The sequence below is a fragment of the Humulus lupulus genome, unplaced genomic scaffold (assembly GCF_963169125.1).
Source record: "Humulus lupulus unplaced genomic scaffold, drHumLupu1.1 SCAFFOLD_138, whole genome shotgun sequence".
NCBI lineage: Eukaryota > Viridiplantae > Streptophyta > Magnoliopsida > Rosales > Cannabaceae > Humulus > Humulus lupulus.
In genome coordinates, this window is record NW_026908723.1 from 1 (window position 1) to 57,000 (window position 57,000).

A 57,000-nucleotide genomic window follows, 5' to 3' on the forward strand; every position below is an offset into this window, starting at 1 on the left:
GAAAAAAAAAATTTGAAGCAAAGGGTAGTGGGGCTTTACACTTGTATCAATTTGTTTGTGTAATTAGTAGCAATAGAGGGGCAAATAAATATGTTTGATTTGTTATCCTTAAAATGTTATTCTTTTTTTTCTTTTCTTTTTTTATCTTTTCTTTTCAATCCCTATCAAACTATATTGTTTCCTTTAGTCAGTCTCTTTCTTGCTTTATTTGCTTTTGTTCGATTTGTTTTTCTATTGGTATGTGAATTAGCTTATTTTGATCAAAAGTGTTTTGCAAAATGACTCATGTTAGAAAAATTCTTTCAATAATCTTGATAAGAGATAAGTGGTGATTGTTGTTGTGATGACTGTTTTGACAATCAAAGAAAGATTTAGAAAGCTCTAGTATTCATTACCTTCAATGGGAGTAATGATAAACCATTAATTAGTATTGTGCTGGCCATTTCTATATCCATGTGCAGAGCTGTATCTCATTCTTAGTTTGGTTGTATGTATACTATTACTATCGCCATATACTCTTTGATTTTTGGAATATACAGTTGGTATGACAAGGTATTATCTTTCATGATGTGATGGATGATGATGAATATTTCTTTGTGGGCACATCTTCAACAAAAATTGTTTACATAAATAAATGTTTGTGTGCATAATTATGATCCGAAAATTGATTGCAAGTCTCCTTGATTGTTTGCCAATGCACTACTAAAGATAGCTATAGAGATTGTGTTGTCTTCTTGTGCTGTTTGGTGAGATATTCTTTTGGTGCAAGACTATCATATTCGACTAGGAAGATTCCCAAGTAAAAGCCCTAACGACCACCGACTCAATAATTATATACGACCTATAATTAGGATTTATATGGTATATATATATTTGTTAAATAATACCATTTTGAAAGTTAGTTTTAGTAGTAGTTGTATATATTTTTACAAAAATACCTTGTCACTGTCATGATAAACCAAAGATTGTCATTTCTTAAGCACGCACTTGAAAATAATTAGAACACAAATCCAACATCAAATCTCAAGACAATTCATCACAATGAAAACGAAGTCGACACTTTGATGTGCCTTTTAAGCAAAGATCGATGGCTTTCAAGGCTTCATTTTCAACCAAAGATCTTCAATTGTTAAGCTTGCTCAGTATTTCTCTTGTTAAATCTCACTAATATATTTATTTATTTATTTTAAAATTTTGGTTTCCCCCTTCTTAAAATTATTTTTTGAAATAATTTGTTGATTGATTATACAAAAATGTTGTTAACAAAATTCAAATATAAGCATAGAACAGAACTCACATTTAAAAGAAATAAAGAAGCACCATTCGGCTACATTATTAGCCCATCTAGCTCGTGATGATGGTAATGGTAATGATTGCATCCTTACTCATTTAAGCTCCAATAACTCAAAGTTACAAACATTTCTAGCTACACTACAACGATATCAACTGTACGAGAAAATAATATATACGATTTTTTTTTCATTGAAAAAGGGGTCTTTCATGTAGACATTGAAGAGGTCAGCTGACAGCTAATTAAGGTCCTACATAAATTATGGTATTTTTCAATTTTCAATCACCATGTCACCAATAGTAAACACAGCCTTTCTCACCTCCCAACACTTAAAAAGCACATCAAGAAATATACTCATTCAGCAAAGATCCCTCCTTCCTTCCTTCCTTCCTTCCTTCCTGTGCTATCTATGATCAATACCATTTCAAGCGAACTAAAATCAGAATTCACATAAACTGCTTCTTCTACAATTAACAGCCACAAGTAGCAAATCACTAAGTTCACCTACCTGAAATTGCCCCAAGGGATATGCTTTTATCAGTCTAAGAACATTGACTGAATCTGCCACCAACGGGTCAGTTCTGGAAGTCGAGTGGCGAGAGTAGTTTTAATGAGCTACTTCCTATCTAAGTCTCACTTTTCAATTTACCAAAAACCTCTGCAAGAACAATGACCATCTTCGAAATGGTGAAAACGGTTTGAATCTCTCAAGATAATCGATCTCCCCAGTGTTTTGGAAATGAACTTAGCTGTCTCGTGACAGTCCCCACAAACTCTAAGATTTTTGGTGACTCGTATGGTTTTTCCAGGAGGCAAGCTCAGTATTCCAAAAGCCATAGCTAATTTCTCACTGTGCCCACAGAGTGCAATCTCTTTCTCCATGTCATCTGCGTTAATCAATGCATACTTCAGTTTGGGAAAGTGTCTTTCTTCCTTCATTCTCGCTCTTAACATCTTCAGTAGTGACTCAATCTCTTTCGCAAGCCGGTGTGAATCACCTGCTGAGAAAAATATATTAACTTTGCCTCTGATCTCTATCCAACTACAGCCTGGATTCTTCGTTAACCTTTTCCTACCAATTTTCTCTCTAAGCTTTCTCACTTCCTCCCACTTTTCTGCCTCGGCATATATATTGGCAAGAAGAACATAATAACCTGTGTTCTCAGGCTCTAGTTCAAAAACTCGTTCTGCAACTTTCTCTGCTAGTTTGACATCATGGTAGGTCCTACACCCACAAAGCAAAGCACCCCAGATTGTAGCATCTGGCTTAATTGGCATAGTTTTGATAAACTTATAAGCCATTGATAAATTCCCAGTTCGGGAATAAAGATCCACAATACATGCATAATGCTCCAACATTGGCTCAATGTTGCATTCATTTCTCATAATATTGAAAAACTTCCGTCCCTCCTCAAGTAATCCTGAATGACTACAAGCATAAAGAATAGAAATGAAGGAAACTTCATCAGGTTCAATTCCTGAATCTTTCATTTCTTCAAAGGCAGCAATAGCTTCAGTGCCAAATCCATGCATACCGTATCCAGAGATCATCACTGTCCATGAGAACAGGTCCTTTTCAGGAATCATATCAAAAAGTAATTGTGCAAGTACTAGTAGCCCAGACTTTACATACATGTCAACAAGTGCATTAGCAACAATTCGATCTTGGAAATAGCCATTTCTTAATATGTGACCATGGATCTCGCGGCCCTTGTCTAGAGCTGCTAAGCTAGCACAAGCAGGAAGTATACATGCTACAGTTCTACCGTCAGGCTTTAAATTATGTTGCATCTCAGAAAATAATCCGAGAGCTTCATTTGGAAGACAGTTTTTGGAGTAACCTCCGATCATGGTATTCCACGAGACAATGTCCTTCGTAGGCATGTGAGCGAAAATCATGTGAGCTTCTTCCATGCTTCCACATTTGGCATACATATCCATAAGCGCATTACAGACAAACAAATTTGAATCCATATCATTTTCTCTAATGTAATTGTGAATAACTTTGCCATCATCCAGTGATCCGCTACAAGCACAAGCATGAAGTATGCTCGTAACAGTAAAGATATCTGGGCTGATGCCATTTGTTTGCATTTCATAGAATATTTCAATAGCATCATCAGAAAGACCTTCTCGTACATAACCTGCCATCATTGAAGTCCATGACACCACACTTTTTTTGCCAATCTTCTTAAAAACTTGAACTGCAGCACCCATGTCCCCACATTTTGAATACATGTCCAGTAAAGTATTACAGAACATGATTTCCCTATGAAAAGAAGCTTTTATTGCATAACCATGAACTGCTCTTCCGAACGAACGAGTTCCAATATCTGCACAAGCCACTAGAACGTTGACTAATGTGGCCAAATCCACGTCAATTCCCAAACAAAGCATCTGTGTGAAAATCTCAACTCCCTTCTCCCCCATATCATTAGCCGCATACCCACTCACCATAGAATTCCAGGATATAACGTCTCTATCACGCAATTCATCAAACACCTTCTGCGCACTTTCGACGTTCCCATTTTTGAAGTAGAAAGCAATTAAGGAATTCATAACCGTGTTGAAAGAAACAAAACCCATTTTACACATATATGCATGAACCCTTTGGCCTTCTTTTACGTTTCTCAAGGCTGCAAAGCACTTTAAAATACAAGACAATGTGTGAGAGTTTGCTTGCACACCCAACTGTTGCATCTTCATATACAAATTTACGCTCTCCTTGTGATTACGAATCTTTGCATACTCATTTATCATAAGATTCCAAAGGAAAACCCTGTCACTGCAAATGGCATCGAAAACCCGTCTTCCTTCTCTTAAATCTCTACAAGTTAAGTACATAAAGACAAGTTTTGAACCCAAATGCCCATCAACAGGTACGCCGCTCTCACAAATAACAGAGTGAACCTTTCTTCCGTCTTGTAATGATTTTTTCTGTGCGCAGAGCTCTAAAACAGTGCAGTAAGTCTTTAGCTCGAGCTCTGATTTTTGGGACCCACAAAGCGATTCCATGGCTTTTTTCAGGTTACCCACTTCACAGAAAGAGGTAATCTTTGCATTGTAATCGATAGTTTCATGGATAATGGGTTTAGCGACCGAAGCAGATGATCGGATTACGGCAAAAGAAGAGCCTGCATTCAGAGATGGCGAGTAGGTTCTCGGGGACGATTTGAAGGAAAAAGAGCCAGATGAGTTTCTTACCAAGTCTGTCTTAGAGTCGTGGTGACTCGGTGAGACTGAGAATAAGTTTGGTGAGGATTTAGCCACCATTAACATGGCTGCCAAAATCGCGGGAAGGAAAATTCTCAATCCAAGAAGTTGGAAGAAGAACCAGATGTTACTAAATAGTGCACTAGATGGCGCGTGGTTACGCTTACGCACCTGGAAAGGTTGTGTTGTGAACTAAAGATTTATTATTTAATTTAACATACCATTTTAGCACAATTTTTTTCTTTTTTTTTTATTTTAAATAGTGTGCTTTGTAATTATTTGGATAATTAAGAGCGTCGAAAATATGATCTAAATTGGCTAGTTTCTACTAGCATTAAAAAAAATATTCATTCAAACGAGTAATTATTATTTGAAATTTCTTAAAAATACCCTAAATAACTACAATATTAATAATAATAATAAACAAAATAGAGCATATATTATAGAATTTCTCTTAGTATCTTCATTTCTTATTTTATGATTAATATTATGGAGAAATTCTTGGCACATTCCATAATGTTTTTCTTTTTGTAAATAGTTTTTGGTTGATTTTTTTTTTTTTTTTTTTTATGAATGTGTATATATTTGTTAGTTAAAACATCTGCAAATTTTAAAAGTTTTTTCAGACCATTTAAAAACAAGTCATATAGTCAAATAATAAATGAAAGCATATCTCATTCAATTGGGTCATTCCCAAGTCTCTTTTAGAGAAATGAAACATGTTCTTTACCCAAAATTTGTAAACGACAAAGGTATAACAATGGTGATGACTGGTCATCACAAAGGTATAATATGTTAATTTCTTTGTTGGGTATTGAATACCATTGAGTATTCTTTTACAAGCAAAGACCTAAGTTGACTAACTACTGTGTCCATTGGTGGAATATGCATGTCATAGGAGGTATTGAAAATTAGTTTATATTGCTTAATATTTGCATAAAATTTGATCATTTGGTAAATGTATCATTGTTGTATTCTTCTGCCTTATAAATATAAGAACAAATATTGGACTTTTCCTCCACTCTACCACCGGCCTTTTTTAGTTTTGCTATATTTATTATTATCAAGGATAAACGGTTGTGGATTCTCAAGCACTTCAATTCAAGCCTTAAAATAATAATAGTATATAAATAATAGTGCTTTAGGTTTAGGTGTACTCATCAAATAATTCATGATTAAATATCTGTTACTGTTACATCAATCCATCTCAAACTAAAGTTGTTAGTATTTAGAAATAGTTCTCAACTCAATATTAGTAAATATTAACTGGCTTCAGTCATCCCCATTTCCCCAGATATACCAAGCCCAGAAGAATTCTGCTTTTGCTAAGCATACTACTAATCACCCAAGTTTACTTTATCAAGCCCAAACTGATAGTAAGACATTTCATTTGACTTGTAAGGAGAAGGAAAATAAGAGCAAACACATGATGTACAACAAGTATTTTATTTCAAGAATCACTGGAAGGAATGAGTAGTACATACATAAAAAGTTGGAAGAGGATAGGTAAATAGATAGCATAGCAGTGTTGTCCTTGTCCTTGTCCTTGTCCTATCTAATTCCTTCAATCCTCTCAAAATAAAATCTATGCCAATGCCTAAGGCTATGCCTATGCCTATCTAATAAAATATATTTACATGTCAAACTTGTATGAATGTAGGGAAATAATAGCCAAACCTGTTTCAAAGTTGTATAGCAAGGGAAACTTGGATAGTTCTAAACCTCAAACCTTAAGGTACTGAATCAAAGCCGGTACAGTATTTGTACGAGGAGACAGTAGATCAACAAATCTTTACTGCAGTAGAATGAGTATTGGACCAACGTATGCAAGAATCATTGAGATACACCAGCTAATGATGAGGGCTTGAAAGATGATCATGATGGTGGAAATAAACCTTTTTTGTTTGTTTGCTCAATCCAATTACTAGAACATATTTACTCGAAAGAACCATGGGAGAACAAAAGCTATTACCAGGCACGCCATCAAGAAGTTACAGAAGGGTTGTCCCCGCCAACATCTTCCACTCCTATCCGATGGATCAGCACCATTATGCATGTATAATCTTCTTTCATTCCAGTCGTCGATAAACTCGACATCCCCAACACCAGTAACATTCTTAGCAGTCTCGCCACAAATTTCGCACATTCTGCAAGCAAGGAAGAAATTCATGTAAAATTTCCAACAGAATCCATTATGTTCAAGTACCTGAGACAATTCAGGGTACAAAAAAAATAAAAACAAAGAAAAAAACTCCATCAACTTGCAGGTTATGTCCCTTCTTTTGTTTAAAAACAAACTCAAATTTCACCATCAACCAAACATAAAAATAACAATAAATTCTGCCTCTTTGTTATTAGATCACATTGACATGTGTAACCCATGTCCAGAAGAAGCACCTTTAAGTTTTAAAAGTGCCAAATTCAGCAGCAGAAGAAAGCCATTCATTTTCTATAGTTTAAGAACTTCTCAACACAAGAAATTGATATCATTGTATACATAAATAAATGAAATCCAGTAATGAAGACCTTCCTCTAATCATGTGTGTGTACCAAAATAACAAAATCATGAAATCATATATCAGAAGCAAGAGAGAATATTACCTGTTGCCTTTTATTTTAAACCATGCTTCAGCACATTGATAATGTGCAATGCCTAGGTCTTCCTTACACTCGCAACCAAGATGAATCAAATCTGTTGTTGAGGTAGTTGCTGTTCTTCTATCTGGAGATGGATTAGAAGTCAAATGACAGATTCTACAAACACTATCACCATCCAAATTTTCACAACTCTTGGCACTTGCACAGTTTATATCAATCACACAAGAACGTTTCTCAGCCTCAGGCATTTTCCTCTTTGACTCTTCCACTGATACTTTACTAAACCCCAACTCATCAACCTTGGCATTCAACCCCAAGGCCAGACTATCTTCACTGACAAAGGCAAAGGCAGCAGCCTCAGAGGGATTGATCACAATTCTGGTCTCAACAACTGCAACCTGAACAGCTGAATCAGATGAGTTGTCATTAATTCCTTGTTCAATCTGATCCAATACCTCAGCTGGATCAGTTGAAATCACATTGTTAGTTCCTTGCTCAACTCGATCAGATACCTCACCAGTTGCATCCACCACTCCTTTAGATTCCTCATCCAATAATTCTAAGTCATTATTTTCCATGCTATGACAGATTGCTTCATCTGTTTTAACCAAAACAACCGTCTGAGCAAGTGATTCATCAACAATACTGGTCGAATTCTCAGCCTTCCTTTGATCAAGTTCCTCCACATCCATCTTTTTCTCCACCCAGGAAAAAATTACCAAATTTTACGAAAACACAGCCTGTTTCAAGATCAATTCCCAAGTTTCAGACTAAAAACTGCCCACCACCAACAGTGCAGCCTGTACTAAAATTTCCCCAATTAAAAAGAAAACAATATCAATGGTGAATAAGGAATTGGAATTCCAATGAAAACCAGCAAAAGAAGATAAGTAAAACAGCCGAACCTTTTACTTGTACAACCAGTTGAGTCCCAGGCAAAAGAGCTCCAAATCAGTAGAAAGAACAAAGCTGTGATTTTTGTTCAAACAAGTCAAACAGTGAAGAGTTTCAGATCTGGGATCTTCTCCCTCTCCAACTTTCTCCAGCTACATGACCCCATTTTCAAGAAACTGGGTTGAGATAAATTTGTACGGAATGTTCAGAAACACTTTGAGTTTGAGGGGTTAGGTGAAAAAATCAAAACTTTCACGAGAATGCAGAGCTTAAAATAAAGGAAAATGTAGAAAATAAATAATAATTTCTTGGGTATTGAGAAGAAAAGATAAGCAGATTGTGAGGGTTTAATTAGGAATAAATACTTAGCTTTTAGCTAATGATTACTTCAATGTAGCTCATGTTTAATTAATAATAATAACAACTGCGACGTTTTCAAGAAACGACTTGTTGAATAGGTAATAAAACTCTTCTCACATAACATTCCATTTCCAATCTCCATGTCGCCGTGATACAAGGCCAATACTCTTTTCTTTTCAATTAAAATCAAAATCAAAATCAAATTTTTTTATTTTTGGTTGCAGAACAAAAATCTAATGCTGATGTTATGGAATGGAATTTTGATTTTTATTTGACAGAGACACTAGAATTAGTAATAACTCAATGAGGAGTATTATATTTTGTATAGTATATTTTGACCAAAATACTTTTATTTTACTCTTATAAATTATTTTTAATCAAATTGTCACTATTTTTAAGTGTTAGCTTTTATTATCATTTTTATTCTTACACAATTTTTTTATTAAATTAAACAAATAAATAATATATATTAGACATAAATATTTTGTAGAAAGAAGTGCAATAAAATATTATTAATATCTAATAAATGTACTTAATTGAATGAAATTTATTTTATTTTATTAAAAATTTCATAAAATCTAATTTTATATTAAATTTGAAACTTAATAAGACATATACTTCAATTTTAATAGTTTGCAATTGATGAAGTTTTGTTTTGTTACAAAGTATATTATATACACATATAATTCATGTATATTTGTATAAAATGATCTTACTATATGTTATAATCATATAATATATTTAAGACTACTAAATTTATGATGTATATATAAAATAATTAAATAATATTTTAATATTTACAATGTATTGGGTATTGATTTGGGATCTGGGTATTAAGATTCTAATTGAATGAATGATTAATGGTTGTTTGGATTTTAATGGAGCTTTGAACATTGATATTGTTCTTGTTGATCAACTTACAAATTTGTGTTCTTGTTCTTGATGATATTAGTGTTCTTCATATGAATGTATTTGTGATATAAGATTTTTTATGTCAAAAATCTCACAATTCAATAAGAAATATTTTACATAAAAATTTTAACCACGTGAAAATGTTTGAAAGTACAATCTAATAATAGTAATAGTTTGGAGTCAAAAATCATATTTATTCATTGCTAAATAAAAAAAAAAGTGAGAAACATATATATTAAAAGAATAATTTTTTATAAGGGTTTCACTTTAAGTCCTACTGGTATGGCTCTCAGTGTTTCTCGACCCGTGAACAATTTTCGGTGCGACTTTTTTTTATGGCTGTGTATATTGTAGCTATTTAGAGCATCTTGCAAATTTTCAAAAAATTTCAAATAGTTTACAGCACTAAAAACTAAGTTCAAACATGTTGTTTTCCACGAGCATAAAAAAAATTAGTCACGCGTGCAACAATATGTTTAAACCTAGTTTTTGGTACTATAAACTATTCGGAATTTTCTAAAAATTTGCAGGATGCTCTAAATAGCTACAATATACACGGTCATAAAAAAAATCACGCTAAAAACTGTTCACAGGTTGTAAACACTAAGAATCCTATCAGTAGGGCTTAAAATGAAGCCCCTGTAAATGAATTCCCTTATATTAAAATCTCATACGTAAATAAATTATATTGTATGATTACATTAGGTGTAAATTTTGAATATTTATATTTTTTAATTAAGCAACATTATTTTATTAAAGGGGGCTAGGATAGGACTATTTGAGAAGATGCTTAAAGGGGACAACTAGTTACGATTGAGATGTGAATCATAAAAATAAAGTCAAGTATATTACGAGACAATGATATATTATTGGTGAAGACAAAGTATATATATCTAATCGATAAAAAGTATGATAAGCATTATAATAAGTAAAGTAAAAAGGTCCAAAATTCAAAATCCAAAGCTAGATTTCCACAAGGAATTTAATGTTGTGAAGAAACTCACGATAATAGATTTAAAGTATGGTCGGCTCTTAAATTGCACAAACCACATAAAATACCACTTTAGATAATATTTTCAACTGTCAACCATTGACTTTTTCTTTATGTTAATGGCTTTCGACCGAAACAATAATAAATAAATGAGAAAATCTCCGGTAAACCCTAAAATAGAGCACATCCATGTATTTTTTTTTTTAATTTTGGCTTTGGAAAGTATTTTCGTGTAATATATTTATAATTTTATATATGGTAGTTATTTAGATTATTCTCCATATATTCATAAAATTATAAATGATTTATAGTGTCGAAAAATAATTTATTACACGCGTCACTATTTTTTTTATGTGTGTGGAAAGTAATTTATTTAAATATTATTTTCGGCATTATAAATTATTTAAAGTTTCCTCAAAATTTATAAAATACTATCAATAATTACAATATAAAATATAAATTATCCTTTTGAGGTACATGCACCCACGAATTACCCTAAATAAATAATAGTAATGTGTATTTAAAGTTGTTTTACCATAGCAATAAAAACTAAATAAATTGTCTTCTCTTCTTGTCTACTGTATTCAAAGAATCCAAACTATTTTATTTTATTTTAGTTACTACACTTTACTAATTAATTATTTGTCAGCACACCCATCTCCAAACAAACGTACAAATATAACAATTATTAATTTAAGTCATAAACTGATAAGAAAATTTGTTTTTTTAATAAAATAAAATTGTATTTATTTGAAAGAATTACTTTCCATTCTCCTCCTAAATAAATGAGTTTATAGTATCCTTCCAAATTTATGATACAATATTTTATTTTAATATTCTTTAAAATAAAAAAAATTTATTTATGAGCTAAAAATTATGGGAAGTTCTACGATTGGGTAATATGTTTACTCTACTAATATAGCACATCTTTTACAGGTATGTGGTAGTGTTTTATACTCTAATTTTTTCTCATGACGGTGTTCATTATAGTTATAACAAATTTCTTATAAATTTTCAAGAAATTCTGAATGATTTTCAGTACTGAATACATAATTCAAACAGTTGTTTTTACACGCGTATAAAAAAAACATGCATGTGTACAATAAGTTTTTGAACTCTATTTTCGGCAATGTAAATTATTCGAAATTTCTTAAAAACTTGCAAGATATTTTCTGCAGTTACAATAAACAATGTCATAAAAAAAATATGATAAAAAAAATGCACCCTTATTGAGAGTGTGTTGTACCAATAGGATAAAAAAGACTAATCTACCACAAATAATCATAAAAATTATATCAAATTTAACACATACTAAAAATTGTATTGTACAAAATTTAACAATCCTTTGTAAAGGGTGTTTATTGAATAAATTAATTTCCCATTTAAAACTTTTTAATTTTTTTTATTTATATATATTTAATTAAATGATGATATTTTTTTATGTTAATTTGTAATTTAAAATATATTATTATTGTGCATTGCAATTTATTTTTATATTAATGGTTGCATTCAATTTAAAATAAAAAATTGTCTCTTTTGTTTATTTTTTATATAAATGTCAGCATTGCAATTTAAATAAAAATGTTAATTTGCATAGTCTAGTAATGGCAATATAACATGTAGTAGGATGTTCCTTATAGCAATATTCCAATATAAATAAAATAAAGGCAACTAAGGAATAAGGATGAGACAAGATTACATAATACATATATAGGAAGTGGTTATGTTTTTTGTTGCAACTTGATCTATTGTTCAAATGGCCAAGGCTGATTTTTCAAAACACATGTTTTCATCTTTTATAATAATAAGGATATATGTTAAAAATTACAATAAAAAACGTGGCATAATATATATTTTTAAAAATAAAAAAACCTTAAAGGGTAGTGCAATATTAATAACAAGTTAATTCCTCTATCAAGAAAGGTGGGAATTTTGTAAGCTGAAAATTTAAAACTTTTGGAATAGTTATAATATGTTTAAAAAGAAAATAATTTGGCATAGTGACCACAATTTTTGAAATTATATATATATATATATGCGGTCCAGAATGCTTTATATTTTTACTTTTCTCCTTGTTGGTATTAAGTGGACTTCATTCAAAGCATTCATATACTATTATTTAATGTTGTAATTATGGTAAAATAGTGAAACTTGTCAAAAACTGTATCAGTAATAATATACAATCCATTTTCTATAAATATTCAGACATATTCTCATCTTTTAATTGTTATAACTCAAAGTAAGTTTCTAAGAGAATGAAGAACATATTCTTATGGTATACTTCATGCATGCATTGATGCATTTCTTCTAGTCTCATTATGCTTTGAGTTAAGAGACAACAAGGGAATAATACCATAGGTAAAGTTAAGAATTTTTCTTACTCGAGTAAAAGGTATCATAACTAGATAAAGTTAAGAATTTTTCTTATTCGGATAAAAGGTATCATAACTAGATAAAGTTAAGAATTTTTCTTACTCGAGTAAAAAGGACTATAACTAGGTAAAATTAATAATTTTTCTTACTCGGCTAAAAAGTACTAGTATATATTCAATACTATTTAATGTGAATTGATGTAATTTAATATCAGGTCTTATATATTTTATCTTAAATTAAAATATATGAAATACAATAATAAATTATACCAATTCTACGTCAAGTAGTAGTGTTAATATCAACCCTTAATTATGTATTAAAGTTTTTTTTTTAATTGGACACTCTATGGTTGTTGTGGTGTGAGGCCAAGTCAAGTAAGGAACTAAGGGAATTTAGTGGAATGTGACAAATTATTAAGTGTGAGGCCAAGTCATTAAGTGTGACAAATTAAAAGCAAAGACTAAGTGTGTAGGGCTCTCTCTCATCTCCATGAAGAGGAGTACTATTAGTGGTAATGCCTAACAACCAATACTTGATAGTTTTGTTTTGGAAAAATGGAAACTCATTCTTAGGTGTCTTAATCATTAATTATGCATGTTTAAATTTCTTCTGAGTTTTTATTCTTGACACTTTCAATATGAATTTTCGTTACATACAAATACATGTGAAGAGGGATTTTTTTCCCCTAGTTTTGCCAACTAAAGATATAAAAATTAATTTTAGAAATTATTTATAATTTGAAAAGTAGAAGAACAATAAACAAATAAAACTTTTATCGATGAAGATATGAAATTAGGTAACTAAATATATGTTGACCATATTTAGGAGATAACGTCAATTATTTCTAATATTAACAGTTAATAAAATTATTGGTTATATATATAGATTATCAATAAATGTTAAAAGTTTAAATATTTGACAATCAAGATATAAAATTAGTTAACTGGATAAATGCTAGCCATATTTAGAAGATAATTTTAATTATTCATCATATTGACCATAATAGAAATAATTAAAATTATTAGTTATATATAGATTATTAATAATTGTTAAAAGTTGGAATAATACAAAATAAAAAATAGATTTAACCACAAATTAGAAAAGGTAGAATTCTAGTTGGAAATATTCTCTAATCTTCAAATATGATCTTTTTTTTCACTCTAGTGTATTTATGTGTATTTTCTCTCCTCTCAACTTCTTCTATTAAAACTCTTATAAATTTTTGAACTTGGGCAAAATTTTGGAAACAAAAGATGTCTCCCTTTCTTAAAAGTGCTTTGTTTGGCGTCGCAATGACCAGCCTTGGCCAAAATTACTTTTTTTTTTCACAATTGGTCTTGCAACGATCAATGATTATTATTACTTACGAGGGTGCTTCCCGAAATCCTAATGGTAAGGCACAAGATGTCATGCACAAGTCTGGCCCAATTAGGCCTATTTTTGTTGCAACCGTCTAAACCTAGTAGGATATGCCTGGCAAGGCAAGACTAAAGCCCTCGAGTTTGTGTCCTTATGCTCATTCCCTAACCTTGGGCGAGTTCCTTATTTTCATTGCACATCAAGTGTCACTCCATGAGTTTACGGCCAAGCCCTAGAACAAGAGACGCCACCGCTCGATTAGAGGGATGTTTGTCGTGCATGACGGTTGGGAAAGCATGCCTCAACCCTAGTCTTGCCGCTTCATCAAAGGGCACCCTCCCCTCCTCCACCCTATATCGCATCAGAAAGGCACAATAGCTCCCTTCTTTCTACCTCCCTAGGATTAATCTCACTTGTAGGGATGTAGCTTCCACCCTACAATCTAATCAAAAGTCAATGTTTCCCTTGGAAGCTTCATTTGATCCAATAGCTAGGGAGCACCACTATTTGCTTATAAAAGGACAATTTTTCTCTTAATTTGTTCGCAAAACTATGCTTGAGAATTAGACGTTCGTTCTCTCTCTCTCTAACTACTATTTTCTTATAAAAAGGACGACTTTTCTCTCCATTGGTTCACAAAACTATGTTCGAGAATTAGATGTTCGCGCAACTATCTCTAAGAGATTTCCTAACTCAAGGACACTTTAAAAAAGTGTTCCTTTTGGTAAGACCCACATTCGTGTATACATACTTGCAAGGGAGCAGTGACGGTTGGTCCTCGGGCTAATTTCATACCCAAGGGCAAAGTCTAACATTCAAGCATAGAAACAATGGGTGTTAGGTATTTTAACCCTTGTTCACTCATAGCACATAGAACTAAAAACCCACACCAGCAATTATCGTCCTGATGATGACCAGTCACTGCCTAGCAATGACAAGTTGACCATCCCAAGAAAATCCAAAATTTTTCTAATTTCCTCATTCTTCCTTGCCACACCCTGCTAGCTTTCCAAACTACTAAATAATTAAACATAAACTTCTTAAACACTAACAAACATCAAATTCATAGGGTATCAAACATAGTATTTAAAACAAAACAAAAATTATCAACAGAGCCGAGTGCCTAATCCCCATGTTGAAAAACGAATTGTGGTACCTTACTCCAAGCTCATTATCTTGAGATTCTAATTTATTTAGCACATCATGGAGGTTATTTATAGGGATATTATCACAATGGGTTTCTCATTAGACTAAGGTTGAACATTGTTTTTGGTGACCTAACTACATCGTTTATACCTTGGTTTCCATGTCACAATCCGATTCTCTATCCTAAATTCTCTATCTTAATATCATGTAATAATAATAATAATAATATTGTAACAGAATAACAACAATACATAGCTTCTCAACCTCATTGAAAACATTTTCAAAACATATATTGAAAATAAGAACATAATTTCATTTGATTCTATTAACAAGTTCCTCATTAGACTAGGATTAGCATTTGAAGTTATTAACAATTGGACAAATTTAAGAATTTTGAAAAACCGATAGATGGATTATTATGAGGTATACTTGATAGATAGTGAGATATGACCAACTTGTATGTATTTGTGATTACTTAAAACAAAGCTATTATTTAACATTTTTCTCGTATCACATTTAAGCTAAAACGAATTTGTTAGGAAAAATGACAAGAGTGGGCTCCATTCTTTTGAAGAATTCTAAAGAGTGAATGACTAATAATACTGTTCACATTGAGAAGCAAACATTCATTCATGCAAAGAAAATATGCTTTTATTATGAGAAACTGGCAGAAGGGAACACCATGCCGAAAACACATGCAAAGTTGGCCTTTGTATGTGACTAAATGATTCTATTGTATGTCTAATTAATGATTCAAAATTCATGTACAGATGAAGTTCGAGGTAAAAACTGACAACTATAGCTGTTACCGAGGCCCAGAAAGCTCCATGGCCTCGATGATGAAAGAAGATTCTTCATGAACTTCACTGTAGTTCCTTGAGAAACTACTGCAAGCCCTTGCCTCACCGATGTTAGTTCCACCCTGTGATTCCTCAGCTGGTGCCGAGGGTCCAACAAGACCTTCCAAAATTTTCAAGATTTCTGACATCTTTGGACGGAGGTTGGGATTCGACTGAGTGCATTGTAGAGCCAACTCCACTGATGTTTCGAGATCATCTCGGTCAAAACACCCCTTGAGATCCTTGTCCACTATCACCTCTAGCTTTTTCTCGTGATGCAAAGTCTTTACCTGTATAATTCAACCATCTTATAGAGACATTCAACTAAAGATTTCATAAAGACAAAAGAGGCAAGATCTTTGAATTCAGTAGCAGACAACTTAACCGAAGCTTACCCATTCTAGAATCATTCCCTTCTGAACTTGACCGTTTCCTGCATCTAAAGCCTTTTGCCCGGTTATGAGTTCCAAAAGTAGTATGCCAAATCCAAAAACATCGGTTTTTTCAGAAGACTGTCCCGTTGACAAATACTCGGGGGCAATGTGTCCCACTGTGCCCCGCACCGCAGTTGTGACATGAGAATCCCTCCTGTCTAACAGTTTAGCGAGACCAAAATCCCCAACCACAGCTTCAAAACTCTCATCAAGCAAAATATTAGCAGCTTTCACGTCCCTGTGGATAATTTTGGGATTGCATTGCTCATGCAAGTAAAGAAGCCCACGAGCAGTTCCAAGGCCAATGTGCAGTCTTCTATTCCAGTCGAGTGATGGTTTTTCGCGACAAGTCTCTGTAAATGACATAAGCCCATTAGACACTACTAGCATAGAAGAAAGAACGATAAGCAAGTTCAAAATTTTAGGAGAGGAAACGATTACATTAAGTCACCAATTCTAGTATGTTTCTTAGTTAAATACTTTCTGAATAGGATAATACAGTGACTGACTATAAGTATAATTACATAATCATTCATCACTGTAAACATTTTCTTTGAATCTAAAAAAACTAAGGGATCGATACATATAGTAACAAAATGGAACAAACCTCTCAAGCGATCGGCAACACTACCATTAACCATGTAAGGATAAACAAGCAACCTCTCATTGGATGTCATACAGAAACCATAAAGTCGTAGCAGGTTTCGATGCAAAGCCAAGCCAATCATTTCAACTTCAGTCTGAAACTGCACTTCTCCAGTGTAGTTTGGATCTTTTAGCCTCTTAACTGCCACCACTGTCCCATTTGGAAGACATCCTCTATAGACAACTCCAAACCCACCTTGGCCTAGAATGTTTTTGCGGCTAAAATTGCTTGTAGCAATTTGCAGATCACGAAATGCAAATCTCTTCAAATGACTAATATCAAATTCATAATCTTGCTGCACTGAAAGTTTGAATTATCACAATCACTCAGGACACCTATCATGCACTGAATAATATATGTGTTTGAACATAGTTTAGGAAGTACCATAAGATGTGAAGAAAAGACGAGATCGGTACCAATGCACCCAGCAAACAATCAGCATCACAGAAATGACAAATGTGCAACTAATGCCAATGGCAACGGAAAGTATCCATCGGTGGTGACCACTGACTTTTGGTGCTGAACTGGTCTCTGCAATTGAATCATTTTAGAGGAGTTTTTATAAATCTCATGAAGTCCAAAAGAACAAATCTTCTACACACACTGTTGAGAATTCAAACTTGTTCAAGTGCAATTAAATATCAAAACTTGCAACTGGATGTCAGGAGTTTGATCCATTTTACCATTAATAGGTTTCGAGTTGCCCATGCAAATTTGAGCTGATGAAGGACTGCATAGAAAGTTGTTTCCTGTAATACTACAACCAAATATTTTAAAATGTCAAACAGTAGTAACTAAACATATAAAACACAATTACGATCCAAAGAAATTATGTCGAAAATGCATGTGAAGATATCAAGTTTGAGTTCATACTTTGCCTTGCCTCACCACAATAGAGATGCTTACATGCTTTTCTTCACACAAATTTTGTCATAAATAATGCAAGTACTTCTTTTTTAGATTCTTTTTCCTTTAATCATTGGTACCTTAAATGATTAGCTAACTAGGAAAAGGGAGAGAAAGAACTCATCAAGTAAGGATTGTTGTCGAATTACAGCAAATGACTGAGACGTATATTGACAGTCTAAAGTCGGGCGATAATAAGGTTGAGAATTATGTGACGTTATGAAATAGATTTTACTTCCATAAAAATCTTACCTGTAGGCTTGCGCAAGTATGTTTGGAGTTGGGCCACTCAGATTATTGAATGACAAATCCCTGTGTGGTAGTTATAACTGAAATTAGAGTCCTCGTTAACTATGCAGATGAGAAGAAAGTCAAAATGTGATGGAACACATACAAGAAAGAAAGACCAGTCAAACTTGCAACAGGTTTAGGAATTGATCCAACTAACTTGTTTCTGCTAAGCCGCCTGAAAAACTTGGCATGAAAATGTCCAAAATGGAAATAGTTAGACCAAAACATGATATCAAAACCAACTTCTTCATAAAACATTCTATTTGGCCAATTTGAAATTTCATACTCACAAGTAACTTAGATGAGACAGGGACCCCAAAGAGCTAGGGATTTTCCCTTCGAGCTCATTACCCGAAAGGTCAAGAGTATGAAGCTGTGAAAGTTTCCCAATTTCTGCTGGGATAGAACCAGTCAAGTGATTGTTCTGCAACAGCCTGTAATAGTAGAAAACATTGCATGAGTTGGTGAATTCAAAATTAAGTACACATCTAATCCAGAAAATGGACACAACTTTCTCTTTCATAACTAAGAAGAAGCCATACAACACACTCCAGAGCACAATTGGTATATGCCTAAGGTTTTCCAGTCAAGAGAAACAAAACTACCCATCTATTACTTGGTATATATATATATATATATGTTAATAAAATATGGTAAAAATTCAAAATTTCTTCAAAGCCCCAACTCGTTTCTTTCAATTTTTAGTTTGATCAAATAGAAATTTCCAATAATGCAAGAACTCACTCTAAACATTAACGTGAAAATTCTACGAACACAGAATTGATTGTTAATTAGCTAAGTCAAGATTACACTGCTGCTATCACACTATATACATTATAGATTTATGAGAAACAGAGGTCCAAAGAGGCAAAAACTAACATTGTCCGAAGGTGACTCAAATTTCCAATGCTTGGAGAAAGCGTTCCAGCTAAACCCATGGTTGTCATTTCACTATCAAATGTTTCAAAAAGAAACACATATCAGATTAGCTCAAACAAATAAAACAGGGAAAGCACTCATTGCATTTGATAATCAAAACCCATTTGTTTAGTATCATTAGTCTTAGAAAATGAAACTACTTACAGTGAAATAACAAAGCCCTCAACAGAGCAACCCACCATGTTCCAAGTACAAGGGTCAACAGAGTTTATATCCCAACCAGCCATTACTTTAGACTCATCCCTCATATCTTTCTTCATGGACATCAATGCAGCAACTGCCTCGAGCAAAAAAAAAGTCAAACTTGCATAAACCCAGAAAAGGAAAATGGCCAAAGAAAGAAAATCAAAACCTGGGGACAAACCTTCATAGTTGACACCCTTGGGAGAGAGAAGACTATCAGAGGCTCTAACCAAAACCACAGAGGAACAGTGTAAAGTGTAGAAAAGCCAAAAGCAAATCTTTAGCGGTTTCATTATGTTATTGTTCACCATTATGGAAAAGGACCACCTAAGTGAAGTGAGAAAAAACAAAAATAAAAAAAGCCCAGAAAAGAAAAAGGAAAAAGTGGGAGAAAAAAGGGACAAAGAGAAGCTTTTGACAGTAGCTACTGCAGTTAGCAAAGTGAGGATTTGATTGAAGCTGAGCTGAGGTTATTCTCTCCTCTCTTTCTCTTCTTTTATTTTTATTTTTATGTTTATGTTTATGAGAGATATCATCACATCATGGGTGCCCTTTTTCCCATTTTGCCTTGAAAAACCAAAAACAAAAAGAAAACACGAGAAAATAATTGAATGAAGATAAGAAAACGGGCTAAAAAGCTGTAAGACTTAGGAAAACATATCGAGATTTGGGAAGTGACAGAGATTGTCGCCTTGGAGTTTAGTGGCTACAGTCACATGTGGTAGGGACTACGGAGACTCTTATTTTCTGTAACCAATCACCATAACAACTCTTTTATGTACCATTTTTCTCTTTCATTCTACTCAAATTGAGGTGCTGCTGCTAACACCCACTTTTTTAATTCTAATCTTTTTTTTTTAAATCAGATCAGAGTATATTGTAGATATTAGGAACTTATCATCAATTTTTAAAAATTATAAATAATTTAGGTGCTGTTTGCTGACAATTTAAAAAAAAAAAAAATTATTTAATTAATTAAAAATTTGACAATTAAATATAAAATATGATTGTTAACTTTATTTGTATTAGTTATTTTTTTAAATTTAAATTAAAATTTATTAAATTTTGAAAATAGATTTTTTTCAATTTCAAAACTTTTAAAAATCATTTTCAACTTTTCTTTTCTTTTTTTTTTTCTTATTCAAATCAACACCTCAAGCAAAAAATAAAAACAAAAGTTACCAAACATATTTTTATTTTTTAAAAATAAAAAAACAAAAATAAAACAATATTTTCATTTTTGTGTTTAAAAAATTCAAAAATAAAGGGTCTGTTTGGTAAAATTTTTGTTTTTGAATTTTTTAAACACAAAAATAGAAATATTATTTTATTTTTAAAAAATAAAAATATGTTTGGTAACTATTTTTGTTTTTTGTTTTTAAAAACAAAATATAATAAACCTGTTTGATAACTTTTATTTTTTATTTTTTGTTTAACAATATGAGGTGTTGATTTGAAGAAGAGAATAAAAAAAATGAAAGGAAAAAATGGAAACTGTTTAAAAAAAAATTAAAAGTGAAAAATTTTTATTTTCAAAATTTAATAAATTTTAATTAAAATTTTAAAAAATAATAAATAAAAATAAAGTTATCAAACGCATTTTATGTTTAATTTTCAAATTTCTAATTAATTAAATAAAAAACTATTTTTTAAGTGTTACCAAACAGCTTGAATAATTTTACCAAACACAACCTTAATATGCTGAAAATAGTGATTTGATTAGTATATGTATAAAAAAATTAAGCAACATGTTATTTGAATCTGGATTTCAACACCCTAAATTATTAAAAATGCTATTCATATTACAAAGTATTTGTAACCTTCCATTCTATTTATTCTTATATTTCTCTTGTGGTAAATGTAGAAAATAACATATTTTACATTTTGCTTAATGAAATCGTTTTCTCTTAAAAAAATATATTGTATCTTATTACTCATCATCATTTAACCTAATTTTTATCTATCTATTTTCAAACTACTACATTAAAAAAAACAACAAAACTATATTTATTGTCACCCTTCTTTCTATTTTTCTACGCTTGATGTCTATTTTATTTTGTTCACAAATTACTTAGTAACGCAATTTTATCCTTGGAGGTCTTCCTAGTTATCCATCTTCTCTTGTAGTTAGAATCTATCTATTAAAATTATTTAAAATAAAAATAAATGTATGATTTAGAAATCGTTTTGTGTAAATAATATAATTAATAATTTTTTATTTTTATTATACATTAGAATATTTTTTCTCTTACTTTTTTGGAATGAATAGTCATTAAGATGACATTCCAATATTTTAACCAAACAAAGAAATTAATTTCATTACTCCAAACCAAACAAATGTGAATCTAGAAAAATAATTTATTAACATTAGAGATGAAATATTAGGGTTGTGCAAAAAAATTTGCAACCCGCTCAAACCAACCTGAAAAAACTGACAAAAAATGCAACTCGAAAAACCCGTCCTTCATTTCAAATCGTCCAATCACTATATTGGGTGGGTTGAAATTTTTTGCAACCCGCCCAATTAAGAATTTGTCTACTTTTTTTAATTTTATATTTATTTAATTATTAATTGTACATATATAAAACTAAATTAATTTTTTTTTTATATAAAAAATCTTATATTTTAAAGTAACAATTATTTTAGTTACAAATACAAACTAAAAAATAGAGAAAATAATAAAAAAATGGATGAAAATGTTTTTTTAGAAAAAAAAAGTTAACCCGCCCAAAACGATGGTCGGGTTTAATTGGGTGGGTTACAGGTTAAAAAGTACCAACCCGATTATAAGTTTAGGTTTGTCAAAAATCTACCCAAACCGCCCAAACCAACCAATGAACACCCCTATGAAATATTACAAGATAAACAAAATTATATATTATTTAAATATGATAAGTAGATATATGTTATTGGAAATTTTTATTTATGGTAGGGCTAGAAAAAGAACCCTACCAGTGGGGTTTTTTGTGTTCCTGACTCGTAAACAATTTTCGATACAATTTTTTTATGACCGTATATATTATAATTATTTAAAATGTCATACAAATTTTCAGAAAATTCCAAATAATTTACAGTGTTGAAAACTAGTTTAAAAACAGATTGTTGCATGTATGATTAATTTTTTTATGCAATTAAAAATGATATATTTAAACCTAGTTTTTGACATTATAAATTATTTAAAATTTTCTAAAAATTTATTGGATACTCTAAATAACTAGTCATACAAAAAAATGGCTACATAAAGGTGTGATAAAAAGAAAACCATCTATCAGCATTATATGAGAACGAAAAAAAAAATGTTGCCAAATGATAACTATTTTTTAATTATAAAACCTAACAAATGGGTTGGACTTGGACGGATGAGATTTCACATTATCGCAGTACTCAATGGGCATCACACTATTTATTTATTTATTAACAGTTGCTGATATTGTGGACTTTTCAGAGCTCAATGAACATCAATCACTACTTTCCAGAACCAGAACTATTATTATTATTATTTAAAAGAAATTCTCCTGGCCCACTTTTGACTATTTTGATATTAAAGGAAAGGAGGTGTACTAGAACAAAGAAAATGAAAAAGAAAGCATGCACAAAATGAAGTCTATAGAGATATGATTCTATGAAATGAATGAAAGCCAATGTAGAATTGGCATTATACAAATACAATAGAATAGAATAGAATAGACATAAGCAGAGAACAATGCATTACTTTTAAGTTTGCACAAACAGAGTAAGTAACAAAGTTTGTCTGCAATTTTCAAGTCAGCCACCACAAACAACCTCAGAAATAATGAGAAACAACATTGTGAAGACAACCAAGTACATTCCCTTTCAGTCAGCCATACTATTAGGGGCCCTCTTCCTAGTATACATACACTTGGGACTATTTTCCTCAGCTACCAGCCTTTCTCACCATTGCAGCAGAAGCTATCTTTTACTATCAAACATTTACAGAAAAAAAAAACAAAAAAACAAAAGGGCGTCGACAAAAAAAGGAGAGGGTGAAGAACGAGGGAGAGATCGTAGAAAAGAACCTAATAGTAGCAGCCATCCAGCCGTGTTTGTCCGCGCTCGTCTCGTAGAGCAGGAAATGGTGCTGGTAGGGTAGGGCTACAATATATAGTATAGTGGTTTTAACAACGATGGCAACCCTTGTGCCGCACATCAACCCGAAGATATTAACTTTTATATAACTTGACTTCACATTTACGTTACAGCCAGATGCACGAAATTTTGCCCTAGTTGGCGTTTCACATGCTCGGGTATCAACTTATTGACAAGGTCAGGCGAGGCCCCTGCCATCTGTCACCAAAAAAATAAGATAAAAAAGTGATAGGATTAGATATTAGACATCAGAAACAGATTACGCACCTGCAGCAACTAGAAAAAATGAGGAAAGAAAAGACAATTTTGATTTAAATTCAGCCAGTTCTGGAGAAAGGATTTTAGCCAGTTCTGGAGTTGAAAACCAAGTCACCATTATATCTAAGTAGACTTGTATAACATCTTTAGTATAACCAAAACTTATTTTTGTTCGTCGTATGTAATTAAAGCATGTTCAATCTAAATATATTAGTCCACTCCATACAGAAATTACAAGTCAAGATAGACAATATACTTCATGTTTAAAGTTGAACAGAGGTGGAAGTGGGCGGCCATTAGGAAGTCGAGCATTTGGTTCACGTAGTTCATCAAAAAAAGAATGAGCACATGCCTCTAGCTGCAATGACAAAGCAAATCTTAGCAAGAGCATTAAAGCAAAGAGAAAACACATTAGAGAAAGAAAGAGAATGAATGCTAAAAATAACTAATCACTTCAAGAAAAAAAAAAGGGCAAATTCTAGAAAAAATAAATGACAAATTATTAACATAGGCAATAAAAAATATTCATCCATACATGCATTAAAAGAGAATATAAACCAATCCACATATTTATGGTTGACCCGCTTGCGTATTATGCAAACAGTGAATACTAAACAATAATGAGGCAAAGGCATATTTTATGCCTTTGAATAAATGAAATAAAATCTTCCCTAGAAGGTTGGTATGCAATTAGAAGTCAATCATAGCATATCCATGCACCAGAAGATAGTAAAACTGAACTTACCGCTGTACAGCGAAGACTTGGGGAGTACTGCAACAGTCGTGATGCCAGGTCAATTGCTTCAGGGGGCATTCGCTTGTGAAATACCTGAAATCAATAATTAACTAGTGAATTAAGTCTTTAAAGAAAGCAACAGTACTCAACAATTAGATCAAATTATTGCACTTCACAAGAAAGGATGTATTCATTGCTAACACCCCAATAAATGACGACTTAAAAACTATGGCACACACACTGATCTACATAGACCTTATATATTGTAAATTGAAATTAAAGAAGGATAGAATAGAAAACCTTGTGCCAAGGATGTGCTTTAATCTGCGGAAACCTGAAGTCTGTATAACTTGGGTTCATACATCGAATTTCTTCACGGGTTGGAGTCCCAAGAACCTGTTAAAGACATAATAAAAGAAGTTTTACACTTTTACTCAGTCAGGAGTCTAAATACTTTTAAGCACTAATTATTAACTCGCCTTGATAATCTCTACCAGCTGGTCCACTGCATTTTCTCCAGGAAATAGAGGCTGCAATGCATACATGAAAAGATTGACTCTAGGGAACACAATTGCTTATAATAACACAGAAAGGGAAATCTTGGAATGCTAAACTGTAATACAAACCTGGCCTAAAAGAAGCTCTGCAAGAACACAACCAGCTGACCAGATATCAATTGAAGTAGTATACTCAGTAGCACCAAATATAAGTTCTGGAGCTCGATAGAATCGTGAGCATATGTATGAAATGTTGGCTTCGCCTTTGACCTGTAGATAAGCAGATTTAATGTGAGTCCTTGAAAATTATATACAATGACTGACAGGTAAGCAAGTCAAAGATCATATTACATCCACAAGCATAAAAACTAGGTGCTTGCTTCCATAATATTATTGCCTTCCACTCTTAACCGTAAAGAAAGACTCCACCCCTCACATGATTCCTAGCACCAGAAAAATCATGTGCCAAGGCTGTTTACAGTACATCACACTGGATATTTCTATATTCTATATCATGACACATCAACGTTACTGTCACACATAACTCCCAAAAATCAAACCGGACATCACTTGGTAATAGTGTAAAATGGAATCAATTAATTGCAATACGGAAGAACATGTGAACAAAGTAAATTCACAAAAGTTAGTGATCTCCCTGCTGATGTCTAAGAGTTACTTCAAAGTATGTAGCACACAATACAGCATAAAAAAGAAAAAAATATAATTGAATTGAGAATAATAGGACAACATACTAGCATCTTTGCGCTTCCAAAATCGCAGAGTTTAACTTGGTGAGTGAGAGGATCAACCTGTAATAAGTATAATAATAAAATTAAAAGACTGCTGATGAGTATTTGCCGACATCTTTTATCTCCAATTATACAATCAAGTTCAACAAAGAGCGTACCAAAATATTTTGAGGTTTCAAATCTCTATGGCAGACACTAGGAACAGTGTGTATATAAGCCAGCCCTCTAAATATCTGGAAAGCAAGCCATGCCGAGTCATGTTAGGAAGAATATAATGCAATACAGACAACAAAAGTGGGCATCATCCCTACCTGGTACATGTAAAGTTTTACATAGACAAGTGGCATTCTCTGATTGGCATTGCTATAGTGCTTCAACACGCGATACATGGTCTCAGGGACATATTCCATAACCAAGTTCAGGAAAAGTTCATTTTTACTTGTGGTTGAAAAGAAGCAATGCTTCAAAGATATCACATTAGGATGATCCATAACTCGCATCAACTGCAGTTCCCGGTTCTTATACCTTCTGTCTTGCAACACCTTCTTTATTGCCACAGTTTCACCAGTTTCTAAGCATTTTGCCTGAAAAAAGTAAATATGTCAATGAGACCATTGATAAGTAGCAACCACCACAATCATACAAAGATCTTAACACACTGGCGGCAAACCTGAAAAACAATTCCGAAAGATCCAGTTCCCACAACACGTTCTGCCATGTAACTAATGGTCTGCAAGAAAAATCAAAGACAACAACTTCTCAAGTGAGCAAACTTACTGAATCTAGTCAACTCCCAATCCATCCAGATCCCAAGAACAAATCAAGTTTCATAATCTAGTTTAATCACAAGACTCGTAGGGAGGATGCATTACCTGTTTGGGTTCTCCATTCTTTCCTCCAATGGTCGTAGAGATGATGTGCCCAGTAACTGAATCATTGCCATCCTCAATAGAAGCAGAAATTTCCTGCAATACAAATTGCAACATTAATAAGTATGTATGTATGTAACCATTCAAGACTCGATTTACTTTCTGTTAAAATATAAAACCTACTTCAATATTTAGTAGGCAGAAACAAAACCCATACGAAGAAATCAAAGGAGGATTACACAATACAGTTACAGACAATGACGGCATAGTTTGAGTATCTATATTAGCTTGAATTGGAAAAGAAAATGCAGAGAAAGGAGAAATACCAAATACAGGAACTGAAGAAAATGTCAATGAAAGCAATCTTAGTTTTCATAAAAGAACAAAACAAAATAAGAAAGAGAACAACTAGAGAGGCTTAAAGAGCCAACATTCATAAATCAAATCTTACATATTTGGAAAAGAAAAAAAATCAAGGTTATCGTCACAAGAGTATGTGTATGATCCAGTGAAAAGAATCGACCAAAGAACTTTAGGAAGAGAGAATTACATGGAATTATAAAATTTTTAGAGGCATATAACCGATATACATACGAATATTACTCTTGAGATAACAAGCTAATATAGAAATAGAAGAAAGCTTGTAGAGACAGAAGCAAGCAAACCCTAGCCCAAGAAAATTATCTAGCTCCCAGATCAGAAGAAAAGTAGCCAAGGCTCAAAAGGGACTCACTCTGAGACCAGATCAAGATGAAAAACTACTAATAATGTACTCAAAATAGTAAAACCCTCAGAGACAAGATCGATGAACAAACAAAACAAGAGCTAAAAGAAAGAATACAAGCTAAAAAGCTGTGATTAAGGCTGAGAAAGTCGAGAAGTAAAATTTTGGAAAAAGGAGAACTGCCAACTTCATCTGACTAAAATAAACAAAAACATGTCTTACATTTCTTCTGTTAACAACCCAAACAATAAAGAAAGAAAAAAAAACTTCGCGGGAAAGATGTGATTTTCCCGAGAAAGTAAAAGGAAATTGAGAAAAGTACCTTATCGTCAGCCATGTCCTCCGGCGGTGGGTAAAGAGAGTGAGAATCTTAGTGAGATGGTAGTGGTATCTCTAAGAGTTGGCGAAAACGGCGATGGCCATGGGTATGGTTATGGCGATGTTCATAGAGCGATGCTCATAGAGTGATGATGGAGATGGAGAAGGAGATGGCGATGGTGATGTTGATGGTGGTTGAGGAAGAAGATGAAGAAGAAGAGGAAGAAGAGGTCCCAGCCTCAGAGACAAACAACATGCCCATGTGATTCCAGCTCTCCTTTCTCTCTATCTTTTTCACTCCTTTCTTTTTTCTTTTATTTTTTTAGAGAGAGAAAATGAAATAGCCTCACTGTTTCGGATAATTACGAAAATGTCCTTTGAATTTCAGAGTCTTCTGCCGACGTCAATCTGGTTGGACTAAATTGCCCGTTTGTCGCTCTTTCTTTCTTCTCTTACCTTTTTCTTTTCCTTTTTTTTCTGCTTTAAAAAGAGAAATTTCTGAAATGTGGAAATAATTTTGTGTCATTATTGGTAGTGACTCATTATTAAGGTGAGAGAACAAAATAAATAAAGTAATTATTATTATTATTATAAATTTAGTGCAGGCTTTCTTCTAGCTAGCTGATTGTCTATTTGAATAGTTGAAGGGAGATTTCACTTTCTATGACTAAGGGCTCTTTTGCTAATTAAAAATGAAGCTAGGTATTATATGTAAATTAAAAAATAATGCTAAATTTTCCCAATTTTTCCAAAATATCATTTTCATTTCCTTTGTTTTCTTCTCTCTTCTATTTTTTTCTTCTATCTCGCTAAGTTCACTCTCACAATAGCCACCATCACACATTTCTTCTCCCACAGCAGCCACCACCATGCCACCTTCATGCTTCCATAACTTCTGTCATCTTGTAAAAATCAACACAATATTCTAAACAACATACATTTGAGAATTCTTGAAGTATAAATGTAACGCCCTAAACTCCAGGGACCGTTACGGTGCGCATTATAAACGGTGCTAAACTCGTTAATCGAGTCATTTGGCCATAAGCGTGTGACTAAGTATAATTAGCGGTTTAGGGATTAAAAATTTTAATTAAGATATAATGTTTCACTAGAACGTTTACTATATACATTGGGATCCCAAAAATATAATTTTAAGGTCTATTACAAGAAAATATTTACAACCAGTCGAATTAAGCGGCAAAACAGGGTTTAATCCTAATTCCTCTTTCAATCCTCGGCCGTGGCGGTCGAGTAGCTGCATATGTACACATCGTCACCTAAGCTCTTCAACTCAAGGATGGTCCAGCTTTCTTTTGCCTTTACTTGCACCACATAGCACCAGTGAGCTAAAGTCCATCAAGAAAACTCAATATGCTCATGAACAATCATATCGTGATATCAAATCATATATGGCATGCCTAGCAAACATAGCTCTATTCAAGCATGCAAATAAATTCAGATGATGCTGGGGAATCTAGGATAAGAAATCTTGCTCTCCTGATTTGATGACTATCAAGTCAATCCTAATCAGATGAGTGATTTAACACTTGAGGTTCTGGTAAACCATATTGAGTGACTGACAAGCAAGTCACCACGGGGCTTAGCACCCAAAGTCATGCAAATGATGGTCATAATGATCATACAGAGCTTATAGCTCCGAACAGATGAGTGAATATCACTTTGAGGTTCTGTTAAACCATAATGAGTGACTGACAAGCAAGTCACTACGACGCTCGGTGCTTATAGCCGTGTGATGGAACTGTCACCTGGGCTTTCCTGCAATGGCTCTGATCATATGAGTGACTAATAAGTAAGTCACTAGCTTAAACAAATGAGTGATTGATGGGTAAGTCACTAGCTTAAACAGATGAGTGACTGATGGGTAAGTCACACAAGCGCTTTTAGTTTTCATCGAACTTGAGGTTGATCCGGCATTAATGCTCCTGTTGAGTCATCCAATGCAGATGTTGATTAGATATAATCTTTTATCGGCTCTGCGTTCATGACGCTTATGCTGTTTCTGGCTCTTAGGTCAATAACACACGACCAATGCCAAATCTGATCAGTCAGGGTCATGCACAAGCAAGCAATGCTACCAAACATATATCATATGTCAAATATCCAAATACAGGGCAGTTAGCATGCTTACTTAACAGTTGCTAGCATAATTGGAATCATGCACAAACACAAAGACTCAAGCTCTGATCAATCTCATATTCAACATTCGTGGCATGCCCTAATCACATGTTTTCATGCTTCACATTTAAACATCCAACATGCATCAAGAATAACCATGCATGTCACACATGGGATGCAATTTTCTTACCTTTGGTCCAAGCTCAGGTTACCAATAAACGAGCCACAAGCACAATCCTTATTCCACACTAGGTTTAGTGATAACCTAGTCACAACCATAAATGGTGATCCAACGAGTTCAAGTTCTAAAACCAATCCCGAAACCAAGACCTAGCCTCCGAGACATCCAATCCCACTAAACCGGGTAGCAGGAATGATCCCGATGCCTAAGGTTTGAGTTCCCAAGCTTAAAACATCATTTCGCCCATAAATACCCTTAAGTGTCGCGGCCCCCAGCCAAAACAGAATCACCAGGGGCAAGCGCTGCGGCGCACCATACCCAGTGCCGCGGCCCCCAGAGCTCACAACATCTTCCACCTGCTTCATCGAGCCTGGGTCGCGGCGCCTAAGAACGGGGCTGTGGCCCAACCTCGGACCAGCCATTTTTCCCCGATTTTAACCTTTTAAAATCTCCCAAAAACATATTCAAACATCTCCAAACTCAAAAATCAAAGTTCCAAAACATCCCCATGATCCAAAACCCATAAAACTCAAGCTTCAATTCACTCAAAAACTCATCAAAACACAAAGTCCAATTCAAGCTTAAAAACTTTAAAAAACTTAGAACTTAAAACTTGGATTACCTTCAATTGAGCTGTTTCCAACTAAATCCTCCGGCTAATAAGCTTCTAATCTTCCCTAGGATCGCTATGCCTCGATCCCGCTTGAATCCGAGTCCTAGAACTCAAGTTTCCTTCGAAAATGCGATTGGAAGACGAAAGTGGAACTTAGAGGGAGAGAGAACTTACTAAACGTTCTTTTTATTTCTTAAAAGGTTACTTCAAGCTTAAGTAGCATCAACCAAAACATAACGCTCGGGGTCCCGAAAACACCCCAGGGGACAAAATAGTTAAAACCTCCAGAATTTCCCCATGATCTTACTAACTCCCAATTTATCACCAAATATTGATTCCCATTACCCAATAACCCGGTAATGCTCTAAATACCCCTTGACTCACTCCGAGTCAAGAATAAATCTCGTTGTGACTTTCCCACTAGCTTACCTCCTAGGATCGTCTCGTGCTGGGTAACCCTGGCATAACCAAATAATAATAAAGCACCACACACATATCACATATATGCCAAATATGCCCGAAATGGTCAAAATATGAAAATCACCTAGTTAATCAGAAATGGGTTCACATGCATATTTAATACACCTAACACATGCATATTATCATTTAATAACGTAATAAATCAATTATGGTCATCCCGACCTCCTAATCAATATCCTAAACCTTATTAGGAAATTTGGGGCATTACAATAAATACATGTAAGTAATTTTTTTCCTTAAATATAGTGATGTTTCTTTCATTAAGGACACTAAATATTGTATTTTGAACAGATCTGGGTATGATTTTTGGGGTTTTTTGCGATTTTTTTCATATCTGAAACTCTAAAATCTGCATAAATCGATCTTGCTCGATATCAGCTCGATAAGGCCTTCAAAATCAAGATTTTTGTGAAAAAATTGACTTTTCTTGATGGTTGCTCGATACTGCTAGATGATTGCTCGATGTGATTCTTGCAAGAGAAGTAATTTTTCACTCGGGTGTTTGATTGGGGTGATTTTTTTTTTAAATTTTGGTATTTTTTCGAGATTTACACGTTTGAAGTGTTTACATACACATTTTAGAAGCGTAAAGCTTGAAAAAAATACAAAAATGCAAACATACCTCATGTGTTAAGACATGTTTTGGTATGTTTTCAAGTTTTATATTTCACAAATGTGTATATGAATATCTAAAATGTGTATATCTCAAAAAAATACCCAAAATAAAAAAAAATTACCCCAAATGGACACTCGAGTGAAAATTTACATCTCTTGTAATAATTGCATCGAGCGGTATTGTAATGTCCCGAATTCTCCGATCTGTTTAATAGCGGGAATAGTACGGCGGGAGGGCCATACTTGTTTAATCATGTCATTAAATGAATATATGCATGTTTATGATAATTATATTGTAATATGATGTTAGATGCATGCACGTGGATCCACATTTGTTTACAGGGGTATTTTGGTAATTTGGCATGTTGAGGGCATAACTGTGTATTTGTTTGCATGCTAATGATATATATTGTGAGGCCACATTATAATGTGGGTTGGTTCGAGTTATTCGGCATGAGACGGTCTTTAAATATAAATTATCGGTTTGGTCATAGCAGGCTTAAGCTCGGGGCTCGGGGTGAGTCTCGAGGTGATTTTAATGATTAGTATGTTACCGGGCATTAAAGGGTAATGGGATATGAATTATTGGTGGTTGAGATTATCGAGATTAGCGGGAATTGGAGAGCGTTAATTATGATTAACGAAATAGGTGGAAAATACCAATTTTACCCTTGGGATGACTTTAGAATCCTTAAGTGACCTAGGGGCATTTAGGTCATTTGGTTTGGATTTATATGAAGCTTTAGATGGCTGTAGAAAACAGAACAAAAACAGAGCAAAGAATTTCCCTTCCCGTACATCCTTTTCTCTCATTTCACCTTTGGAGTTTTTGAGCCCAAATTGAGGAATCAAGCTAGGAAATCAAGGGGTTGAGTTCATAGAGTTGGTTCAGCCATTGAAGGGGATTTAATCTCAAGTTTGAGGTAAGTTTCAGCCATAAGTTTTCTGGTTTTCCTCTGTTTTCTTTTAGTTTTTAGCCTATGATTTTGTTGAGGAAAGTTTGGATTAATGGAAGCTTTGATTGATGTTTGACTTGGGTTTTGATGAGGGTTTGATATAGGTGATGTTTAGAGGTTGGACTGAATGTTTGGATGAGGTTTGGGACTGGTTTGAAGGTTTGGTTTCAGGGAGAACGCAGGGGAAGAAATTATGGTTCTTTGCTGTTTTGCGTAATGAGCCGCGGCATGCCTATGGTGAGCCGCGGCCTATATTGGTTTCAGGGGTGAAAATGCCTCTGTCAGGGAGGTGAGCCGCGACATGGCTGTGGTGAGCTGCGGCCCACAGAGGCATTTTTGGCCAGAAATGGGTTTTTGACTTGGGGATTCAAGCCTTAGGCCTCGGGATCGATCCTACTACCTGATTTAGTAGGATTCGATGTCTCGGAGGCTAGGTTTTGGTTTGAGAACCCTTTGTTAATCATTTTATTGATGGAATCCCATATTTGGTTATGACTAGGTCACCGTTAAAGGACTCAAAGATTGATCATTCTCAAGGGTCATTCTTATATTAATTTTCACTCGAACCAGAGGTAAGAAAACAGTGTATGAACACAATTGCACCCTGTATATGTATATGACATGCGTGAATGTTATTGAAGCATGTTGGTTGATATATGTAGACATGGATTGCATATTAAATGCTAGTGAATGTTGATTACTTGTATATGGCACTGACTAGTCAGGGATACTGGCCTAAGGGTCAGAAATGGCATAGCGTCATGAACGTCGAGCCAAATGAAGATTAGATCTAATCGATATCAGCATTAAATGGCTCTATGGCATTAATGCTGGACCGACCCTAAGGTCGATGAACTTATAAGCGCTTGACTAGTCTAAGACTAGTACTCAGAGCCAGGGCGTCAGGCCCCAGTGACTGTTGTCACATGGCTAGGGAACGATGTTTCAGGGTTATGACTCTATGGTCATGAGGAATGTTATGCTGGTGACTATTCACCTTACACCTATCCTGGTCAAACTTATCAAAGGATCACTTATCAGTTAAGCCCTGGTGACCCTATCGTCACATGGCTAGAGGGAGTTGTACCCACTTTTGTGACTTTTGCTACTGTCACCTATCTGTTTTGGACTGATAGTCCTGAATGGTTATTACGATCATTGTTGATATTATATCATGCTTTATTGTGTTTTCTTGCTGGGCATTGGCTCGTGGGTGCTATGTGGTGCAGGTAAAGGGAAAGAAAAGCTCACCCAGCCTTGAGTGGAGAGCTTAGGTGGTGATGTGTACATATGCGGCCGCTTGACCACCACGACCAAGGAGTTCTTAGAGGAACTAGGGGGTTTACCCTATTTTTGCTACTTAGGTCGGCGGGTTTATACTTTTGAAACTGTAATGACCATTTTGAGTTGTAAATAACTTGTAAATGTTTTGATGAGCTCATGAACAGTTTTACGTACTTAATAAAATATATCATTTCCCTTTTTATTGATTTTCACCTTAGCCTATTAATAACACTTAGAACACATTTTTAACCAAAGGACTCGAGTAGCGGGTCAAATTTCCGGTTCACCGTTCACCGTAACTGTTCTGGGGTTTCCAGGGCGTTACAAGTATTGAGCAATCATTGAACCACCATCGAGCAAGGTCGATTTTTTCATGAAAATATTGATTTTGAAAGCATCATCGAGCAAGGTCGATTTTATGCAGATTTCATGAAAAATTCGATTTTTCTCAATGGTTGCTCAATGGTGGTTCGAAGTTAGCTCAATGTGGCCTTCAAAATCAAGATTTTCATGAAAAAATAGACATTGCTCGATGGTTGTTCGATGATTTCTCAATAATTTTTCGATGGTTGCTCAATAGAGCTTGATGCAATTCTTGCAACAGACGTAATTTTTCACTCAAGTGTCTATTTTGGGTGATTTTTTTCCTTAATTTTGGGTATTTTTTTTTAGATATACACATTTAAGATGTGCATATACACATTTGTGAAGATTAAAACTTAAAACATACCAAAACATGTCTTAAACATAAGGTATGCTTGCATTTTTATAATTTTTTCAAGCTTTACTGTTCTCAAGTGTGTATTGAAACACTTTAAACATGTAGATCTCGAAAAAAATACTAAAATTAAAAAAAAAATCACCATAAACAGACACCCGAGTGAAAAATTATGTCTTTTGCGAGAATCGTATCGAATACCATCGAGCAACCATCGAGAAAAGTCAATTTTTTCATGAAAATCTTGATTTTAAAGGCCTCATTGAGCTAGCATCATCGAGTAACCATCGAGCAAGGTCGATTTTATGCAGATTTCAAAGTTTCAGATTTGAAAAAAATCACAAAAATACCAAAAAATCATGCCAAAATATGTTTGAAAATGTATATATTTGAGTTTTGGCTAAAACTTTTCTATTGTTTAAAATTTGAATCATTAAATAAAACTAGAAAAAATCCAAAAGTGCCAAAAACGATAACTTTAAATGGTGGTGCTTCGTAGGTGATGCTTCAATGGTGATTCGGGGTATGGGTTGGGTGCTATGGAGGTAGGGTATAGTTGGTGCTATGGAGAATAGGATGTTGGGAGTGAGATTGAGATATTGGGAGTGAGATTGAGATAGAGAAATCGTGGAAGTGGGAGGTAGAGAGAGAAATGGAAGACCTTGCATTGTTAGAGAGAAGGTGAGAAAAAAAATAGGGACTTTACATATCTGTACACATTGAATTAAATAATTACAGTTTTATCAGAGATAAAAATATATACCCAAAATGTATTAATTATTTTTATATATAACCGACTAACATACCATGGTTATTAATTCCTTAAATTACTCACTAACATACCTACTTTTTTAAAATACTCACTAACATATCAACTTAGTTATTTCCTTAAATACTCACTAACATATCAACTTTCTTAAAATAACATAATTAACCAACTTATTATTAATTCATATAACTAATTATTTACTTTATTTTGTTTTATTATTAATAAAGAAACACCATGGTTATACTGCAAGGTTAGTGGAAAATTAAAAAACAAGTAGTCATCGACTGCATAATCCAAAGAGGTGAAGAACAATCATTTTTGATACTGTTTGGTAGTTGTTTATTGTTTATTCTAAGCATATCATATTTGTTATAATGGATATAACATATAACTTATTTGGTCACATTTTTTATTAAGAATATGTTTCTACTATTATTATTTTTTTATACCAAAATGTAGTTTTTGAGACTCTGTTGGATACTAAACAATAGCTCTTGTAAGTATGATAACAAATTGTAGTTTATAATGTTTAAATGTTGGATACTAATAGGTAGTTTTTTTATGTAATATATATCACTGAGTATATAAATATAATTTATTGTTGGATTTATACTGCAACCTATTTAAATGTTGGATACTAATAGGTAGTTTTTATTGTTGCTATTATATATAGTTTGGCTATTAGTAACACAACTCCATTGTTGTACTAGTAACCAACTTGAAGAGTTATATAAAGACTGAAGATCATAAGCTGCCACCAAGTAGTCCAATATTGAGCAAAGCAATCAATTTGGGTACCATTTGATAGCTTTTTAATGTTTTTATTACTTTTATTTTCTATTTTTCATCCAATCTAATACGAAAATTACAGACTTTATCCACTTCTTATATTTATTGAAATTGGTTTTAATGATAATATTTGTTATATGAATAGTGGCTAAACCATCAAACTTATTTGGTGTCATCTTTAATTAGAATATATTTATATATCAATATCGTTTGATACTCGATAGTTGAATAATTATAATGATATGCTTGTTTAAATTAGTAATGTCGTTTGATACTAATAAGTATATAATTATAAAAATATAATGTTATATAAGGTAATATATTAAATGTGATATACTATGATAAAAAAAGTTTGTATAATAAATAGGTAAATAAAATTTGATTGTTTGTTGTTTAGGTTAATATGAATATATTAAAATAATTAGTAATTATTTATATTATAAAATGTTTGAGTGTAAATTTTTCTAACAACTGAAATATTAGTATGAATATATAAGGTATACATGTGATAGCATAGTATTGATTTAAGAGGGTGAATTATCATAAAAAGTGAAATTTACATTGTTGAATGTGTAATACTAATAGTCATGTTTACAATTTTATCCATAAAAATCGCGTCAGTGTTATATTTAGTTATAATAATTAATAATATAATTTTACTCTCAAATTTAGGACTACAAAATTATAAGAATAACCATAATGGATAATCTTAAAACACACTAAACATTGAGAAATGGCCAATTTAGGAAGGAAAAGAAAGTCTGCTTGTAATTTTTTAGGAGGTTTTCTTGTTTTCAAATAGATTTTTTGAAGTGTATTTAATTTAGGATGATCATCTAAATTACTAAAGAGAAGAATAGACTACCACAATTTCAAAAGTTTTTTGTTATATATATATAAAAATATTGGACTCATTAAAATCCTCAATAGCAAAACCCAAAGAAAAAAAAGGTTAAGACGTAAAAATAGTATCAAGAGATTGTCATTGAGAATTGGCATCTGCCTAAATAGATGACAAAATACAATTTGGTTAGCCCCACCAAATTGACATCATTGACAAGTATTCCAATACCCCCATCAACCATGTGTAATTCATTCAAAACCGCCTTTTCATTAACAAGCTTATTTTTTCTAAACCAAATGCTTGATCTGTACGAGTTTTAGAAGTTTGTTTAATCCTAAATCTCATTTTATTTTTGTGAAGCTTCAAGCAACAATGAAAAGACTTGGAATAGAGATTCCAGGCAAAGATACTCCTCGAGTATAAGCCTTTAGATGTTCTCGAAGTTTGAAGATTCAATTGCTCAATTCAAAGATTTTATTTTTCTAAACCCTAATATTTAATTGTGTTTATATTGTTAGTATTGATGATTAAATGTTTCTAAATTCATGATATAATTATTTAATTACTTAATCTTTAATTATCAAAATTTGTCTTCATAGTTTGAATATGGTTATTTGATTATCAAGATTTACATTCACATTTTAAATAAGGTTCTTGATTTGATATCTAATTTTTGACGCTCTGATCCAATTTGTATCTTAAAAAATCTGATATGATTCAATTAAATCATAATTGGATATTCAATTTTTGACACTCGATTGTAATCGAATTGGTCAATTCTAATTGAATCAGATAGTTTTTGCACACCTCTAATGAGAATAATAAGAGTGACTATTTATTACCAAGATTCACTGTATAACAAATGATGACTTTTACAACCATTATTTGGCACTAATTTTTTTCCAAATCCAATAAGAAATTAATTTAATATCAATAATCTATCTAATGACATTATTTAACATAATAAAAACATTACACATTCAACGTTAGCCACAAATAAATAGTGTTTGGAAAAAAAACAGCAAACACGAATTTTCATCTAAATAGGAAAAATTTGTTGTATATATATAATGATTTCAAAGTGTCCAAAAAATTAATTCTATAAAAAAAACGCATTAAAGATGGACAAATAATGATAATTATTTTCAGCTGATTATTTATATTTTGTAAAAAATTAATTTTGTATTAATTATGTCTTCAATTTTTTTAAATCGTATCATTTAGGTTCATAAATGATATTTTTATTTATTTTTCTTTTAAAATACAAAATAAATGGTGAATCATTATTAAAATATTTAAACATTTAATTTATAATAATAACAAAAAAATATTTTCATGGTATTTTAAAAAAATAAATTAATATTTAATTAAAAAAAAATCTTACTACATTATTGTTTTATAATTACTATTAATAACTTTATTATTTTTAAAATACATAAAAAATACAAAATAAATGGTGAATCATTCTTAAAATATTTGAACATTTAACTTATGACAATAACAAAAAAATATTTCTATGGTATTTTTAAAAATTAAATTAATATTTAATTAAAAAAAATCTTACCTACATTATTGTTTTATAATTACTATTAATATTTATATTATCTCATGATTATCTTGATATTATCAATTTTATTTGTTTATGCTTGTTTATTTCATACATTTAAAAAAAACTTAATAGTGTATATAAAATTATCTATGTGCATATATATATGATTAGTTATAAGTTGTATTATGAAAAAAATTTACAAAATAAAATAAATATGTACACGATAAATATTGATAATTTCCTGACAATTTAGTTATTAATATTAAAAAATATATAGGTAATAATTTTTTAATGAAAAAATAATATAATTTGTAAAACTATTAAATATTTTTTAAAATGCCACGAAAGTATATATTTTTTCAATGTCATATTTGGTATTATCATAAATTAAGTAGTCCAAATTTTTTTAAGACTAATTCACCATTTTTATATTTTATTTATATATTTTAAAAATAAATAAATAAAAATATTGTTTAGGGACCTAAATAATACGATTTGAAAAGATCGGGGACCTAACTGATGCAAAATTAATTTTTGAGACCTAAGTATTACAAAATATAAAAATAAGGACCGTAGCTGAAAACTCTCTTAGAAAAAATATATACTAGACTAGTTTAAGTAAGGAAAATGAGATGAAATAATAATAATTAAAGAAAAAAAATATATTTATTAATTTAAAGATTATTGTCCAATGACAAAAAAGTATGCAAATAAAATTATTTGATTTCTATAAATACTCTTATGAAAAATATGTGTTGACCCCTGTTTTGGCCAACTGACACGGAGTCAAATGCTTGATGTAATTGAAAGTATTGAATGAGATCTAATGGAAAGAAAAATAGACAACACAACAATTTATAGTGGTTCGGCCCAAAGAATTGGTAATGACCTACGTCCACTTAAGCTATTATTAATCTTGATTCTCAAAGGGGTGATCAAAGAACTAGAGTCCTTGAGTTTCACAAGCCTTTTAGAGATGAATAATACAACCGAAAGATTATAGCCAAAATTCTCTACTGAAGCATAAACACAAATTAGCCAAAAGTCCCCCCATTGAGCTACTTCTTCTCTATTTATAGGCTCAAGGTGGGCTACATGAATCAATCAAAGATATTTTTACCTAATTAATTGGATAATCAGGTATAAATAGAAATAATCTCGGATATGATTACAACTGTATAAGATTACTAAAAAATATGCGGTGTATACGACTAGTTTGGTCGTATATAAAACTTCAATGCTATGTCGGGGGAACATCCCTGATCGATGGTCGAACAGAACTTCTGCTAGGTGTCAGCCACGTGTTGAAAAATATTTACCACATTATCCACACCTGTTTTTTTGTGTTTTTTGGATAACAATATGTATAAAAATAAAAGTGATTCTAAGAAAGATTGCTAAAGATACTTTCCCAACATTATTATCCAAATGGTAAGAATATAATATAATAAAAATAGAATAAAAGATAAAGACATTAGTAGACTAAATGTAGCACCGAATGTGGCTAAATAAATAAATAATAATAATAAGATTATTGTGATGTGATTGAAAACTAAATATATTTACTCAATTATAAATCCAATAAATAAGATAAAATAAAATAAAATAAATTTTTTACATGCATGTTTTAGATTAAAAAGAGCCGACAAAGTAAACTAAAAGGCATATGGGATTGTGTATGAAATTTCAAAAGGTAAAAAAAAATAATGAAAGAGTGCCTAACAAAAACAAAGCTATATTCTTTCTTCTTTCTCGGTCTTCAAAGACTGCATTGACCAATTAATAAGCCTACCTTTATCTTTGCCTTTTCCTTTTCATTTTCCTTCCCCCACAAATAATTAAAATTTTCCCTTTAACATCATAAAATTTCTTACATTAATTAATAACCATTGACTATTGTACTAAGCTACAATCAATTATAAGCTTTAAAATTACTTTTTTTTCATCAATGAAAAAGTCCTACCATTGTCATAAAGCTAGTTTATTGTATGGTATAAATTTGTATATATTTTTTTTTGAAGGAGGTATAAATTAGTATTTTAATGAGCGAAAAATTTCACCTTTGGGAGAAAAGAAAGTAGAGAAACCACTTTTAATTTTTATTTAAATGAAATTAATTATTTTCTTTAAGACTTTTTTTTTAAAAAAATGGGAGTTTAATTTTGTGAAAATATGAGAGTTTTTGTATTTTGGCGAAATACTCGATTGACTTTTATATTTTATTAAATAATAATTTAGACATTGTGTTTTACAAAATTGATCAAAATGACACCCTTAACCTAATTTAAGTCAAATAATTTTTTAATATGACTAAAATACCTTCGAATTTTAAATTAATCTCAATTAAAAAAATACACTACCATGTGTCATATTTTCATTAGTCAAACTTACAAAATTTAAAAAAATAATTATTTATTTAAGACAAATTTGTAAAATGAATTTTAAAATTATATAATACATTAAAAAAACTAATACAAATAAAATAATTATTTTATGTGTCCTCTCTCGCTCTCCCTTCCTTCGTCTGTCTTTCGTGTTATTCATATTCTCAAAATTGATCAAATACAAAAATTATCGTTCAAAATTTCATAACTCAAATTAACATCATAGTCTCTAAAAATAACTCAAGAAACAAACTCATGTTCAATAACTTTAATAGATTTGAAATTAAATTCGATGCCATAACAAAATTCTAACAAATCTAAAGAAAAAAAATGAATGCCCAGCCCAAAGCAAAACAATTTGGCGATGGAAATTTGCACCGGCCTCACACAACCCTAGCGCGACCCTCGCTATATTATGGGTAACCAGTCATCAAGTAACCGCTAATATATTAGGGGTAACCGAATACCTATATTATTGGTAACCAATTACTAACGAGATAACTTGTTATCCAATAGAGTAATATGTTACCATCTTATTTGCTCTTCACCAAATAAGAGAACCAACTTCTTGCATATTAGCATCAAGTTTATATTTTATTTACATCTTATAAAGTTATCACTATTCAGTTTTTCAAGTGAAAGTAATATAATAATAGGATTGCCCATGTTCAACATTTACTGAAAAATAAAATAAAAAGTACAATGTTCAATACAACTGAAATACATATTATACTTTCGGATTGTAAAATATGATGCATGAATGACTTTTTAAATTTGGGACAAGAAATATCCCAGCCAATTAAAAATTAATTTTAATATATAAATAAAATTAAAATAAGATAATTAATTTAAAAATTCAAACAATTAAAAAATTAATTAATTAAAAATAATTAGGATTAGAGTTTTAGGTGTGCCATGGACAAAAACTCATGACACTTAGGTCCTAAAGGTCCAAAACCTCTTTCATTTTAAAAAATATGATAAAAGTGATTTTAAACTTTAATTATGTTGTTTTAATATATTTTTCTTAAATAAAATTTTGTTGTTCAAAAGTGAAATTGGGTTATAAAAAAATGATATTTTTCAAATAACATTGGGATTTGGCCAACAATTTCATGCAAAATATCCAACTTGAGTAAAATTCGAATCCACATTGAATTCGATCCCAAACTTAAAAATTCAAATTTGAGGAAAACCGAAATATTTCAAATTGGTTTTGGTAGAACTTTTCTGAAATCTTAATCTAACAAAACCAAATTTGAGTACTTAAAACCCACAAAACCCGCTCGTTATGCACCCTTACTCTTAAAACCCACCGATGTTCAGAAAAATCGGGATCCAACTGTGATTCATCATTATTGTTCTTGTACTTACTATACATTTGGTCTTAACATGTAGAGTCCTAGAATTTACTTAGCTAGTTAGATAGTAGTAGTAGTAGTAGTAGTAGTAGTAGTAGTAGTAGTAGTAGTAGTAGTAGTAATATCTAGTATTAGTTATAGTATGTTCATTACTATGGATTTTGGTTCAAGCCGGGACTTAGTTGGAAACTCCTAGCAATAGTTATGGATTTTATAAGTTTAACCTATAGTTTAAGAATATTAATTATAACATAAGGTTTGATTAATAGTGCTAGTTATTAATATGATAATTATTATAACCTAAGATTTAGATAGAGCTAATAAAAATATGACATTTGTCATGAGTATGGATTATTTTTAAAGTTTTAAGGAATTATTATTTTAATGATAAAATAAGGGAAATATAAGACTTAGTCTTCACCAGAATTTGTTAGGAGCTTGACATTTGTCACAATTTTATTTATTTGTGATTTAAAAAATTAAATAGATTTTTCGTAACTTTAGGGTACTGTAATTTCCGACCTATTTTTTACCCAGTTATGTTATGAATTTCGAAAAATAGTATTTCTAAAAAGTTGTAGATAATTTAATTAGCTTTCTAACGGTATAAAGATATTCTAAATCGGAGTCCTACAACTCCAGATATGTTGATTTTACTGTAGGTTAATTTAGAGTTACGGGATTTAGAAAGTTAGAAGTTAGGATTCTATTTTAAATTTAATTAAAAGATTTTTATTCCTATAACTCTATAAATAGGACCTAGCACCAAGCTTTTTCATTCATTATTCAAGCATTGATCAGAGCCTTCTAGGTGCTAGTGAGACTATAGAGTGATAAACACTTGGGTTGGGGTTATAAGTTTTGTCATTCTAAGCTTATTAGACACTTGGGAAGTAAGGTTCATAGAGTGTATTTTGGTTTCGAGGTGTAGTTCGGTCATAGCAATTTCAAAGGTATTCCTATTCTTAGTTCATTTTCTGTATTGTTAGTTTTTCTCTACTCAATTCATAACCCAATCTTCTCTATTATTGGTTAGTATCTAAGTTCTTCGAACTTGAAATTTCTTGTTGGTAAGTATCTTCTTGATGGTTTAGTTCATTCCTCTTCATCTCTTTCTTTTAGAAAACTCACTTCTCTATTAATGGTTTTTAGGAGTGTTCCAAAATCCCGACTTTGTTCTCATCATCCCGGTATTTTGGTAAGGAAAATATGATAGATCTTGTATGTTTGTATGATATGTTATGTTTATGTTATGATATGTTTATGCTATAATATGTATATGTATAATATGTTTTGTAGTCCTTGGGCATATGACTTGTTTAGATAACAAGCCCCAAGATTATGTTTTTAGTCGCTTGGGCATATGACTTGCTTAGATAGCAAGCCCCAAGATTAGTTTATCATTTTCATGGTTTAGAGTTATGGTTTACCCTACCTCAGATATTAGACAGGGAACCTAGATGGGTTATCATATACTACCATGTGATCTAACCTATCTCAGATATTAGACAGGGGACCTAAATGGTTTATCACATGCCATGTTAATGAGTTAATGGCCATTAATATTGTAGTCTTATATGATATATGTTTTATAGTGTATGCTTATGATATATGGTATATGTTTTATAGTTTATGTTTATGATGTAGTTTTATGCTTATGATATATGATGTATGTTTTTAGTAGGTTTTCCTTGCTGGGCATTAGACTCATTTCTTTATTTTTTAGTGTGATGCAGGAAAATGAATATGGAAGGCGGAAGGATTCTTGGTAGCTTGGCTTGTGTGTTGAGGATGGATGGAATGTGTGGACTGCGTGTCGATCGAGGATGAAATTATTTATTTTTAGTCTTTTAAATCATGTTTTTTTCCGCATTTAGTTTTGTAAATAATTTTATTTAGTTTAAAATTATGTTTTATGTTTTAAACAATGGGTACCCATGCCATATTTTCTATTCTTATGTATTTGATACAATATTTCAAGATTTAATAATGTTAGTTATATTATTTCTTATGTATCTTTCCCAAAATAGTAGTTATGTATAGTAGATCTAATGGTCCAAGGTCTTAGAAATAGTTGGTTCATTACATAACATAATTATGTATAACAATTAGACATTGCTCTTAGAGTTTTCTAAAATATAAAACACTGTTTATTAAATTAAAATATGTAAGACCCGATATCAGATTGTCCAAATAACAGTAACCACCATCATGTGTTAGTGGACATTATTGGTTTTCCTTAGCAATACTCTTTTGTTATATGAATTTCTAATTTTGTGTACTTTTGTGAGTTGAATTTATTTTTAAAAATACAATCATACATCTCAGTCCATTACTTTAAACATTGTTGTTAAGTATTTATGTTCCTTATAAATTATAATAGCAACTCTTATTTATATGTTCTCATATTGCAATCAAAATATTGAAATTATTTGTGTGGAGAGTGAGACTGCTGATGGGTAGTGTTGTTGCTACACATGATGATCACCATTGTTGATTTGGTCAAATCTTGATTGGTCTGAACAATCTCAGGCAGGCAGGCAGGCCAGCTTGTCATGACACCATTGTGGTCAATGGTCAATGGCCTTGTTTTCACAGTCATCAGACTCATGACAACAAGAGCTGTGTCCCATTTGACAAGTCATTCCTCGATGTTTATTAAGTATTTCTTTATGCTTTGATAAGAAAATTTTATTATTATTCTTACAAAAATGAGATAAGGGAGATGTTTATTTTATTTAGGGATAATTTTGGCATAAATACTCAATGTTTGAGTTTTGTACGCGACATAAACCCAATGTTTATTTTTAGTGGCAATAGTACCCAAAGTCAGTAAAAGTGTAATTCCGTCAACCTCTTTCGTTAGGTCTCCGTTTCGTGATGACTGTACCAATACGTGTCACTCCGTGATTGGTCCAGCTCAATAATATTTTAAAAATAATTATGATTTGGACCAATAAAAATGTGACACGTGTCTGCCTAATCAGCTCATTAACAGACCTAATGGAGGAGATTGACGGAATTACACATTTACTGACTTTGGGTACTATTATCACTAAAAATAAACATTAGGTCTATGCCGCATACAAAATCCAAACATCGGGTACTTATGCCACAATTATCCCTTTTATTTAACAAAAGAAACAAAACATCATATGGTAAAATACAAAACCTTTCTATCTTCACATGACTTTGTGGGTGTATCTGTAACAATATATAAAATTGTGAGTTTTTGGGTTAAGTTATTTTGTTTTCTTCTTAATTAAGTTTTTTGTCCTTTTGCATTCGATTTCTATTCTCCCTTTTCTTCTTTTAATTTTAATTTTAATTTTAGGATGCTTTGATTTTCATATATTTTCTTTTTTCTTTTCTTCTTCAACATTATTATGTTTAAATATAATATTTTTACATCATTAAATATTTTAAATTCCAAATTCAAATTACATATGTATTTTTACAAATTTTATATTATGCTTTTAAATGTGGATACATTTTAATTTAATGCACATATTTGATGACTATGTTTATTTTTGTGTGTAAAAACATTATAAATTTGATGATTCATATGATGCACATATTTTGTAAAATAAAATCTCTAAATACATATTTATTTGTAAAAAAATAATCAATAGATAAGTCATAAGTATTACTATATAGTAATATAATATATATTATGATCCATCATTTTTGGGATGTTGAAGCGGAATAAGATAAATTTTTCTTTTTATTTAACTGACTTAATTTATCTATAACTAACACTTTGATGGACCCGAAAATGAACATTGGATTCATTATTTACATGGTATATATTTCTTGAGAGATTTTAAAGAAAAATTCTCTGCTGACTCGAGTGTTGGAGTGTCTTCTTGCAAGTATCATGAGATTTTTTTCATAATCTTCAAGACTTGGTGAATACATCCTTGTTGGTAATTATTATTGATTCAATACCATGATTTTATTTTGTGACCATCTTCAACTTCAATCCTATACAAGGAAATGGAATAATAGCCTTTGAATACCTAATAATGAAAGTGGGCTAAGTCCATTACCCAAATCGCATGGACCAATGTTCGTATTGCATTGGGCTTGATTTATATATATACGAGCTCACTCATTTCAAAAATATGGCTTTTTAGCCATTAATGTGCAAAAATATGGGAGTTTAACTTTCTTTAATTTGTATGGGAAAATTTAATTAAGAAAACTTAGTTTATGGGAAAACTAATCCCATATTGGAAATCAAAATTAATCAAAACAAATGAGCAAAAGGAGGGGTACTATTTTTTTTTTCATTTTTAGTCCTTTATCCATTTTTTTCTTTCATTTGTATTGTTTTTTTTTTTCATAATTTTTCAGTTTTTTTTTTCATTTTATTTTTTCTTCATTTTTGTATTTATTATTTTCTCCTTTAATTTTTTTTTCTTTTTTCACACATATGAGCTTTTTTTTCTTCTTCTATTTTTTTTCATTTTTTTCTACCAATTTTTTCATTCATATTTTTTATTCTTTTCATTTTTCCATTATTTTTCTTCTTCTTCTTTTCATTCTTATTTATTCATCTATTTTTTTTTTCATTCATCATTTCTTTTGTTTTTTTTCATATTTTTTTTTCATTTTTGTACTTATTCTTTTCTCATTCTATTTCTTTTTTTTTTCTTTTTTTTCACACATATTATTTAACATTACATAATTATTCTACTATTTTTTATTTATTTATTATCTTTTATTATTGTAATTTTTTTTTATAGTTTTTCCACTATATGTAAAAAAAATTCAAATAAATTTTTTCAGCATTTTCTTTTTACTGTAATACTTATAGGAATACAAAAATTTGGAAAGAAAACTAATAAAAATCTGAAAACGTGAATGGGTAACTGGTTACCTTCACATTCTTTGTGTGTATATTTATGAGGGTAACTGATTACTTTCACGTTCTGGTGTGTGTATATTTATGGTTTCTTTATGGTAACTAGTTACTTATGTTACTAAAATCATAGTTACTTATTCTTCCTTTTTTAATGAAGTGTTCTTTCATTTTTTTTCCTTCAAATTTGATGTTTCTTTTCATATTTAATATAAGTAACTCGTCACCCCTCTTAGGTAACTGGTTACCTCTCTTATAGCAGAAAGTTACTCATCTCAGAATAACTGGTTACCCCTCCTGGTGCATGTTATTTAACCTAGCTCTAAGATTTTTTTTTTAAGATCAATCAAGTAACTGGTTACCCTACCCAGAATTTGAAAAAAAAAATGTACAACCTAAAAAAAAGGAAAAAAAATATTTACAATAAATAAAAAAAATAATAAACACAATTCATATTACAAAAAAAAAATTTACAAAACAACCATGGAGAAATCTAATATAAAAATAGTTATATAAAATTAATATAAAAAAATAATCAAATAAGCTAAAAAAAATAATCAAATTACAAACATACCCTTCTAAATTCATAAAACTTGATTAAGAGTGAAAATATGGCATAAACAAACTTTTATTACAAAAATATGGGAAATTAAACCCATAAAAGTGAAATTAAAATAAAAAAGCCATAGATTAACTTTTTTTGAAAAAAAGCCATATTTTTGCACAATCTATTAAAATTCCCATATAATATGTAATTTTCACATAATGAAAGTGGGCTAAGTCCATTACCCAAATCGCATGGACCAATGTTCGTAGTGCATTGGGCTTGATTTATATATATACGAGCTCACTCATTTCAACTTCTTCATGGGTTTAATTTGACTGACTTGTTTTACTCTTAATGGACACATTTCCTAAGCTAATTTTTGGCCATTACACTTTACACACATTTATATCAAAGATATTACTAATTATTACAATTTAAATACCTAATAATAAATTAATATAATTTTAGTTTTATATTTTTAATTATAGAGATATAAATACTCAAAGTTATCTTGGATTTTATCATCATTTATTTTTATTTTTAATTACAAGTGACAAATAAATATTTATTATTATTATTAATGTCAACATGTCATCTCTTTTTATAAGAAAAAAAATAGCTTGAAAATACACATCAAATCAGAGTTGAAAAATACATTAAAAAATATAATAGATTAAAGAAAATAAAAGATAACGCGAAGAATAAATCCTGAAGAACTCTTGAACAAAGATCACGAGCACTCAGTAAAAATGTTGTCGTAGATTTGTGAGAGGAAGCAAAAGAAGTTCGAAGTTCGAACCAGTAATTCACTGTATATATATATATTAGCTTCTCACTTAAATTATCTAAAAAATCAGTATAGCTCTTATTTATATATAAGTATAATATATAGATTTTTTTTTCAATATATAGTTTACAAATTTAAATTATATAAAAATATATATAAGAAATTTTTTTTTGGATATATTACAAATTAAAATAAATGAATGATAACATCACAGTAGTTTGTAAAACATATGTGACTATATAAATTTTTTAGATTGTTAATTAATTCTTTTGTTAAATAAAAAAAAATTAAAAATTATAAATCAGATAATTCATATATAAATGATTCTAGAAATACATCTCATTCTCATTTAGGTAAGTATATATATATATATATATACTAGGTGCAAGCAATATACACTGCATATTTTAGTTTTATTTTAAAAAAAATTAAATATATTTATTAAGTTTTTATGGTTGTCATATAAATTTTAAATAAATAATATTATATATATATATATAATGAATGACATTAAAAGAAAAATTAAATCTAAACATTGTTTATGTTTTTCTTTTAAAAGAAATATATGATAAAATTTTAGATCATAAACTACACTATTTAATGAATAAAATATTCATGATATTATTTAAATCATACATTTATGATTGGAGAAGAAACTTGTTTATTCTTGATATGAGATAAATGTTATTCTAATTTATTATGTAGTTACACAATCATACTATTTGTACACACACGACATCTATATATAATGTATTTATAATTTTTGTTGTTATTTAATATGAGTATATATTTAGTTAAGTTACATGAAGTAATATAAAAACATGATTTCTTTATAAATATAAATGATAAATTTTTTAATAAAATTAAGATTATGTATTATATGTTATTATAATAATAATATTTGAATTTATATTAATATAATTATAAATATATAGTATTGTATTAAATATTATTATAATAATGATATTTTATAATTAATAAATATTTCTTTTTAATAATTTTTAAAGATATATTCGGTTAAATATTTGTAAAATTCTTTGAGAAAAACATTTAAAATCAAGAATTTACTTTATCAAGTGCATAATAGTAGTCACAATATATATATATATATATTTTTTGACAAATACTTGTCACCATATTTGATTTAAAAAAATATATGTAAATTTCTCTAAAATGAAATGAAGTATTATTCCCACGTTTTGAATTGTTGTGAGCCATCCCATTGTGACCAGAAAAAAAAAAGTACTTGTGTTGCGTAATGTTGTAGGCAAGGAACTTGACTTGGCCGGTAGTACTGCTCTGTCCATACCATATGGTAATGCCACACATCACAATTCAATTAAACTAACTAATATTTCTTTATCGAGAAAATATTATTTTGACTATATTGTTTTTCTCAAATATTCTTTGTTGATATGGATTTTACAAAATAAATCAAAATAGTTCTTTAAACTTGAAATCAGTGGTGAAAAGTATAAAATAATATTAAGTCTATATCAAAATAAAATACTGTTATATTGCCTTGTTTATTAGTCTTTCGTTAGTTGATGATATCACCCGCCAACAGCAACTATATTATAAAATTTCACAAACGCCGACTTCGTACCCATTTACAAAAATTTAAACTATCTCTATCATCAACTCCAAATGGTTTACTAAAACTGAGAAAACCCAAAACAAAACTTTAGTTTTCTAGTTGGTTGTTAGGATGTTATACATATATTTCATCTCTAAGGTTGGTTTGTGACAAGTATTGTTGAGTTTTCAATTCACGCTTACGCAGCACTCATCTACTTTCATACTTCCATTTCAACTACTTCTTCGCTTCATTTCGAATCCATTCACATCTTTTTCAACCTTGAGTTGATACATTTCAGTTCAGTGCTTATTTTTTGAGCCACCGAACCTGGAATAAGAGAAAACTTGTGTCTGTTTCTGCATTCGAATTGGCCAAAACTTTGTTTGACAATCTGAAATAATAAGAGATGGGATTTTTTTCCTGTTGACTAAAAAGTAGTATAATGGGAAAGCAAGGGTCCCCAAGAAGTCCACGTCCAGAGGTACAGAAGGATGGTTTATCGTCAGGAATCAAAGACTATAAGCTTAGATCTTCAGAAACTGGGAACGAACCCCCTCTTGGAAGAAGAATATCAGGAGGAGATTACTATTGGAGTTCGAAACCAGACAAGTTTCATGGATCCAAGTATGATTTTGGCAAATATGGCAAGGGAAATCATGTAGGGAAAAGGCATATTTGGATTAGAAAGCACCTCAAGACAATGGCTTTAATGTTTGTGTTTATGGGCTTCCTTTTCTTGCTTGATTCTCTTATGATATCTATTTTTGATACCATGAATCTTCAGAGAAGTTCAACTCAAAGAAAATCAAGTGGGCTTAAGGTACATGCTATTATATTATTAAACTTATGTTTTTTTTCTTTACATTGGCTAAGTGAACATTCTCTATTCTTACAAGACTAACTAGATATGAATTGTCTGGTTTACTTTCTGTAAAGGAAGAAAACAGGGTAGCCTATGCAAGAAGACAAAGTTCACCAGTGCATATGTATGAACGGCTTCTGAACATGGCTTCAAGTGTTCTTGTGGAGGTTTGTTTGTTTGTTTGTTTCATGACTTTAACATATAATAACTTTATGTGCAAGCAAGCTCAAACATAACATTGAAATCTGAATCTTTTTCCATAGAAAGAGTTTAAACAAGAGCCTTCAAATCTCTGGGAAGAGCCATATCAGCAAGCAGCTGCATGGAAACCTTGTGCAGATAGAAATGTTTCAAAAAGTCTTGGTATTTGATCACTTTTTGTCCTTTGTTTGTGAACTATTAAGCCCTTTCTCTCTTAACGAGTCACCAATTCAGTCCATCTTAAATTGAAACAGGAGGGCCTGGAAAAAACAACGGCTACATCTTAGTCAGCGCGAACGGTGGTCTCAACCAACAACGAGTGGCGGTGAGTATTTAAGTCACCGTGAACAAAGACAATGACCGGGTTTAGTGTATGGATTGAATGTGAAAAATCTCAAGTCAACAATCCAAAAAAAACATTAAAGGTCACTAGTTCACCTAGTTTTAAGTCTTTGGTTGTGTAATTGTAGCATGTCTGAAACCTTTTTCACTAATATTTTACTGTCTGATTCTCTTAGAGAAAGGAGAATTGACACTTACACCAAATTTTAACATGTCTCCAAATGTCTGTAGAAGATGAGTATGAACAGGCCTTAGTTACCTTGTAATAAAATCCAGTAATGATTTTCTTATCTATTGTAGTACTTTTTCCACTAATAGGTTGACCAAGATATTGCAATTGCTTGCAGATTTGCAATGCTGTTGCCGTGGCATCACTTCTTAATGCAACTCTTGTTATTCCAAGGTTCCTTTACAGCAGTGTATGGAAGGATCCAAGGTCTGAAAACATTATCTAAAATTGACACATTGAGTTTTCACTTGTTCTCTAAACTGGTTACTTACATAGCTAAAATCTCACTTGATGACTTGACAGCAAATTTGGTGACATATACCAAGAAAATCATTTTATAGAGACTATGAAGGATGAAGTAGACATTGTGAAAGAACTCCCCCCTGATTTGAAATCAGTGCACTTTGAAGCAATTGGCAGTCTTGTATGTCACTATCCATTTTGTGATCAAAGACATCATTCCCTTGATAACATTTCTTTTAAACCTTTCATGTTCCTCATCAATCCAGATAACTGATGAAGATCTTGTGAAAGAGGCAAAGCCTGCTGATTACATCAAAACCATTCTCCCTCTCCTTCTGCAGAATCGAGTTGTTCACTTACTGGGATTTGGCAATCGCCTTGGATTTGATCCCATGCCCTTTGAGCTTCAGGTGATCATTTGACTATTGCAGAGTAGTCATGCTAAGGACCTTAAGTTTAGGCCTTTTGATTCTTCTGTTTCTCACTCTTTTTCATTTTTTAATAATCCAAGTTCATTGGTTGTCACTATACTATTTTCCCTGCTGATCTCATAGTGTTCACACTCTATGATATGGATTTGCAGAGACTGAGATGCAAGTGTAATTTCCACGCCCTGAAGTTTTCGCCGAAGATACAAAAAGTTGGCTCACTACTAGTAAGAAGGATACGAAAATATGATGCTGCAAGAAGTTTGTTGGACAAACAATTGCTTGGAAACTTCATGTCATCTGGCAATGGTAAAATAAGAGAAGAAATCACAGCAAGTGGCCCAGCAAAATACCTTGCCTTACATTTAAGATTTGAAGTTGACATGGTTGCCTACTCCTTCTGCGACTTTGGCGGTGGAGAGAGCGAAAGAAGAGAACTCCAGGCCTATAGGGAACTCCATTTTCCTCTGGTTATTGAGCGCTTGAAGAACTCAAAGTATGTGTTTCAACTTCTAGTCTTTTCTGGTCTTGTCAAGTCATGGTTTTGTAATGATCATAAATAACAAAACAAGAACAATATCACCTGTGTAACAGGCCTATTTCACCAGTAGAATTGCGAAAGCTAGGGAGGTGTCCATTGACACCAGAAGAAGCAGCTCTTGTTCTAGCTGGTATTGGCTTTAAGCGTGGAACTTATATTTATCTGGCTGGATCTCAGATATATGGTGGTGAACCCAAGATGAATCCCTTCACTACCCTTTATCCTAATCTTGTCACAAAGGAAACTCTTCTCACTCCAAGTGAACTTGCACCTTTTCAAAATTTCTCTTCTCAGGTCAGCAAGTACTAATATATGTTATCATGAGTTTAGGTATAATAATATGGCACCATTCTTCTATAGGCATTCACTTCACTTTAAGCCCTACCAGTGGGGCTCTCATTGTTTCTCGACCCCTGAACAGTTTTCGGCGCGATTTTTTTTTATAACCGTGTATAATCTAGAGCTACAATATACAAAAATTATATAATATGTTTGAACTTAGTTTTCAGTAATGTAAACTATTCGAAATTTTCTAAAAATTTCCAGGATGCTCTAAATAGCTACTATATACACAGTCATAAAAATAAATTACTCTGAAAACTATTCACGGGTCGAGAACACTGAGAGCTCCACCAGTATGGCTTAAATTGAAGCCCTACACGAGAATTTTCCTAATAATATGTTATGATATGCCAAGTACTTAAAAGTGTGAAGCTGCTATTATCATTGTAGATGGCAGCATTGGACTTTATTGCATGTTCAACATCAGATGTGTTCGCCATGACCGATTCGGGGAGCCAATTGTCATCCTTGGTGTCTGGTTTTCGGACCTATTATGGTGATGGCCGTGCGCCTACTTTGAGGCCAAACAAGAAGAGAGTAGCAGCAATTTTGTCAGAGAATAACACAATAGAGTGGAAGAGTTTTGAGGAAAGAGTGAAAAAGATGATTGAGGAAGGTCAAAGAGTGCGTGTGAGGGGTTCAGGTAGAAGCATTTATCGACAGCCAAGGTGTCTCGAGTGCATGTGCAAATCCAATTAACATTTTTTCTCTCTTTTCCTTTTTCCACCTATGTATAATATAATGTATGTAAATTCCTCTATGTCTAGTTCCAATTTCTTCAACACAACTAATAAGGGAATCATTTTTTAGACAGAACTATATACTATTCAGAATACTAACTATGGTTTAACCTTACAAATGCGATTTAATTTGTCCAATAATTGAATCTTTCAACATTTTAATAAAATTTTAAAGTAGTTTGTATCATTAATAAAACCAATATTAGTCATAAATCATAAATAACTAGACATAGTCCCCGATATATCAAAAGATACTATGCGACGTATCGATTAATATGAACAACTATATAAGTTGAATCAAGACTACTACAACGGTCTTGAAGGAGTAAGGCTGCACATCGGGCGAGTTTTCGGGTCGTCGGGTTAGGGTTTGGTCGGGTTTGGGTGCATGAAAATGGTACCAAACCCATTCGATACATTTTTGGATTTGGAGTATTTTTGGATTTTTGGGTGGAATCGTGTGGGGTTTGGGCCTTGAATGGGCTTTTACAGCATTTTTTACAAAATTGCATTTTTTGAGTTTTTTTTAACTTTTTTAATATATTTTTACCAAATTAAAATAATTTACAGCAACGTGTCAATATTCAAAAACATAATTGTTGAATTGTTTTTTTGTTAGACAAATGATTTATTTCAAACAAAAATTATAAAAATAAAAATCAATAAAAACATAATTTCGGGGGTCGGGTCTGCACATCATATGAAGTTTAAACTCGAACCCGAACCAAAACCCGAATGTGTTCGGATTAGTTCAGGTATTTTGGCTAAAATCGAGTTTTGCGGGCTCGCGTCGATTGATTGAGTTAGTCGGTTTTTGCAGGTTAAATGTTCGGCCCTATCTATGAAGGAGTACGGAATCTAATTAAATTAATAAATTGTAGAAATTAAATCCAGTAGCCACTTTTAGGTAAGTCATTTCTTTTTTATCTACAATTTTTAAGTTTTACTATAATACTCACTATTTCAATTAATATACTTATTATACTCCTATAATGTAGATACTGTTTTTAGAAGAGAACTATGTAGTCAAAGGTATTTTAGAATTGTCTGTGATAAAAACAAGTAGAAGTAAACTAAAATCATTTAGGAGTTAATTTTAGTTAAAAACTCGTTAAACTGGTTAATTTTCAACTTATCCCAAATAAATTGCTGTTGCCCACATCACATCACAGGCCTCACAGAACAGAACACGTCTTTGAGCACTAACAACTTCAAGCCTCTCGCCCCTATCAAATAATATCTTAGTTTTTATTTAAATCATCTCCCTGAAACCTGGTCATTAAAATATGTAACCTGGTCATTAACTTTGCATTTCAATAATTATGTGCATTTCAAAGTACTATCAAATGTCTTTTGTTTTCATTTTGTTTTTGAATCAATTTATCTATCTAAACTTCCTCTCTTTTTTTCATTTAAATGATGATGAGACTAAAAGCAAAAAAAATTTGGGTAGCCCCCTAAATTAATTTATTGGATTAAACCCGGATAATCCGAGTCAATATATATGAAATGAAAGAGAGGGAAATCGTTTCCTGTAGCAGGAAAGGAAATGATGCTTTTCCTCTAAACATCTTTCTCTCTATTGATAATGGCATTGTACTACTGTACTACTTACTACACACACACACCACTTTAAGATGGAGGGAAGAATCTGTTGAGGTTGAATGGGAGAGTGTAAAACTCTTCATTTCTGCTGTCTCCTTTAAATGTTCTGAACTTGTCCCACCATGGCATTCCTCTGTCTCTAGCTCCATCCTTGTAATCGAGTGTGTTGTCCAAGAACACCGAAACGATTAAGGCCACTGTTGGTGATGAGAAGAAGATGGTGTTGAGGAAATCATTCCACTGCATTTGACAAACAAAACAACTTGATGATGAGATGAAGAAGAGCCTTGAGAGCCAAACAAAAAAGAAAAATACTTGAAACAAAGTGATGTTCGTTCTCTCACCCATCCAGCTTGTGTGTGAGAAGGACCATGAAGAGCCTTCGCAGTGTATTCCCTGAAGTATTCAGGAATAGACAGCCCTAAGAAGAGAGCAACACCTGTGATGAAAAGGTTCCTCATCGAGTTCATGTTTGTGAATTGCAAAAACGATAGCCCCACCGAAGCTGAGAGTGACAAACAAAACAAAAAATCAAATAGCTGAGAAGGGAACATGAAAATAATGACAAGAAGTTTTTTCCCTTTTATACACGCACCAACAAGACCAAACAAAACACAGTAAACAGCAGCAAACATGGTAAAGGGTATTGATGCAAACAACGCTCCAAATTTTCCTGCCAGAGACAATGCGTACATGAAGTTAGAAAGACACTAGTCAGAATTGTAAATTCAAATTACAAATACATTGGTATGGTGACTGACCTAGCATTGAGAAGAATATCATAAACCCAGCTGAGATTTGAATAACCCTGCGGCTCCCAACACGAGTGCTTCCAAGAAGGCCTACATTTTCTCTGTTGTATTACCAAAAGAATTAGTCCTATTGCATTATTAATGATACAAGAGTTAAGTAAAGGAAAGATTAGTCATCAGACTTACATGGAGACTGATGAGCCAGTCAATGTCCCAAAGAGTCCATTAAGCAGGATTCCTATTCCCTGCCAGCCAATACCACGGCTGAGAACATGAGCTGGTGGTGGTGTGGCACTTGCTAGACGTGATGCAGCTTTGTATGCTCCAGTAGACTGTCAAGCAAGGATTAGTCACATTGTCAATAAAGGGTTTTCTTTCCTTGGTTTGGAAAATAGTTATGAGCTCATACCTCAACCAATGAGACTAGAACAGCAGCCATCATTCCGAAAGCATGGCCGGCATCAAATGTAGGAGCACCCCACTGAAGAGGGTATGGTATCTTTATCCTGTTCAGGAAGAAAGCCAAAATAAAATGTCAATATTTAACATTATAGGTGTTCAATGAAAGAGTATATGGCACCATTGACCTATCCAACTGAAAGAGATTTGCACAAATCCTTAGCAT

The 57,000-nt window shown here is 31.8% G+C and overlaps 6 protein-coding genes across 8 annotated transcripts; 1 reads left to right on the forward strand and 5 right to left on the reverse strand.

The window, feature by feature from the left end:
* Nucleotides 1-1,268: 1,268 nt before the first annotated feature.
* LOC133811043 (pentatricopeptide repeat-containing protein DOT4, chloroplastic-like) lies at nt 1,269-4,832 on the reverse strand. The gene is made up of 2 exons (XM_062246114.1): nt 1,800-4,832; nt 1,269-1,698 (listed from the first exon to the last, which is right to left on the reverse strand). Exon 1 carries the CDS (start codon nt 4,568-4,570, stop codon nt 1,937-1,939), a length of 2,634 nt encoding a protein of 877 aa, XP_062102098.1. The 5' UTR covers nt 4,571-4,832; the 3' UTR covers nt 1,269-1,698; nt 1,800-1,936.
* A 1,099-nt stretch (nt 4,833-5,931) lies between these two features.
* On the reverse strand, nt 5,932-8,430 carry LOC133811044 (uncharacterized). 3 transcript variants are annotated; one of them, XM_062246118.1, is made up of 3 exons: nt 8,008-8,430; nt 7,106-7,842; nt 5,932-6,651 (listed from the first exon to the last, which is right to left on the reverse strand). In XM_062246118.1, exons 2-3 carry the CDS (start codon nt 7,792-7,794, stop codon nt 6,429-6,431), a joined length of 912 nt encoding a protein of 303 aa, XP_062102102.1. In that variant the 5' UTR covers nt 7,795-7,842; nt 8,008-8,430; the 3' UTR covers nt 5,932-6,428. The 3 variants fall into 3 exon arrangements, with proteins under 3 accessions (XP_062102102.1, XP_062102100.1, XP_062102099.1); XM_062246116.1 differs by having other exon boundaries at nt 7,106-7,907; nt 8,008-8,429; XM_062246115.1 differs by having other exon boundaries at nt 7,106-7,902; nt 8,008-8,428.
* A 7,250-nt stretch (nt 8,431-15,680) lies between these two features.
* On the reverse strand, nt 15,681-20,026 carry LOC133811046 (probable LRR receptor-like serine/threonine-protein kinase At5g45780). Its single transcript, XM_062246120.1, has 11 exons — nt 19,557-20,026; nt 19,337-19,469; nt 19,133-19,204; nt 18,544-18,687; nt 18,357-18,428; nt 18,215-18,274; nt 17,740-17,813; nt 17,441-17,587; nt 17,018-17,356; nt 16,372-16,763; nt 15,681-16,266 (listed from the first exon to the last, which is right to left on the reverse strand). The coding sequence occupies exons 1-11, from the start codon at nt 19,684-19,686 to the stop codon at nt 15,943-15,945; spliced, it is 1,887 nt and encodes a 628-aa protein (XP_062102104.1). The 5' UTR covers nt 19,687-20,026; the 3' UTR covers nt 15,681-15,942.
* A 3,034-nt stretch (nt 20,027-23,060) lies between these two features.
* LOC133811047 (shaggy-related protein kinase eta) lies at nt 23,061-27,939 on the reverse strand. Its single transcript, XM_062246121.1, has 12 exons — nt 27,639-27,939; nt 26,596-26,688; nt 26,394-26,453; nt 26,035-26,307; nt 25,882-25,956; nt 25,727-25,783; nt 25,104-25,244; nt 24,957-25,007; nt 24,778-24,873; nt 24,487-24,570; nt 23,998-24,099; nt 23,061-23,681 (listed from the first exon to the last, which is right to left on the reverse strand). Exons 1-12 carry the CDS (start codon nt 27,651-27,653, stop codon nt 23,586-23,588), a joined length of 1,143 nt encoding a protein of 380 aa, XP_062102105.1. The 5' UTR covers nt 27,654-27,939; the 3' UTR covers nt 23,061-23,585.
* Nucleotides 27,940-50,375: 22,436 nt separating this feature from the next.
* Nucleotides 50,376-54,094, forward strand: LOC133811045 (O-fucosyltransferase 8-like). The gene is made up of 10 exons (XM_062246119.1): nt 50,376-50,910; nt 51,027-51,119; nt 51,216-51,315; nt 51,408-51,478; nt 51,843-51,931; nt 52,028-52,148; nt 52,234-52,377; nt 52,551-52,891; nt 52,990-53,230; nt 53,669-54,094. The coding sequence occupies exons 1-10, from the start codon at nt 50,533-50,535 to the stop codon at nt 53,975-53,977; spliced, it is 1,887 nt and encodes a 628-aa protein (XP_062102103.1). The 5' UTR covers nt 50,376-50,532; the 3' UTR covers nt 53,978-54,094.
* A 1,358-nt stretch (nt 54,095-55,452) lies between these two features.
* Nucleotides 55,453-56,914, reverse strand: LOC133811042 (nucleobase-ascorbate transporter 2-like). The gene is made up of 6 exons (XM_062246113.1): nt 56,785-56,914; nt 56,562-56,707; nt 56,385-56,476; nt 56,219-56,296; nt 55,968-56,128; nt 55,453-55,863 (listed from the first exon to the last, which is right to left on the reverse strand). The coding sequence occupies exons 1-6, from the start codon at nt 56,815-56,817 to the stop codon at nt 55,651-55,653; spliced, it is 723 nt and encodes a 240-aa protein (XP_062102097.1). The 5' UTR covers nt 56,818-56,914; the 3' UTR covers nt 55,453-55,650.
* Nucleotides 56,915-57,000: the final 86 nt, after the last annotated feature.

Coding starts and splice junctions, on each gene's coding strand:
- LOC133811045 (XM_062246119.1), top strand. CDS start 50,533: ATGGGAAAGCAAGGGTCCCCAAGAAGTCCACGTCCAGAGGTACAGAAG. Junction 51,316..51,407: donor AAATGTTTCAAAAAGTCTTG/GTATTTGATCAC, acceptor AAATTGAAACAG/GAGGGCCTGGAAAAAACAAC. Junction 51,932..52,027: donor AGTGTATGGAAGGATCCAAG/GTCTGAAAACAT, acceptor ATGACTTGACAG/CAAATTTGGTGACATATACC.
- LOC133811046 (XM_062246120.1), bottom strand. CDS start 19,686: ATGGTGAACAATAACATAATGAAACCGCTAAAGATTTGCTTTTGGCTT. Junction 18,429..18,543: donor CTGTCTCATCTAAGTTACTT/GTGAGTATGAAA, acceptor CAAGTTTTTCAG/GCGGCTTAGCAGAAACAAGT. Junction 16,764..17,017: donor TGTTGCCGATCGCTTGAGAG/GTTTGTTCCATT, acceptor TGTCATTTACAG/AGACTTGTCGCGAAAAACCA.
- LOC133811044 (XM_062246118.1), bottom strand. CDS start 7,794: ATGGATGTGGAGGAACTTGATCAAAGGAAGGCTGAGAATTCGACCAGT. Junction 6,652..7,105: donor TTTAAAATAAAAGGCAACAG/GTAATATTCTCT, acceptor CCTTGCTTGCAG/AATGTGCGAAATTTGTGGCG.
- LOC133811047 (XM_062246121.1), bottom strand. Junction 26,308..26,393: donor CTTTCGGAATTGTTTTTCAG/GTTTGCCGCCAG, acceptor TACTTTTTTCAG/GCAAAATGCTTAGAAACTGG. Junction 25,008..25,103: donor CAGAGCTTCTTTTAGGCCAG/GTTTGTATTACA, acceptor TATGCATTGCAG/CCTCTATTTCCTGGAGAAAA.
- LOC133811042 (XM_062246113.1), bottom strand. CDS start 56,817: ATGATGGCTGCTGTTCTAGTCTCATTGGTTGAG. Junction 56,297..56,384: donor GATATTCTTCTCAATGCTAG/GTCAGTCACCAT, acceptor TGTCTCTGGCAG/GAAAATTTGGAGCGTTGTTT. Junction 56,129..56,218: donor TGTTTTGTTTGGTCTTGTTG/GTGCGTGTATAA, acceptor TGTCACTCTCAG/CTTCGGTGGGGCTATCGTTT.
- LOC133811043 (XM_062246114.1), bottom strand. CDS start 4,570: ATGTTAATGGTGGCTAAATCCTCACCAAACTTATTCTCAGTCTCACCG.